At 36.3% G+C, this 72,089-nt stretch overlaps 5 protein-coding genes across 6 annotated transcripts in view; 3 read left to right on the top strand and 2 right to left on the bottom strand.

Annotated features, from left to right (window-relative positions):
* Positions 1–18,580: 18,580 nt before the first annotated feature.
* On the bottom strand, positions 18,581–50,953 carry Tmtc3 (Transmembrane O-mannosyltransferase targeting cadherins 3). 2 transcript variants are annotated; one of them, XM_073957804.1, is made up of 3 exons: positions 50,478–50,953; positions 29,717–32,458; positions 18,581–20,658 (listed from the first exon to the last, which is right to left on the bottom strand). In XM_073957804.1, the coding sequence occupies exons 2-3, from the start codon at positions 31,269–31,271 to the stop codon at positions 18,806–18,808; spliced, it is 3,408 nt and encodes a 1,135-aa protein (XP_073813905.1). In that variant the 5' UTR covers positions 31,272–32,458; positions 50,478–50,953; the 3' UTR covers positions 18,581–18,805. The 2 variants fall into 2 exon arrangements, with proteins under 2 accessions (XP_073813905.1, XP_073813906.1); XM_073957805.1 differs by lacking the exon at positions 50,478–50,953 and adding an exon at positions 39,898–40,059.
* Positions 50,954–59,344: 8,391 nt separating this feature from the next.
* On the top strand, positions 59,345–59,936 carry LOC141406344 (dynein light chain roadblock-type 2-like). Its single transcript, XM_073991671.1, has 2 exons — positions 59,345–59,559; positions 59,622–59,936. Exons 1-2 carry the CDS (start codon positions 59,536–59,538, stop codon positions 59,934–59,936), a joined length of 339 nt encoding a protein of 112 aa, XP_073847772.1. The 5' UTR covers positions 59,345–59,535.
* A 43-nt stretch (positions 59,937–59,979) lies between these two features.
* On the bottom strand, positions 59,980–60,403 carry LOC141406345 (dynein light chain roadblock-type 1-like). Its single transcript, XM_073991672.1, has 2 exons — positions 60,343–60,403; positions 59,980–60,276 (listed from the first exon to the last, which is right to left on the bottom strand). The coding sequence occupies exons 1-2, from the start codon at positions 60,343–60,345 to the stop codon at positions 59,980–59,982; spliced, it is 300 nt and encodes a 99-aa protein (XP_073847773.1). The 5' UTR covers positions 60,346–60,403.
* Positions 60,404–63,846: 3,443 nt separating this feature from the next.
* Positions 63,847–64,779, top strand: mago (mago, exon junction complex subunit). Its single transcript, XM_073957803.1, has 3 exons — positions 63,847–63,943; positions 64,012–64,289; positions 64,364–64,779. Exons 2-3 carry the CDS (start codon positions 64,029–64,031, stop codon positions 64,544–64,546), a joined length of 444 nt encoding a protein of 147 aa, XP_073813904.1. The 5' UTR covers positions 63,847–63,943; positions 64,012–64,028; the 3' UTR covers positions 64,547–64,779.
* Positions 64,780–68,480: 3,701 nt separating this feature from the next.
* Positions 68,481–72,089, top strand: part of LOC141386853 (uncharacterized) — a 12,551-nt gene continuing 8,942 nt past the window's right edge. Inside the window, exon 1 of the mRNA XM_073955758.1 lies at positions 68,481–72,089. This exon is cut by the window's right edge and continues 729 nt beyond it. Within this exon, the coding sequence (XP_073811859.1) occupies positions 68,481–72,089 (3,609 nt within the window).

Here is a 72,089-nt window from a genome sequence, read left to right as displayed (position 1 = left end):
GGATGTGTGCTGTAAAAATGTCTGGAAAAAATGGAATGAAATGGAATCGCAGTGAGATTCTAGATTAGTATCCCATATACAATAAGAAAGTGAGGATCCATGAACGTAAAATCTATGGAATTTCGTCTTGAGAGAAATAGCATCATCATAAGGATCCAAATCCTTATTATAGTTTGCTCTAGAGGAAGATATGTCAAGGAAAATTGATGAATATTACTACATAAAACTTTTACCACTCAATAGTTATTGTAGTGGGAAGAGAGAGAGTGAGAGAAGTATGCGCAGATTAAAAATGTAGTCTCATCACACCGAATGTTGAGAATATCCTTCCGAAATTTGTTTATTATTAATCAATTTAATAAAGCAATCCTAAATTAGGCCATAACAGCTCAACTCGAAAGATAATTAATTCAAAAATACTATATTTATGCTATTATTCCACTCCTGAGATTTCTTTTTTGAGAAAAATTAATACTAAATTATACTGAAATGAACAAATATTTAGTACTTTTTCACAATAATTTTTTTTATGAGAATTGTCAAGAGATATAAACGGAACGGAAAGTTTTTTTCTTAAAATATATTGGCCACAATTTTCCCAATGATTCTTAACATTCTCTAGTTGTAGAACCTGAATTTTTAGCATACTGTTGAACAACGTCGAGAATTTAAAATTTCTACAAGTTTCTATTCAAAACTATGAAACAAACTGACCATTTAATCGAATTCAGAGAATATCCCCTTCATTGCTCTAAAAAATGCTCGAATTTTTGTTGAAAAATTTTCTTCCTTTTACCAATTTACTTGTATTTTTTCCCAACCGAAAAATAACATATAAAATTGTTTTTCACCTCTTAAAATCCTTTTCATCGCACCTGAAGTTTGATGACAGATAAACAAATAAACTAAACCTTAAAACTAAGTATATATGAACTATTAAATTGATTATTCCACTGCCGAGATTTATTTTTAAATTTAATAAATGCCCACAACCTTCGCAAATATTTTCTAAAATATCAACTGACAACCTACAAGAAATTTTAGCAGAAAATTATCATATGTCGAAGGCCACACACGAGTTTGTCGACTTCGACATACATATGTGATGTTCTTGCTGAAATTTCTTGTAGGTGAAGGACATTTCTGGTATGCTGTATTATTTTTTATGTCAATTTCTGACCATTTGTGGGCATTTTTTACTTTATAACCTATATATAACTAAAATAACTAAAAATGTGAACTATTTAATTGATTATTCCACTGCCGAGATTTATTTTTAAATTTAATAAATGCCCACAACCTTCGCAAATATTTTCTTAAATACCAAATGCCGACCTACAAGGAATTTTAGCAGAAAATTATGATATGTCGAAGGCCACACACGAGTAATTTCATGAAATTATAATTTTATATGTTACTTTCCCTCACTTCCTTGGTCTAAAAATGCATAATTTTATGAAATTACTTGTTTGTCGACTTCGACATATGCGATGTTCTTGCTCAAATTTCTTGTAGGTCAAAGGACACTTCTTGTATGCTGTCTTATTTTTTATCTCAATTTCTGACCATTTGTGGGCATTTTTTTAACTTTATAACCTATAACTAAAAATATGAACTATTTAATTGATTATTCCACTGCCGAGATTTATTTTTAAATTATATATAGAAAAATAGTTTACGAATGGAAGTCGATGCTTGTAAAATGTTTTTACTAATATCAGTAAAAAAGCCTTTTTTTCACTCTAAAGTTTGTCCAACTTGAGGTATATATTATCAATTTACGATAATTTTGAAGTAAATTCCTCGAAGACCTAATTTGCTAATTTCAAGGATCTTGCCTTAATTAATAATTCAAAACTGTGAAACAACGTGTCCATGTCAAAGAATTTATAAAATGCTCGAATTTTTGTTGCAACTTTGGACTTCCTTTTTTTACCAATTTACTTGTATTTTTCCCAACCGAATTATTTTAGTAAAATAATCTTATCACAAATAACGTATAAAATTGTTTTTCACCTCTTAAAATCCTTTTCATCACTACTGAAGTTTTATGACAGATAAACAAATAAACTAAACCTTATTATAACTAAATATATATGAACTATTAAATTGATTATTCCACTGCCGAGATTTATTTTTAAATTTAATAAATGCCCACAACCTTCGCAAATATTTTCTAAAATATCAACTGCCGACCTACAAGAAATTTCAGCAGAAAATTATTACATCTAGAAGGTCACACACGAATAATTTCATGAAATTATAATTTTATATGCGAAAGAGATAAGAGGAGAAGTATAATAGTTACTTTCCCTCACTTCCTTGGGCTAAAAATGTTCTTGCTAAAATTTCTTGTAGGTCAAAGGACATTTCTGGTATGCTGTCTTATTTTTTATGTCAATTTCTGACCACTTGTGGGCATTTTTTACTTTATAACCTATAACTAAAAATATGAACTATTTAATTGATTATTCCACTGCCGAGATTTATTTTTAAATTATATATAGAAAAATAGTTTAGGAATGGAAGTCGATGGTTGCCAAATGTTTTTACTAATATCCGTAGAAAAGCCTACTTTCACTCTAAAGTTTATCCAACTTGAGGTATTTATTATCAATTTACGATAATTTTAAAGCAAATTCCTCGAAGACCTAATTTGCTGATTTCAAAGATCTTGCCTTAATTTTTGTGAAAATTGTTGACTACCACTTGTGAGCTACTTAAACTATCTTATCTAATAACCGAAATAAATCTAAACTAAAATATATGAACTATTTAATTGATTATTCCACTGCCGAGATTTATTTTTAAATTATATACAGTACAATTTCTTACAAATGGAAGTCTATGGTTTCCAAATACTTAGGAAATATCAATTAAAATTAATCTCTTTCAATCTGCCATTATGAGGGGAACTGAGGAAATTTTTTGTATAATATCTTCAATACGAAAAAAAATCTTCAGAGTACTGAGGACGTTTTTATACAAAACAGTCTATTCAGGAAGCTGAGGAAACATTTTTTTCTATACGAAAAAAACTCCTCAGAGAAGTGAAGACAATTTTCTGTACGAACAAATCTCAGGGAACTGAAAAAACTGTCTATACAGAAAATCCTCCCCAGGGAAATGAAGAAACTTTTTCTTGACGACCACTTGTAATCTATTCGACTGTATAAGCTAAAATAATCTAAACTGTAACCTAAAATATATGAACTATTAAATCGATTATTCCACTGCTGAGATTTATTATTAAATCGTATACAGATGAGTCTTGACTATCTGATAAGAATTCCTACATGAAGGTGCTGGGAATATTCGTTTTCCTTTCGCATTTTTTTTTCCTGTTTCAAATCACTTAATCATCAATCAAGATTCAACTGGATATTATCATCAGGACTGAAGAGAAATACAACACATATTCGAAAAACTTAATGTATATTTGTAAATTTTGTTGGGTCAAAATTGATTTTTCAGTTAATTTTTCTCTTCAGTATCAAGTTATACATCAAGTTATCCAAATATGTATCATACATTTCACTAAATTCATGATGACATGTTAACTTAAATTAATATGAATTATTTATTCCACTTCTGAGATTTTTTTAAATAAACCCTAACCTAAAATTATTACTTAAATCATTTTATCCACTGCTGAAATTTGATGACAGAATGCTAAACTAATACAAATTCTAAAGTAATTAAAAATATCTAAACAAGTAAGAAAGGCCCATATTAAGACGGGGCCGACCATACACCACTATTATTTTAAAAGTGAGTGCGTTATGTAAGGTCAAGTCGTTGAATTCTGGTACAACCTCAGACAATAACCATAAGTCGGCTTCATTTGTAAAGAAATTTCGTAGGAAAACATAACATTGTTGCATAAATGGCGATGCCAAGGTAGATGAACTCATAAACTACTTCAAAGTTGTAGTTACCAACTTCCACAGTAGGTCCGACTTTAATAGGGACATTCCGCATCAATACCACTTTTATTGTAGATCCACTTTAGCAGATTCTTTTTAGACTTTTCGAAAGGTACCTGTTAACAAGGTTAGGCCTACGATGTCAAAACATCGTCAGCATAACAAGCAAATATGTGGCATTTTGTGTATATTGTGTCATTTCTATTCACCTTAGCTTCTCTACTTAAGCCTCGTTTGGTACTGAACTCCTGGGGGAGATTCTTCTCCTTTTTACTGATTATATCATGTCAGTTAATGACATCATGCAAAGTCATATGAGTTTTATCGGGATACCAAATGCAAATACGGCTCGACATACCTTTGAACGAAGAAGGACTGACGAATTCAGTCATTCAGATCGACAGAAATGTTATCAGTGTCGATCTTTAGTCTTCTCTACAACTTACCGTAATAAGATCTGGTTAATGGTGGATTTTACAGTCACAATGGCATGAGTCAATTATTTTATTGACCATAAGCTTTAGCCGTCCACCCAATAAGCTGGATAAAACCTTGAAAGCGACAGGGGGAGCAGACTTATTCTCTCGTAATTGGAACATAAAAAGGTTAAGTTCCAATCAACAATGCGCAGGTTTCGCATGTAATACTAACATCGTCATCGTATTTGACTTATCTCCCTTTTTGTTTACTGGACATAGGACGCTTAAGTTCCAATCATCAGTATCCCTATCTGCGCGTCGCTTCCATTCATGAAAACTCGTAACTGGTAACCTTTCGGCTCCTGCTGCCTTACTATTATTCAGCTGATTTACTGCATTTGATTTGCATACCTTTAAATTTAGAGGACGCGATAAAATATACAGTCGAAATCGCTTATAACGTCGTCGTTTATAACGTCATATCGGTTATAACGACGATATCTAAAAGTCCCAAATCTGGGGTCCTTTGTAGCCCTATCGCTTATAACGACATATCGGTTATAGCGACAAATTCCGTCGGTCCCTTGACCGACGTTATAAGCGATTTCGACTGTAACAGGTTTCGATCTTTAGTCTTTTCCAGAATTTACCGTAAGGAGAGAGCATCATTTATAGACCTAGGCTTTAGTCGTTCTCACAGTACGCTGGATTATTCTTTTTAAAGCGAGGGGAAGCCCACTTTTGCCCCAGTAATTGTAACAAACATGTGGACTGGACATGAGATGCTTAAGTTGCAATCATTTGGTATGCGTTCCTCTTGCCAAATGCATACGACTTATCAGTGGGTCGAATACAGTCATAAATTGCTCGGCTATAAAACATCATCTTGACTTTGTTTTTGCTGGTCGATATTTAACTCATTTTGTCGCCATTTGTATAAAATTTGCGGAAATGCCAATTGCAGACATGGCTCGACATACTTTTTGAATGCAGTTTTCTGTCGAATCCAGTCCTATAGTCAACAAAACATATGGTAGATGTCGACTTTCGGTCTTCTCTAGAATTTACCGTAAGGAGAAAATGTGGTTAATAGCGAATCCAACAGAACCTAAGCTGAATTTGAATGTGTCAATTATTTTATTGACCTCAAGTTTTCGTCTGGGGAGCAGACTAATGTCAGTATAATTGGACCATGCAGTCTAATCTACTTTTTTGTGGACGGAAGATGGGATGCTTAAGTTGAAATCATCGGATGTGTTCCTCTTGCCAGATGGTGCTTACTAGCCGATGCATTCCAGAAAGTTGTCTCCAGCGAGCCGCTCCTCGTTCAGAAAGCATTATTTGTTCTACAAAAATTTTCATTGGGCAGTTTCATTTGCGAGGATCTGAACGTGTATGCGGGTTATGTCTAAAGGTAAGGTCACATTAGGCAAATATTTGCTCCAGCGACCAGCACTGTGCGCTTACTGAGAACAAATGAGAATAATTTAAATGCATTATTTACGCTCACTTGCTCTCAATAAACGCACACTGCCGGTCGCTGGAGCAAATATTTGCCTAATGTGACCTTAACTTAAATCGATAGGTTTTTTATTATTTCTAAATATTATACCCTTACAAACTACTATTTCAAAAAGAATTATTCCACTGCTGAGATTTGATGATAAAAAATATTTTACTAAAATAATTATTTTATGAAAAACTAGGAGCAAATTGGTAGATAAAGTCGAAAGGTTTACAAGGAAAATTTTAAATGAATTCATGACTGCCTGCTCAAGGAACCGAAAATGTCATTCGAAAAGGTGTGTGGGGCAAAATGAAGTCTACGTAAATTGCATCCTTCTTCAATTCCAAACTCATTCTCACATTATTATTTTTTTCACTTCTGATATTCTAAGCACAAAACTCCCAAAATAACTAAGCTCTATTCAAATTAAATTTTTCCACTACTGAAATTATGGCGACAAAATAAATCTCTTAGGAACTAAGGCCAAAAATGCTGAAATTCTGATGACAAACTAACATAAACATAGATGTTCCACTGTTAATATTCTGAAAACTGAATGAATTTAATTGATAGATAGAAATATATTGACAAATCTAAAAAAAAAAATAAAAAACAAAAAATTTAACACAAAATATACGAAGTTCTAGGGAAAAATTAAAAGTTTTGAAAGAGATATGCTGTTTCTAAATAAGCTTAATGTAAACCGAAACTATGTCTAATTTTGAATATATTCTAATTACACATAAATTCAATTATTCCACTGCCGAAATTTTGATGACAAAATACCTAAACTAATAATCCTACATGCTATACTATTTCAAATTAAATTATTCCACTGCTGAGATTCTGATGACTGAATCTAACCTACTTTTAAATATACATTCAAATAAAATTATTCCACTGCCGAAATTTTGAAGACAAAATACCTAAAAAAACAACAAGCTAAAATACTATTTCAAAATTACATTATTATAATCTATACATATTCAAATTGAATTATTCCACTGCTGAGATTCTGAAAACAGAATTCTCTAAAAAACTAATACATAAACACTATTCAAAATAATAATAGTAAAAATAATAAAAATGGTAATAATAATAATATTTTAATAATAATAATGATAATAATAAAATAATAATTATAATAATAATAATAATAAAATAATAAAAATATAATAATAATAATAAAATAATAATGATAATAATAATAAGAATCATGATAATAATAATAATAATAAAATAATAATAATTATAATAATGCTGTTGTAATTTTTATACCCTACCCCACAGTGCGGAAAGGGTATTATAAGTTTGTTTTGGTAAAAATTCATGTAACACCGCGAAATATTCGTCGGAGACCCCCAATGTGGTATACCAATCTTCATATCTCGACGAGATAAAGCGATTTTGAGATGTGTGTCCGTCCGTCCGTCTGTCCATTATAAATTGTAAACACGCTCTAGGCCGCAATTATGGACCGATCGTCATGAAATTTTGTATGGAGGTCGGGTTCAGGCCAGAATAGATCCCTATTCTTATTAGTGATGATCGAAAAATATTTAGCGGGTGAAATGGACCAAAAACTTAATATTTATTCAATTTTCTAGCGGCTCTGTAGGTTGCAATAATAGTCCGATCAACGCGAAATTTTATATAAGGTAAGAGTATATGACAGAGAAGAAGCTTGCAATTTGAGATGGCGATCAGATAATATTTAGAGGGTTAAATTTAAGCTTGGTGTGATACGGTACCACAAAGTTATTTCTTACAATAAGTTTATTTGCTCCAAAAAGAAATTTTGATTTGTGAAAAGCTAATTCCCAGTGGTAAAGGTGTAGGATATCACATGGTCGGTCCCGTCCGACTATAGCCTTGGCTTAATTGCTTTTTACTAAGAAACTTTGCATTTGAATTTTCCATTTCTAAAACTAATTATGAATATATTATATATACATTCAAATTCAATTATTCCACTGCTGAGATTTGATGTCAAAATGCCTAAAATTATAAACTTAACAGCTATACTATTTGAAATTGACTGCTGAGATTCTGATGATGAAATTTCCTAAAAACTAATATAAATAATGCAACTGTCGAAAATGTTTGGACTGAGATAGTTAGATGCTTGGCATAACGCCGAATCTTTGCATTTCAAAACGTCACAATTACGCATTTTTAACACAGGTAAAAATCAAACATGCATCATATTTATTTCTCAGGCATTTAGTTGCATTTTCGAGGAACAATGCATGAGTGTGAAACTGAAATATTTCGACGAAGCTTAAAACCTAAAAAAATTGAATGGATTTTCCACTGCTAAAACTAATTTTGAATATATTATACATACATTCAAATTCAATTATTCCACTGCTGAGATTTGATAACAAAATAGCTAAAAATAATAATCTTACAAGCTATACAATTACAAATTGAATTATTCCACTGCTGAGATTCTGATGACAGAATTTCCTAAAAACTAATACCTAAAATGAATTACTACGAAACTTAACTGCATAGCATGGTTACTATTTTAGAATGAATTGGGGACTAACTAATATAATATGACCTTAGTATAAGTTAAAGCTAAAGCTAAATTCGAATATTTGCTAACATACATTCAAATTCAGTTATTCCACTGCCGAGATTTGATAACAAAATCCCTAAAAATAATAATCTTACAAGCTATACAATTACAAATTAAATTATTCCACTGCTGAGATTCTGATGACAGAATTTCCTAAAAACTAATACCTAAAATGAATTCAAAAGAAATTATACTACTGGCTATGAAACTAATCTGCTATTTAAGGATGAATTAAAATTTAAACCTAATTTCGAATTCATTCAAATTCAGTTATTCCACTGCTGAGATTTTGATGAGAAAATACCTAAAAATATTACAAGCTATACTATTTCCAATTAAATTATTCCACTGCTGAGATTCTGATGACTGAATTTCTAACAAAAACAAAACTGAATTCGGAATAAGTCGAAATCCACATTGAAACAATGACTACCATATGGTCAGCTGTTTTGTGTTTTTTAAACTTCGCCAAAATATTTCAGTTCCACACTCACGCATTGTAATCGAAAATGCAACTAAATACATCAGAAATAAAAATGATACATGTTTGCTTTTTAGCTGCCTCAAAAACGCCCAAATGTGACGTTTTGAAACACGTAGCTTTGCAGTTGTTAAGTACTACGACGTTAAGAAACATAAAACTTCACACATTTCCAGTCATTTGCCAAGCAACTGACGATGCGGAAGTCTGCCAATGTCATGAAATTATGCGTCCTTTGATCAAATTCAAAATATCATAAAATTACTTTTGTGAAGATATCGATCTAGGAACGCCTAATTTCATGAAATTATTTCAATAAAACCACTCCAGTGTATACATCGACTAAATAAAGCTATCGACGATTGTTTACTAAGAAACTTAACTGAATTATAATTTAAACCTAATGCTACATACATACATTCAAATTCAATTATTCCACTGCTGAGATTTTAATGACAAAATACCTAAAATTATAATCTTACAAGCTATACTATCTCAAATTGAATTATTCCACTGCTGAGATTCTGATGACAGAATTTCCTAAAAAGTAATACCTTAAATGAATTACTAAGAAACTTAACTGCATAGCATGGTTACTATTTTAGAATGAATTGTGGACTAACTAATATAATATGACCTTATTATAAGTTAAAGCTAAACCTAAATTCGAATATTTGCTAACATACATACAAATTCAGTTATTCCACTGCCGAGATTTGATAACAAAATCCCTAAAAATAATAATCTTACAAGCTATACAATTACAAATTAAATTATTCCACTGCTGAGATTCTGATGACAGAATTTCCTAAAAACTAACACCTAATCTGAATTCAAAAGAAATTATACTACTGGCTATGAAACTTATCTGCTATTTAAGGATGAATTAAAATTTAAACCTAATTTCGAATTCATTCAAATTCAGTTATTCCACTGCTGAGATTTTGATGACAAAATACCTAAAATAAAAAATATTACAAGCTATACCATTTCATATTGAATTATTCCACTGCTGAGATTCTGATGACAGAATTTCTAACAAAAACAAAACTGAATTCGGAATAAGTCGAAATCCACATTGAAACAATGACTACCATATGGTCAGCTGTTTTGTGTTTTTTAAACTTCGCCAAAGTATTTCAGTTCCACACTCAAGCATTGTAATCGAAAATGCAACTAAATACATCAGAAATAAAAATGATACATGTTTGCTTTTTACCTGCCTCAAAAACGCCCAAATGTGACGTTTTGAAACACGTAGCTTTGCAGTTGTTAAGTACTACGACGTTAAGAAACATAAAACCACACATTTCCAGTCATTTGCCAAGCAACTGACGATGCGGAAGTCTGCCAATGTCATGAAATTATGCGTCCTTTGATCAAATTCAAAATATCATAAAATTACTTTTGTGAAGATATCGATCTAGGAACGCCTAATTTCATGAAATTATTTCAATAAAACCACTCCAGTGTATACATCGACTAAATAAAGCTATCGACGATTGTTTACTAAGAAACTTAACTGAATTATAATTTAAACCTAATGCTACATACATACATTCAAATTCAATTATTCCACTGCTGAGATTTTGATGACAAAATACCTAAAATTATAATCTTACAAGCTATTTGAACATTTCAACTTGATGGTCAAGTTGGCACTAGACCGCATCTCACTTAGCTTGCGTAGCAGCTCAATGTGGGACTCAAAACGAAGTGAAATTACCATCAAGTCATCGAGTATACGACAATTAAAGTCTGTTCAGGTCCAAGGAGATCACACTGTCCAATAAGCGACTCATCCACTGAGTCGAATTGCAAAAACCAAACGGCATGACTGTAAATTGATAGTGTGGTCTCCCGGAATTGTGAACGCAGTCGTCGGACTGCTCTCAACTGCTAGGGGAACTTGCCCAAAGGCATCTTTTAAATCAACATATGAAATATAGCAAGGGCAGAGAATACGCGTCCTTAACTGCAAAATCATTAAATTCGCGGGAATCTAAACACAGTCTATTCTTTTCTCTACCACGAACGAGACTTACCGTATCTCTCGAATCTTTTACATAAGAAATTAGATCATATGCAGAGTTTAGGTGTCATCGAGCCAAGTACGTCAGTGTGGAATTCGCCGAATCTTTTATCTCTCGAATCTTTTACATAAGATATTAGATCGTATGCAGAGTTTAGGTGTCATCGAGCCAAGTACGTCAGTGTGGAATTCGCCGGTAAGTCTCGTTTGTGGTAGAGAAAAGAATAGTGACGCTGTTTTATCAGGACTGCGTCCCCAGTAATGATGACGAGTTCCGTTAAATATTTTTGGATTTTTAAAGCAATGCTAACTCCTAGTCAGATAAAACGTGCATGCCGGAGCCTTCAACTTTGAAACTGATCTCAAGACTGTTTATGAGTTTGGGTGCAATATTTAATTCATTCCAAAAAGGAATGCGGCAATACATATCGAGTAATCGTCCATGGTCTTCGCCTGATTATCGAAGACAAGGTCAACTTTGACTTTTCCTGCACAAGAAATTCGCTGCCCACTGGGCGTAACTACACTACACTTGAAAACAGGAGTAGCCTTTAAACTCAATTGATCAATCAGTGATAAACAATTTTTGCCAAGACAAATAACAGTTATTAAAAGACAATTTGTTGCCAGTTTCAAAAATATTTTTTACAATATAAAATAATTTTAATTTATTTAATTTGTTTTATATTAAAATTATTATTTTATATTGTACAAAAAGAAGGCATTCCATTTGTCCGTTAATAACATGCATATCGGGAGTCAGGACCACGGAAATTTATGAATAGACTATATCGGAGATATATGATAAAAACAATTCCAACACAAATCTCAATTCTTTCTCTTATAAAAAAATGTCTTAATTCCGAAATATATCTCAACTTCTGATTTTCCTTAAAACTAATAGATTTTTTATATAAATCACAAAATATTATTACGCTTCTGAATTATTGATGACTTCTACGATGTAATGGCAATACAATGGAATTATCAGTGGAATAATGTAGGAAATAAAGTAATGGTAAGTAAAAAAATAGAGCTTAATTAAATTTTAATTCCATCATATTGCCACCTAGCTTAAACCTAAGATTTATAACTAAGTCCACAAGTTGTTCTATTGCAAATTCAACGGCACTATTTTCCTTACCAGGGAGCCATCAAGTTTTAGAAATCTAATTGCTGTCATTATCCAAATTTCTGCAGAAATCTTCTCCAAAAAAATTCAAAATTCTGTTCAGAATTTTCATTTCGAAAGCAGTACGATTTACCAAAGACGCGAGAATTTTTTTTGGTAGAAAAATTCCAGCAATTTTGCTTCACTTTTTGGCCAAATTGCAATACAACAACTTGTGTATATCCCAACTTCTGATTTTCCTATACCTAATGGATTTTTGTTCATAAATCACAAAATATTATTACACTTCTGAATTATTGATGACTTCTTTCTAATAACTAATTTAGCAGTGGAATGAAACAGATTTTGAAATTATAATCAATATGGGTGTGAAGATAAATTGGAAAATTTAATTTAGCGAAGACGCGCAACCTTAACAGAGTTCTGTTAAGGAATTAACAAAGCTCTCTTAAGGAGTATCCGAGTCACCCTGATTCTCGAGCCGAAGCAGGTCAATTAAGAAATTCAGACAGAATTTTGTGACGTACTAAACCCGTAATCCGATCGCAGCAATCGGATTAAAACTTGTCGTTACAATACGCAATTATTTGAATAAATTATGCAAATTTCAGTTTGTTTTTGGTTCACTATCCTCCAACACGTTTCGGTTGCGCCGATACGCATTTTTGGAAAGGCCACCAAAAATACATCTTAACCAAACATTCCGAAAAATTCGAGATAGATTCATGATGTGCCTTATTACTGCGTTTAAATATAACCATTGTAAAATTGGCTTACGCGCATTTGATTTTCGGTTGGTAGTGTTCTACCTTCGACATTTATATAAAGTACCTCACATTTATATAATGTAACTCACGGCCCTGGTTTTCTAAAAGCCTATCAGAGTTTCTTTAGCTTTTCTCCAAAACGTTACATTCTTTACTTTTTCTCCGATGAAAGCGGTGTACATAGCAATGTTAGGAAAAAATTGTCGAACCCATCTAGAAAAAACTCAACACCAGGATATGAGACAAACCTCCTCCTGTATTTAACTTGAGACATTTCGATTTACGACCTCTGAGAAGCAGTGTAAATATGGTTCGCATTGGAGTTTAGTGTTGAATAAGAACTTGCCAAAATGGAATGGAATTTCTGGAGAGAATGTATCTGACTTTCTCTAAATGTCTATACTCGTCTACGCAAAGGGTGAAAAGCGACTAGTTTAGGGAGACGGATGCCTAGTTGGTGAACCGATAACCGAGTCTGAAGACTAACTGGATGCCAATGTTAGGCTAGCGGAACAAAGTAGACTATTGTTAACCTACATTAAGCAGCACAGCACGACAACAGCGCTGCACGCCATCTCCACACATATTTGTCGAGGACTCAACCAGGAACGGCCGTGTGATAGAACAGTGATGGTGGTGCTTGACTTATCAAAAGCCTTTGATACTGTCAAGCACTGCACGCTGTTCGAGGACATCGAGCAGACAACCCTCCGGCCAAGTCTGAAATGTTGGATAATCAACTATATGTGTGGTCGCCAGTCGTATGTGGAATTCAGGAACAAGAAATCCAAGCCCCGTAGAGTGAAACAGGGAGTTCCCCAAGGAGAGGTGATATCTCCGGAACTGTTTAACCTCTACCTTTCCTGTATTCCGCCCCCTCCAGACGGCACTGAGATCGTAACGTATGCGGATGATTGTACGATCCTGGCGTCAGGTACCTACCCTGATGACATCTGTGAGAGACTGAACTCCTATTTAACCGATCTTACCACCTTTTTCCACGCGAGGAATATGCAGATATCCGCCACTAAATCGACGGCCACTCTGTTCACCACATGGACGGCGCAGTATAGAAGAGAGTTGAATATCAGGGTCGATGGTAACAGAATTCCGACCACAAACTGCCCCAAAATTCTAGGAGTCACATTTGACACAACTTTCACGTCGTCCGCGCATGCCACAGCTATCTGCGATAAACTGAAATGTAGGAACAAGGTCCTCAAGTCCCTAGCCAGCAGCACTTGGGGTGCAGATAAAGAAACCTTGTTGACCACGTATAAAGCGATAGGTCGGTCTGTGGTAAGCTATGCGGCGCCAGTTTGGTCCACGAATTTATGTGACACGCAGTGGGATAACATTCAAATTTGTCAGAACGCCGCCCTGAGAACAGCAACAGGGTGCCTCCTCAAATCTACAGTGGACCATCTACATGAGGAGGCAAAGATTCTTCCAGTACGACAACATAATGAGATGCTATCGTTGCAGTACTTGCTCGGGTGTTACCGTGAGAGCCATCCCAATCACCATCTGCTGGCCACCGATACACCCAGGCATATCAAGAAGGACATTCATGCTCTAGAGACGACGGTCCAACAATATAGGAGAGAACCTCTAGATCAACAGGCATATCAGGCAGGTTTGAACAGCATTCACACGGACACAGTTGCTAAGACCATAAGCAATTATTGTGTGAATGCAGTCATCGGAGCACATCCCCCATCTATCGCAGCTGACGAGCGTCAGCTGCCACGACAAACCAGAGTAGTTTTGGCTCAATTACGCTCAGGATATTGCAGTCGCCTAAATTCCTATTGGGCGGGAATCGATCGCACCGTGCAAGACATCTGCCCAGTATGCGGCACGATATTAAGCACCTATTCAACTGCCCCGCCAAGCCTACTCATCTGACTCCAGTGGATCTGTGGTTACATCACATCGAAGTAGCCAATTTCCTGGAACTGGAGATAGACCCAGAGCCAGATTGAACAGGAGAACGAACATACAAACATAATAATAAACACTGTTACAACAACAACAACAACATTAAGAAAACGTTGAACCTATCTCTAAGTCAGGGTAGTGGTTCTGTTGACGTCGAGGACAGCTTATCTGATGACTAACTGGATACAGCAATCATTCCAGCATTGAAAGGGTACCCAACTTCGAAATAGTCAATCGATACACATACTCAGGGATTCTGTCCACATCGACTAAAGCCAATAGAAATAATCTTTCAAGATGGCATGAAGTTGAGGTAGAAACACCGGAACCTAAATCAGCCAAAAGGCCTGCGGCCATGTTAAAATAAAATGGCTATTCTCCATCCTACCTTGCCCCTTGATTCTGCTCTATCCATTTTCCTATTCCTCTTCTTACTCTAGATCTCAATGAACTTCCTCTCAACAACCGGAGCACCCGCATCAGTCAATCCTTTTAAACCCACGGCTACGGGTTCTGTCGTATCGGATTGACCCGAAACCATAGTGTTTCGTCCAGCGTCAAGCAAACCAGCATCAAACCTATGCTTCTACGCAGTCTTCTATGCTGCTACAACAACAACAACAATCCGTTCAGATGTTCAAATGATTTCCAGAGACATGACAATAACAATGTAGAATTTACCTTTATTCTGCTCTATCCATTTTCCTATTCCTCCTCTGCCTACAACAAAGGGATCTGCGCAACCTTCAACATAACCTAACCTAAACTACCGTCACATAGCCAAGAGAAATCTGGAACTCAATAAATTTCCTCTAACGGAGGAGAAGTTGAGTCTGGATGCACATCATCCTCTGGAAAACTCATCTTGGTCAGCTTCTGACATTAGTTTCAAGGTAGTACGCAAATTCAAAAGGAGATTTCAACCTCAAAAAGAAATTCGTATAAATTTATTCTCACTCTGATATCCACCGAAAATAAGTTGAGTGGGATGGAACATCAAATTTGGATCTCAATAACCTCACTCTGATGCCTAGTCTGTCGAGAAAAACTTCGGATGCAATATCAACTCAAACAGTCCCTTAAACGCCGCACTAACTCATCTCAACCTTTTCTCTTTGATGACAACTTCGAGATCTACAGGGTGGCCCAAAAAAGACTGAAGGATTAAAAATGGTTATATCTTTTTTGTTTTTAATATTTTTTTGTCTTTTGCAGGTTATTTACTGGTTTTTGGAGATAAATCATGGCTACATATGATGTGCAGAAACGCGTCAAAATCATTGAATTTTTTTATTCTTCTGTAAGGTCAATTATTACAACTCAACGAAATTATCGTCGTCATTTTAATGTCCGAACAGCACCCAGTCACAACATGATTAGGAACTTAGTCTCCCGTTTTGAGGAACATGGAAGAGTGTCAGATCTTCCAGGAAGAGGAAGAAGTCGATCTGTGCGCAATGAAGCAGTTGTGGAGGCTGTACGGCAGAGTGTAAACGAAGATCCATCTGTCTCTACTCGTCGTCGTTGTACTCAATTGGGAATCTCCAGAACATCCCTGCAAAGAATTTTGAAGCGGTATCTTAAAATGTTTCCGTATAAAATTCAAATGGCACAGCAACTGCTCCCCTAAGACCATCAGGCACGCCTGCAATATGCTATTCGTTTTAGTCAAATAGCCAGAGAAAATGATAACTTTTTAAACAATCTTATAATGAGCGATGAAGCTCATTTCCACTTAAATGGCTATGTAAACAAACAAAATTGTAGATTTTGGGGCACTCACAATCCTAGGGCATTACATCAGCGTGAATTACACCCCGCCAGATGTACTGTTTGGTGCGGTGTTATGGCTGATAAAATTATCGGTCCATATTTTTTCGAAGATGTGGAGGGTGCCCAGAAACGGTTAACGGGTGCTCTGTATAGGACTATGTAGACAATTTTTTGCGTCCACATGTTGAGAATAATCAAAACATATGGTTCCAGCAAGATGGAGCAACTGCGCATATAGCAAGAGCGACAATGGAACTTCTTCATAACATTTTTGGTGAACGAATAATTTCCAGAAATTGTGATTTTGCGTGGCCTCCACGTTCACCAGATTTGACCGCACCAGACTTTTTTTGTGGGGCTATTTGAAAGGAGTTGTGTATATCAATAAACCCCAAACAATTCAAGAGCTTAAGCACAACATTCAAGCAGAAATAAGCAACTTGGAACCAGAAACTCTACGGGCAGTAATGGAAAATGCGGTTAAAAGAGCCAATTTTTGTTTGCAAGAAAATGGACACCATTTGAGAGATGTTATATTTCACACTTAAATGTAAAAAATTTCCATGAATTAAATATTTAAAAACATAAAAAAAATCAATAAAAAATAAAACAAAAAAAAAATACAGTTATTTTTAATCCTTCAGTCCTTTTTGGGCCACCCTGTACTTCAGCGGAAGGATTTGCAGCATTAGTATCAATGTAGTTGGGAAATTCTAGAGGCGATTTCCTCACACATCTAAGAGAAATCCGTATATCAATAAATTTGTTCTCACTCTAATGTCAACCGTGAAGAAGTGGAGTGCGGATGGAACATCAACTTCAATAGCGTTCAGATCCATTGTCCCATTCGACGAGTCTAAGTGTCAAGTATCAAAACTAATTTGGCCTGCTATCTCTGAGTTCGATTCCAAAATCAACATCCAAGGTCACACTGCAACTCAGCCACCTTTGGGTTGTTCATCTTTGACAACTTCTAGTCTTACTTTAGTGGGAGGATTTGTCGCATTAGTTTCAAGGTAGAACGCGAATTCGAGAAAAAATTTCCTCACACATCTAAAAGAAATTCGTATATCAATAAATGTATTCTCATTACACTGATGTCCACCGAGAAGAAGTTGAGTTCGGATTGAACATCCGCTTCAATAGCCGCTAAAGCCGTCCAGACCAATTATACCACTCGACGAATCCTAAGTGTCAAGTTGCAAAACTGATCTGTTCTGCTATTATAGAAATTTAACCGTACTCTCCCTCTCTCTCATTTAAAAATAGGATCGACGGCACTAGGCAGATATTAAGAATTGACTATGATATTTCTACCCTGTCTAATATTTTCTCACTACATCCTGTGGTCGCTTTTCTTGTTCGCATAACTGACTCTGAAGAAACATTCAAGCGTGAGCGCAGGTATCCAAAAATTACCCATAACTAACTTTCATTCTTCAATCCATGTAAACTTATTGGATAAGTGTGTAGATTGTATAACATACAATCCAAACATTCATCCACTATCCAACTATGAAAGAACACAATGGATATAAGATCTCCGCAGCCGTGATAAATAATGGCTGTGCACCATTAAACCTAACCTTAAAAGCCACATTGAGAGTGATATGCATACGACAAACATCCTCTGAGTGGCTGCTCAGGGTCTCAACACACCTACTTCGGTGGGAGGATCTGTCACAACATCGACTGATCCCTCCTCTGAGTCACAGGTTGATGGGTTGTTTTACTGGTTCTTAAGATAATATAGAGTATAAACAAATTGATGACAATGGAAAAATAGTTTCCAAATTTGTTTGTCCCTTATTTTCTACTTAAAATTATCACATCTCACAATCGTGTATTGCGGGTCTAAGTGGGTGAGAAATGTTAGATGTAAGACGAATACCAAAGTGTCCTACTTTTTCTAGAATCTCGTTTCACTTATTGTACATTTTTTCCAAAAGCCTCCAGTGGCACACAACTTTACAGCACAATTTCCTCTTTTTTGTTTTGTATAACAATTCTTCTTCTTCTCATTCATTCGGAAACTTAACCAATAAAACTGAAAATTAGTTTCTAATTCGAAAAAAACACTTACCCACAGCCTTTTTACAAAATGGTTATCTTATGTTATATTACAATAATCTTAGGGTTCTTGAGATGAGAGAGAAATGCAGTGCTGCTCCAGCTTCCACATACAAATTTTGAAGAAGAGAGTGCAGCTTCATTTAATCCTTAATCTAATATGACCGGTTGCGCTATGTATGATGTACCGAAGCTTGTGTTGGTGTAGTCTTTGATGATGAGGTTTTTGTTGTTGATTTACTGGTTGTTCTACGTTGCTGTTGTTGTTGTGAAGGTTGTTTGTTGTTGTTATTATTCTTGCCTAAATTAGTTTCTGGAGTTTGACTCGATGCATTTGGTGTTTTTGTTGTTGTCGTTGATGATGATGTGGTTGATGAGGGAAATTCTTTTGGATTGAAATCAGCCAAGGCAAGTTGTTTCTCAGGTGATTGATCAGGTAACTTGTTGATTTTCTGCAAACGTTGTTCAACAATTTGCAAATGTCTCAGTATATATTCTTCGCCCGGTGCCAATTGATGGGCATAACGTAAACACTGTTGAGCCTTTAGCATATGTTTACGTTCCACAAAGACCACACACAGATTGTGTAGTCCCTGGATATTGTGCGGATCCAATTTGAGTATGGAACGATAACACGTTTCTGCAGCATCTAAATCTTTCATGTGATTAATGTATATATCTCCGAGGAGGATAAGACCCTTAATGTGATCCGGATGATGACGTATTAATTGATTAAGAAATGGTACAGCATCCAGGGGGCGATTGGCATCGGCCAACAGCAGGGCCAAATTAAAGAGGGCACTACGAAAATCAGCTTTCAGGTGGATGGCTCGCTTGAAATATTGTTCAGCTGCCTCGAAATCCGACTCATCCATGGCCAGCATACCCAGGTTGAAATAGACCTTTTCATTGTCGCCATTCTTTTGTAGGATTTTGTGTAGGCGTTCTCGTGACAGTTGTCTTGCCTCGGGGCCACCCATTTCTTGTAACAAAATTGCAGAGTTAAGCAAGGCCTGATCATGCTCAGGATACAGTTCCAGGGCTTTGTTGAAATACACATTGGCTTGGGCACTTTTACCTTGCTCCAGGAACACCACACCCAAATTATAGTAAATATCGGCATTTTCACTGTCATACAACAGGGCTTTCTCGTAGACTTCCTGGGCCTGTATTGTGCGGTTGAGTTTCATTAAGATGTCCCCACGATTTATGTAGGCTTGGACATAATCTGCCCGCATGCTAATCGCCTGGCGATACAAAAAGTCAGCCTCTTCCAAGCGGGTCTGATTGCGAGCAATCAAATTGGCCAAATTAATGAAAACATTTAAATGATTCGGGGCTATGCGTGCCTGATAACTTTCTCCCGGTTTAATGCGTGGAAACAGTGACTTGGCCTTCAAATATGCCTTCTCTGCCTCATCGTACATTTTCAAATTGTTATAGGTACGACCAACATTGATGTGGGCCCCAATATCATCGGGTTGTATATGTACCGCCTGCTGAAAGTACAACAAAGCCTCCTGGAAGCGGCCCTCATTTTCCAAAGCATGGCCAACGTTGTTAAAAAGTTTGGCATTGCGATCATTAACATGCACTCCACTCATAAACAAGGTGTACTCATTTATCCAATCTTTGTTGCGTTGATAGGTTTTGGCGGTATGGGTTGCAAGGAGCACCAACAAGGCCAACTTCCACACAAATTGCCAAGGAGAATTTTGAGACGATGATTTCTGACTTTCTGCCATTGCCTCCTTAATCTTTTCATAACCATAGGCAATAAGCAAACAAAATCCCATTGAAGGCATATACAAAATACGTTCGGCCACAACAAAGCCAACCGGGAAAAAGAGATTGGAAGCCGGTAAAAATGGTAAAATAATCCATGCCAAGCACATTATCAGCATACGTGAATGTTGTAAACTTTGGCTGCGACATGCTGTGAATATTAGGGCTGCCAAGGAGCCAAATGTGAGCAGGGTGGCAACATTACGCAAATCACCAAAGCCCTCTATTAGCGGTACAGTTCCTGTAAACAAAGAAGAAAGAGAATTTATGAGAAAAATTGTTCAATTTTTGTATCAAATGAAAAAAATAAATAGAAAAAATAAAATAACAATAACCTTGAAACAAAATTGTATATCCTAACTCCACGACTTCTGAATATCAACTGAAAACAAAAACGATCTCAATTCGTTTACTCTCCACTACCACTCTCTACCTCCTCTAATTCAGGTAAATTCCAAATATTATTGCATTTCACCCTTTGGGAATGAACACAGTCAGGTAAACAGAATCAGCAAAAAAAGCAATGTGTGTATAATTGTATAACTAATTAGGGAAAGAGAGAGAGAGAGTGACGAAAGGTACGTTGTTCTGGTCTATCCCAAATTGAGGTAAGTAAAGACAACCATAAAAGACTTAATGTAAGCAAGATAGCAGATGTACATGAAGGATTCAGATGGAGATTTTTCTTTAGATTTCTTTCTTAATCTTTTTGAGCAGCTGGCCATTTTTGAATTCAAGGAAATGTAAACAAACACATAAAAGACAGTAAAGAGATTAAAGAAAGAAGATCCGAGGTTATTAAAATAATTTAATTCTTGGAATATTCGTGAACTGAACTGAACTTTTCGACAATGGATAGACTCCTACTGCCTCCTACTATTGCTTAAATTACACTGTGAACACAAATGTTGGGGCAGAGATAATTCCTTTTGGAGATGAAAGCCCTTGGTGTGTGTATAATGAAAACCCCGAAGGACAGATGTGCCGTGAGTCGAACTTCCGCGTTATGGTGTGATGAAGTTTTTGCAAGAGACCCTGTAAGCCATCATGAATTAGCATTATATCTTTGTTTGTTGTTTTTGTAGAGCACTTAAGCAACAGTGAACAAAGATATAACGCTAATTCATGATGGTCCACAGGGTCTCTAACAAAAATTTCATCACGCCATAACGCGGAAGTTCGACTCACGGCGGATCTGTCCTTCGGGGTTCATAATATACTCACCAAGGCCTTTCTTCCCCAAGAGGAATTTTCCGTGCCCCAGACTTTCACCTCCATTTTGATGCACAGTGTTATCTAATCTAATCTAAAAAATGTGTTCAGCTAAAATTCTCAAAATACCGAAAATCGGGAGATACCGTTATATGGGGGCTATGTCAAAACATGGACCTATGTTGACGATGTTTCGTTGGAGATGTTTTATGACCACTGAGAACTTCAAATGTCAAATTACAGCTATTTCGTTTAAAAACTGTAGCTAAAATTCTCAAAATACCGAAAATCGGGAGGTAGCGTTATATGGGGGCTATACCAAAACATGGACCTATGTTGACGATGCTTGGTGGAGATGTTTCATGACCACTCAGAACCTCAAATAGCAAATTACAGCTAGTTCGGTTACAAATTGTAGATAAAATTCTCAAAATACCGAAAATCGGGAGGTACCGATATATGGGGGCTATACCAAAACATGGACCTATGTTGACGATGTTTCTTGGAGATGTTTCATGACCACTCAGAACCTCTAATAGCAAATTACAGCTAGTTCGGTTAAAAATTGTAACTAAAATGCTCAAAATACCGAAAATCGGGAGGTACGGTTATAAGGGGGCCATACCAAAACATGGACCTATGTTGACGATGTTTGGTGGAGATGTTTCATGACCACTGAGAACCTCAAATGTCAAATTGCAGATAGTTCGGTTACAAATTGTGGCTAAAATTCTCAAAATACCGAAAATTGGGAGGTACCGTTATATGGGGGCTATACCAGAACATGGACCTATGTTGACGATGTTTCTTGGAGATGTTTCATGACCACTGAGCACCTAAAATGTCAAATTACAGCTATTTCGGTTAAAAACTGTAGCTAAAATTCTCAAAATACCGAAAATCGGGAGGTACCGTTATATGGGGACTATACCAAAACATGGACCTATGACCATATCCTTTGGGATATAAGTTTGTTGATCACTAGGAACCCTAAGTGACAAATTATAGCTAATTCGGTCTGCAAATATGGCGAAGAACGTCAAAATACCTCAAATCCAGAGGTACCGTTATATGGGGTCTATACCAAATAGTGGACCGATATAGCCCATCTTCGAACTTGACCTGCCTATGGCAAAAAGACCTTAGGGTGCAAAATTTCAGCACTCTATCTCAATTATTGCGGACGCTAGAGTGATTACAACAGACGGACAGACGGACAGGCGGACATGGCTAGATCGTCTTAGAATTTTATCCTGATCAAGAATATATATACTTTATAGGGTCGCAAATGATTAGTTCGATGTGTTACAAACGGAATGACAAACTTAATATACCCTCCATACTATGGTGGAGGGTATAAAAAACGAAGCCTATCTTAGGTAATGAGAAGCAGCATCATTACCTCGAGTTTAGGAGAGGTTCATTACGAACACAATAGCAGGACTTCGTTATCGCTACAAGAAAACAAATTAAACGTCTAATACCCTCCACCATGAAATACTTCGAACCAATGTCCACAAATTGTGGTGTTCACTGACCACTGGGAATCCTAAATACATACCAATTATGTACATTAAATTCGGCCCGAAAGTGTAGATAAAAACTTCAAAATACCTGAAGTCGGTTGGTCAAGTCATATGGGCCCATATTGGCCATACTAAATGTGTACCGCAATTTTTAATTTTTGGTGCAGATGTTTCTTGCCCACTTCGAAACCTAAATTCCAAATTACATCCTATTTGGATCGAAAGCGTATATAAAAACTTCAAAATATCTGAAATGGGAACTATTCCAATGTCCATAATTTTCGGTGAATAACTTCTGACACTTAAAACCCTAAATCCCATATTACATTTTAATCGAGCTGTACCGTTATATGGCGGCTATTCCAATACGTGAACCAATGTCCATAATTTTTGGTGGATAATTTTTCTGTCCACTTTTAATTCCAAAATACATCCACTTTGGACCGAAAACGTCGAAAAAATCTTCAAAATACCTGAAATCTGCTGGTACCGTTTAGGGGAGATATTCCAAGACTTGATCCAATGCCCATAATTTTTAGTGGATAATTTTTCTGACAACTTAAAAACCCTAAACTCCAAATTACATCCAATTTGTGTCGAAAACGGCCATAAAACTTAAAAATACCTCAAATAGAACGGTACCGTAATTTGGGAGGATGTTCCAAAACGTACACCCCTATGTCCATATTTTTCGATAGATAACATTTCTGACCACTTAAAAACCTAAATTCCAAATTACATCCAATTTGGTCCTAGAATGAAACCGGGCGGTACCCAAAACGCGTTTTGGGGCTATTCCAAAAGGCGCACCAATATCCACAATTTTTGGTGCGATATTTCTTAACCACTGGGAACCCCAAATACTAAACAAGCATCCAAATTGAGCCGAAAACATCGAAACTTAAAGATACTAGAAATCGGGCGGTACGTTATATAGGGGGGCTAACCCAAACTATTGAGCACCTTTGTAGGTGCTCTCTTCTTCGAACATGATTAAGTTTGATAAAAAATATCACGAAGTGCAAAGGTTAGACCAAAGCCAGTCACTCCTTTCGTTAGTTATCGTGCCAACCAACCATTTTATTTTTGTCACCGTTGAAATTTTTAGAGTTTTTGGGTCATGGTGTCAGGAAGCATGAACTTGTCAAAGTAGCTTTTGTGACCTTTGTAATCAGGACCAAGTGGGGTAAAATTTTCAAAGATTCTCGATCAGTCTTTAACTGAACACAAGCGAACATTTGTGAACATTTATGAGGGAGGTAAGAGACGAACATAAACGATATAGTCCATAAACGAACTTAAATAAGATTCAGAGAAATATTACAATGCTAAAGTTTGGACCTAATGGGGATTTCAATACAAGTCATCGTGTTTAGCTGTCATTTTAGTTAGAGCTGTTGGACCACTATTTTAGGAAGTATAGACGTAAACTCCGCCGAAGCCGGTCCCACGTCCGGTTGATAAAGGAGGAGAGGGAATACAAGATGATACAAGGAGGTAAATTGACTATTCCCTGGAACAACGTGCGGACGAGCAACATATATATCTACATTAAAGAAGATCCACTAACACAAAGGTACCTCTCTTCTCTCTCCTCTTTCTGAAAGAAAGGGTGCCTCTATAGGCCACTTTCTGAAATAAAGGGTGCTCCTATATACCCCTTCTTAAAGAAAGGGTGCTTCTATATACCCTTCTTAATGAAATGGTGCTTCCATATATCCTTCTGAATGAAAGAGTGCTTCAGTAGACCATTTCTGAAAGAAAGAGTACTTCTATAGACCCTTTCTGAAAAAGGGTGCTTCTATCGACCTTTTCTAAAAAACAGTGCTTCTATCGACCCTTTTTGAAAAAGCCTGCTTCTATCGACCTCTTCTGAAAAAGGGTGCTTCTATCGACCCTTTCTGCAGGAAAAGGTACCTCTATAGACCGTTTCTGAAAGAAAGGTGCTTATGTCGACCATTTCTGAAATAAAGGGTGCTTTTGTAGACCGTTTGTGAAAGGAAGGGTGCTTCTATAGACCCTTTCTGAAAGAAAGAGTGCATCTATTGACCCTTTCTGAAAGAAAGATTGCATATATTGAACCTTTCTGAAAGAAAGGGCAACTCTATAGACCCTTTCTAAAAGAAACGGTGCCTTTATAGACCCTTTCCGAAAGAAGGGGTGCTTCGATTAACCCTTTCTGAAAAAAATGTTGCTTCTATTGACCATTTCTTAAAGAAAGGTTACCTCTATAGACCCTTTCCGAAAGAAATTGTACTTCTATTTAATCTTTCTGAAAGAAAGGTTACCTCTATAGACCCTTTCCGAAAGAAAGGGTGCTTCTATTTACACTTTCTGAAAGAAAGGGTAACTCTATACACCATTTCTGAAAGAAAGGGTAACTCTATACACCATTTCTGAAAGAAAGGGTAACTCTATACACCATTTCTGAAAGAAATGGTAACTCTATACACCATTTCTGAAAGAAAGGGTAACTCTATACACCATTTCTGAAAGAAAGGGTAACTCTATACACCATTTCTGAAAGAAAGGGTAACTCTATACACCATTTCTGAAAGAAAGGGTAACTCTATACACCATTTCTGAAAGAAAGGGTAACTCTATACACCATTTCTGAAAGAAAGGGTAACTCTATACACCATTTCTGAAAGAAAGGGTGCTTCCATTGACCCTTTCTGTAATAAAGGGCGCTTCTTTGACCCTTTCTGTGATAAAGGTTGCTTCTTTTGACGCTTTCTGAAAGAAGTGGTGCCTTTATAGACCCTTTCTGAAAGAAACGATGCCTCTATAGACCCTTTCTGAAAGTAACGGTGCCTTTATAGACCCTTTTTGAAAGAAACGATGCCTCTATAGACCCTTTCTGAAAGAAAACGGTTCTCTAATAAGCTCTTTCTGAATGAAATGTATGTATCCGATTCGCAGAATCCGCCGCGTGGGATTGAAGTTGCTGTTGGAAAGGTTGCTGAATCGACCAGACCCCCGAGGCCGGACATGTTAGCGTTGGACACATTCGAAAAACCAATACTTTTCAAAAAAAAAAAAGTATGGGAGAAGAAAATGGCAAGAAAGAAACACTCATTGATAAGACGGATGATTAACTGATACCGCAGACCTCCAAAAATGTCAAAGAACAGTTATACACTGCAATAGGTACACAATAAAAAATCCAAACTCTTATCAGCGTAAGGCATTTCAGCTGATAAGATCGAACCTCAAGTTTGTGAGGAAGTTCGAGAGGAACTATCCCAAAACAACTAAGAAATTTCCACTTCGAGAACAGAATAAACCCCTATCTAGGCCTCTATGGAGATGAAGACAGAGAGAATCTCTTGGTCGAATAAGGGTATATATTCGACCAAGGCGGCTAAGTCACTGCCTTCCAAAAAGAAAAAGCCAAAAATGGGGAAGAAGGTGCACAAATCCTCCTCATCATCTGCCTCAACTCAAAAATTCCCCAAAAGGTGATGTTGTTGTTGTTGTAGCAGCATATAATGCTGGGTTGGCAGCCGCTGGCCGAAACACTTTTGGTTTCGGGTCAATCCGGTACGTAAGAACCCGCTGCCGTGGGATTGCCAAAAGGTAATGTAGTCGAGTCTGTTGATGAACAAAGGGAAACCATCCGACTTAGGTACAAACTCTACACCTTTTTCAGATGTAATTCGAAACATTTTAGTTGTAATTCGTAACATTTCATTTGTAATTCGAGAATTCTTTTTGTAATTCGTAGCATTCCATTTGTAATTCGAATTATTCCATTTGTAATTCGAATTATTCTATTTGTAATTCCAATTATTCTATTTGTAATTCTAATTATTCCATTTGAAATTCGAATCATTCCACTTGTAATTCGAATTATTCCATTTGAAATTCGAATTATTCCATTTGTAATTCGAATTATTCCATTTGTAATTCGAATTATTTCATTTGTAATTCGAATTATTCCATTTGTAATTCGAATTATTTTATTTGAAATTACAAAGGAAATCATTCGAATTACAAATGGAATAATTCGAATTACAAATGGAATAATTCGAATTTCAAATGGAATAATTCGAATTACAAATGGAATAATTCGAATTACAAATGAAATTATTCGAATTACATATGGAATAATTCAAATTTCGAATGGAATAATTCGAATTACAAGTGGAATATTTCGAATTACAAATGGAATAATTCGAATTACAAATGGAATTCTCGAATTACAAATGAAATGTTACGAATTACAAATATAATTTTCGAATTACAATTAAAATAATTCGAATTACATCTGAAAAAGGTGTAGTAGACGGAGCAATGATGGGTCTGTGACAGCGTAAACTACTTCAAAGGTTGCTGATCCTCAGTCGACCAACCCAAAAGCACAAGCGGTGGTTGTGAAGAGGTAAAAGTCATCCGAGCAACAGCCCCCAGACACGAAAAAGCTGACAATGTCGCATGCCTGCGTCGTATGCCTCGGAGACGAAGAAGGTTATTTAGAAGATCTCAAATGGAAAGACCAGAATCTCTTTAGTTAGTGCATCTTCATCGTCGTTCATGTTTGCGGATAAGTCGAAGCTCAGCTCTGGGCAGAAACTATGCTCGTCTAACCCAAAGCATGTTGATAGTTCTGCGCTACTAATTGTCCCAAATAATATCCGGCTAACAAACATCGACAAGACTGACCCCAATGGGTGCTTCAGCGATTGTCATTGCTTGCTAGTTGAAGGTTATTTTAGGGATATTCTCATCTTGGACGTTGTGCACCACAGCAACGTACGGATTGGATGGGCAGCATTTAAAGGGACCAGGAATCGTTAGATTTTCTTATTTAGACAGTAAGTTGCATTGCCTATCTTTGGGAAGCCAGTATCCTGGCGGCTGTACCTGTTGCTGATCCCATGTGGGATGAAAATGTCAGCATGGATTCCTCCTCATTCAATGGAGCTGAACAAAATACTAAGGTTAGATGAAAAGCAGAACGTCGAACTTCTAAGAGCTGTAGTGGTCACAGGAAGTATGGATTTGCCCTTTTAAATACCGGGACACTGTGACATTGTAGGAACAACATTGTCAATAAGCTAACATGTACGAAATCACAGTTCCTTCTATGTTTCCATGCCTTTAACAAGCCACTTTGTGCGGTCACGCATTAAAACAACAACGACATGATGTTTCCAAAAGAAATCTTGGCAAATTGCTCATGTTGTTATTATTGTATGAACGCTTGACGCGGTACATAACGGGCCGATTCTACTTGGCCCATTAGAACAATGATATCGGGATAAGTCCACATATGGCACAACCAACCCAACTGCCAGGTATCCAAGGCAATCTGGCTTAATCCTCTTCAGGCGAAGAATCACAACTCTTCTTTCGCTGAAGAAGTCCGACCTGAAACTAACGGTAGAAATAATTGCATGTCACTACAGAATAAGATCAACGCCTTGCAAATAGAAAAGAGTCGAACTTGCCGACTACAGCAGGTTATGCGAAAATGAAGAAGAAACAGAGACAATCGAGCACCTATGATGTCGGTGTCCAGTGCTCGGTAGACTGTGAATCATGGGTGAACACACGACACAATGGCTGATAGCCTTCTGTTTCTCCTTGCCAAGGGTCTGAGATGGCTGCAACAAAAACTGACTACCGCACCATGAAACATGACAAAAGCTTCCTCATTAGGCCGGGGTGATTTGTATGGGAGGAAAAAGTGATAGTGGGCGCCTGGAGTTTCTGATTCTTGGGATTGTACTGAGCAAAAAAGTCCATTAGACCATAGGTCTACGGTGAAAATCTAGCCGCCGGATTTTGACTTGAAAAATTAGCACAGTGTAATTTATCGATATTTTCCGAAAAATGTGCACTCTCGGGACCATAACTGCCTCAAGGAGCGTTCCAATGCTTTTGCTTTGTACTAGAGAGTACTTAATTATTGTCTTGGCAACATTTTTTGTCTTTGTGTTGGATCGAAAATCTCAGTAGTTTGGCTGTTACATATATGCCAAAATATCCAAAAAAACTCATCTTAATACCTACATATCTATATCTTCCTTAAAATTACATCTTCTCTCTGTCCACAATGTCTATTTTATATAACTTCTTCTATAGGATGAAGATAGTTCACCTTAAGGTATCCAAGAGAATAGCTGTCAATTAACACAATAAACATATCTATTGATTTGAAGAATTTTGATGGCATTACTCAAATTTTTGCTTAAAATTTATAGAAAATCTCTTTGCAGAAAATTTGTCTTTAGAAGTCCGGCGTAGCACCCATACAATAGGACCGCTCATCCTGTAATATTTTAATGTATATTTGGTTTTTCGTTGAAAAATACAAACAAATTCTCTCCTTTTAAATAATTCCCCATTTCACTTAAAAGCGCCTAAAAGTATGCTACAAAAACTAACACACATTGCCTTTGCCATTGAAAAAAGGCATTACTTTTTTCTGCATTCCTGTTTATCATTTACTTTACAAAATAAAGAAAACAAAAACAATAGGCAAATTATGAGATGTGACACCTTTGACACACAAAAAAAGAAGTAGTAACAACCCGCCCCCGCAACCACACTTACCCATAGTCCAATCACAGCATAAATCACATGGGAATAACAGGAGCCAAGAATTCAAATAAATCAAATAGCTATAGGTGAGTTGACGCACGGGAGCATCTGCAGAAGAGGCTGGATTATCGAAACGTGTAAAGACAGGTAGTTGAGAGCCCATAACGTAGACACGACCGACTAACAGGCAAATGGTAATCGAAACAAGAAATGTTAAACGTTTCACCAAGGTGCCAGACCATGTTATGGGTGATGAAGTAAAAAGGGTTGATGGTGGTGGTGCTGCGGTTGCTCCAGCTGCAGTTGATGAAGAAGAGCTTGGGTTATCCGCCACATTTGCCGTATGTACCGTGGAAGACGGTGTTGAAATGTTGCCGTTCGAATTGGAACTAACTGCTGATGCATTTTTACCAGCCTTATTTGTAGGCGATGCAGATGATTTTGAAGACAATGATGATCTCTCTTCGAATAAATTCAGCAATGTTGACCATAACTGCAGTGGATGTATGCGTTGTACCACAAAGAGTTCATATGTTAGACAAATACCTGCAATGGTAATGCCTTGTTCCTTGCACAGCATTGAGGCCAGCAGGCATAGACTAAAATTGAGAAATAACATTGGCCACCATTGGGTCGTCCTGGCTGCAATGCATTTTGCAGATTTCAGTTTCGAAGTTGCAGCAGTGTTTTGTGGGAGATTAACTGCCTTGGCATAACAGAGAAATGCCAAAAGGAAAAATACGGATGATAGCAATTCAGCACGACCTACCACCCCGGTAACAGCTTCACTGTGTATGGGATGTACGGCAAATAGCAGAGAACTTATAAATGAACATTTGTGGGCAAATGTTGGCCTCTGAGTACACTGCATTACCAGGAGACGACTTGCACGCCGCCACAGTAAGCAGACTGCAATATGCAGCAGCACATTAACAACATGATAACCATATGGCTGCAACTCATGCAGCCAGTAATTGAGACGAAATGTTAGCACGGTCAGTGGACGATAAGATTTGTGAGAGTGTTCCTTGCGCATTGGTGTGCCCCAGAAATCATTGAGAAATATTTGCCGCCAAGGGGTGGTGGGCCTTAAATCCTTGTTGTCTCGTATGGCACTGATATCATCGAATACCAGACCGCATTGTGTTGAATTGTAATAGCCGAGCAGACACAGACAGACTATGGAAAGTAATTGAAAGAGATTTGTAGAAGTGAAAGGGGTCGTTGTCGTTGTTGCAGCAGTAGACAATAACAAACGTTGTTGTTGTTGTTGTCTGTGTTGACTACTGCCTGAGCAGGAGATAGATGAGCTTGATAACGATGTAGAGGTGGCGGTGGTGGCGTGGCTGTTGTTATTTGCAATTCCTGCAACTTTGTTGGTGTCACGAAATCCTGCTGCAGACCCGCCATTTGTTGTTATTGCTGTTGCTGGTGTAGTAAAGGACGTTGCATTACTGGCATTGTTGTTGTTGTTGTTGCTACTGATAACATGGCTGTTGGTGGTGCTGCCATTGCTGGCGTTCTTGGTTTTATTGACACCATTTGTGTGTATAACTAAAACCGTCATATTGCTGTTACTCTGCTGTTGCTGCTGCTTGTGTTGTTGTCGTTGTTGTTTTTTTGTATATATCCTGATATTGTTATTGCAAGTTCTTGTGATGGCTGGCTGACCTGGCTGTTTGTTTGTTTGTTTGTATGGATGTTGTTGCTGCTGTAATATTTTCGGTGTGTATACAATGACTTTTTATGGTTTCTAGTTGCAACTCCCTGGAGTATGCCAGCCAGCAGCAAACGTGTAAGTATTTTGTTGTTACTTTCCTTGTATATGTGTGTGTTTGTGTTTATGAAGGTGGCTGGTTGATGTGGTTTGTCTTAAATATTGAACTTTTGACACGATTTTCACCTCCGCTCCAATTTTGACTCCCAGCCAGTGAATTTATGTGGCATGAAAATATTCTTAAGAGATTTTCCAGGGGCAATAAGGCGGTGCCGCCAACAAAGTAAGTTGTTGTTTGTCAAAACAAAAAGCCAACAAGACCATTAAAATTTTACTAAAAAATTTTTGTAATTGTTTTCTCACATTGACCTTCAAAAATACTGGCAGTGCAAAGTAATAAACTGTATGTCTTTCAGGAGGAGCTTCAGTTGGCTGGTTGAATGGCTGGCTGGTATGATTTTTTTTGCTGGTTGTTCTTGTTGTTATAAGGGGATTTTTTGCTGTTATTCTTCTTGTTACAAGGAGTGTCAAAAGGCAAAGGCAATGAAACCTTTGGCTGTTGTATATAACAATGTTTGTTTGATCGTTTCGTTCGCCCAAGTTTTAAAAACTCTGCGTGTGTGTATTTTTCTGCTTACTTAGAGTATTGAGTTATTTCAGTTTACTAAATTTTCTTCAGGTAGTTGTTTTTTCTTTTTAATTATTGTTTGTCCTGAGCTTTTTCAAAACAATTTTTTACAAAATTCCGTTCTTTTGGTGAGGAGGACTGGGAAGAGCTGTACTCAATTTCAGGTTAACTATTGTTTAAAACCCTGGAATGTTGTTGTTATTGTTTTTTACGCTTTAGGTGGATTTTCTTCTCTTATGGCTGTTGTTGTTGCTGTTGTTTTAAAGCACTTCCTTTCAATATTAATTCAGTTGTTAATACCCAGATTTATGTATATCTACATGTCGAATCGTGGCATACACGACTATCATATGCGGCAGTAATATTGACCATCATCATCACGATTGTGTATTCCATTGGTTGTTGGTATCTGTAAATGAAATGAAATGTAAAAAAAGGATTAAAATATTTTTTCATAATACCCCCCAACAACACCACGAAGCGAAACACATGTTAAATCTCTCTTTCAAATAAAGATCGTTTTACAAAAAGAGGATTAATTGTAGAGCTTGTGGAGTTAAATTTATTAATTACACTGAGCTACAATGTTAGCAAATTAATATAATAAATATTACTGACAATAGAAGAATATCCTTAATATCAAAATTATTTACAAGAGACACATGGATCCTATTTGTACAAAGGCTTCCTCTAAGAAGACCTATTGGTGTTTTATTCAAAGCCATATTAGTATTAATTTAGGTTTTCTATATGAAGGGGATAACCAATGAATCGATGGTCTCAGGGGGTGAAGTGGCTGTCTGCAATCAAAGGCAGCTGAGGGTCCTATAACTTAACCTAAGAAGTACCACTGGTCTTCTATAAAAATACCTTCTTGTCTTAATAACCTCTTTATAGGTGTCCACTTAACTTTCCATAAGAAGATCGCAAAGTGTTTAATTGGATATATTGGATTGGAATACCCCATGATCTTCAATAAAAAGTTATCCTGAGCTTATACCCAAACATTTCTATATTCATCTATAAAAAGACCAAAATTATAAAGGATCCGGAAAGGAGGTTAGGCGACTACGTCGCGCATTCCATCTGTGTTTTAGGTTTGCATTAGCTAACCAACTTATTTAGAACGGAGCCTCCTTGATTACTTGAACCCATCAATGTAGTAAAGACTTAGTTGTCGGGTTTAAGGTGGACCTTAACACACATAACCCACGACGACTTGTGGATTCGGACGATATAAAAATTAAAAATAATTTTAAAAAAAAATTGTTTTTCAAAAATATTACCAAAATGCATTGACGACCGCTGACCATAAATTATAGAAAAGCTCTTTAAAGACATTTTCCTTTAAAAGTCCACACCTATGTGTAGCTCCCACAAAACAGTACGACATATTCTGAAATATTTTAATTACATCTATTTATTTTTTTGATGGCGAATATAATTCAACTCTCTTCTTTTATATAATTCCCCATTTCATCTTAAAAGCGCCTAAAAGTATGCTACAAAAATAACACAAATTATATTTGCCATTAAAAATCATTACTTTTTGCATTCATGTTTTCCATTTACTTAACAACATGTCCGTGGGTTCGATTTCCAGGCCAGACAACATCACATTTTTAACGGTGGCAAAAATACTTCTCAGCGTAATGTTGGCCACATTTCCTGAGTAATTCAGCCACGTAAAACTTCTATACAAGTGGTGTTGTAAGTCGCGCTGCTCGAATTCGTCTATAAAAAGTAAGTCCAATATCTTTGAAAGGTAATACGAATCGGGGAGCACTCATTGATATGCGAGAAATCTCCCTCGTCCCGAAGGGAACATTTGTGGGAATATATAGGTTCCAATGATAACAATATATCAAAGTCCCCAAAAAAACTATTTTCCCATGACTTGAGAGATCCACCCTATGTTCGCCAAGACCATAGTTCAGCGAGGGGACTGAGCCTGGGCGTACCAAAAAGGCGGGGACTCCCTACTAGAAGACGAATTTATACCACTGTCGTTCCTGCGCCTGCTGACCCAGGCCTGAAAGCAAAGCAGTAACCTTACCAAACCAGAGTGGCGGTTCTGCTGAAGACGGGGACTGCTGGGGACAACCTAGGTATACCAAATGTAAAAGTAGTCAATGATAATATAGCGGAACAACGTAGACCATAGATAGACCAACATGAGAAAACGCTGAACCTAAGCCTCAAACTGGGTGGTGGTTCTGCGTAAGGTGGGGACTCCTTACTTGAGGACGAATTTGATACCACAGTCGTTCCTGCTACTGCTGACACAGACATGAAGGCAAAACAGTAACCCTACGAAACTAGAGCTATCATGAACATGATGAAGTTGAGAAGAGAACAGTTGTACTATGCTGACCCTGAGTCTCAATTAGGATGATTGTTTAGCTGAGACCGATGACAGCTTTTCTGAGTACGAAACGTATTTCACACTCGTCACTGCTAATGTTCTCGTTGATAAACTGCTGAAGCCGGCAGAAAACACTAACCTTACAAAGCAAGGGCCATTGAGGATCCAGGAGGACTGTCCAGCGACCGATGCAGGTGGACAAAGTAACTATTTCTCGTGCCTTCATTAAAAAAATAGTGACCCTGAGTCTCAATAAGTGTGGGTGATCGTTCCGTTAACGTCGACGAGAGGACAGTCGAAAGTTGTCGAGAGGGCTTACCGCAGATCTAAGGGCTTCTGAAGGAATTTCGACGGAAGAGAACCCTCCCTCACCCATTACGGTATGAGAAAGCAAATTGCTACGGATTTATCACAGGGAGGTTAGCAACTTACACTCACTTTTATGATGTCCACCGAATGGGAAGTTGAGTTAGGATGCAACATCAACTCCAATAGCCTTCAATGTGTCGAATGGCAAAACTGATCTGAAGAATGGCGGATGGAATAATAACTGGCCATTGTCGTATTAGGTACGGAACATGCAAGTGTGACGGAACCGATATTGATTTTTGAAGGATCTGTGAGGATGAGGATAGAAGACCTCTTTAAGTTTTAAATATAATAAAAGATCTCTGGAAGAATCTTCTATATAAAAAAAGACCTCAGGAAGGGTCTTCAATATAATAAAAGATTTCTAGAAGAATATTCTATATAATAGGAGACCTCTGGATGGGTATTCTATAGAATAGAAGTTTGGAAGGGTCTTCTACAGAATGGAAGAGCTTTGTAAGTGTTTTATATAGAATATTTGACTCAAAAACGGGATATATAATAGAAATCCATTGGAAGTGAATTCAATAGAAGAGAAGACATCTGGATGTGTCTTCATCGATGACTTTTCTTTAGGAAAAGCTATCATCGATGACCTTTTTCATAGGAAAAGTCATCAGCGATGACCTTTTCTATAGGAAAAGTCATCATCGATGACCTTTTGTATAGGAAAACTCATCATCGATGACCTTTTCTATAGGAAAAGTCATCATCGATGACCTTTTCTATAGGAAAAGTCATCATCGACGACCTTTTCTATAGGAAAAGTCATCATCGATGACCTTTTCTATAGGAAAAGTCATCATCGATGACCTTTTCTATAGGAAAAGTCATCATCGATGACCTTTTCTATAGGAAAAGTCATCATCGATGACCTTTTCTATAGGAAAAGTCATCATCGATGACGTTTTCTATAGGAGAAGTCTTCATCGATGACCTTTTCTATAGGAAACTTCATCATCGATGACCTTTTCTATAGGAAACTTCATCATCGATATCCTTTTCTATGGGAAAAATCATCATCGATGACCTTTTCTATGGGAAAAGTCATCATCGATATCCTTTTCTATGGGAAAAGTCATCATCGATTACCATTTCTATGGAAAAGTCATCATCGATGACCTTTTTTATAGGAAAAGTCATCACCGATAACCTTCTCTATAGGAAAAGCTATCCTCGATGACCTTTTCTAAAGGAAACTTCATCATCGATGACTTTTTCTATAGGAAAAGTCATTCATAGCGATCATGAATACTCACGTAGGGAGCTTCTCACGAGTGAGTTGCAGCTCACTTCTCACGTCTCGACCTATCACAAATGACAAGGGAGGAGCGAAAAAAGTGAAGAGGGTTTCAAAAGTTTGAAAATTGAAAATAGTGCCGCATTTTGTGAACCCTTGAAAATATAATTTGCGTTGCCATATCGTTATTTTATTTACAAATAATTTTGCAATAACTAATTTCGTATTTTTTTTATAAAACATTAATTTATTTTAAATTAAATTAATATTTCTAAAACGAAAAATAATTTTTATCAACAATCCACTTTAGACCAAAACTTAAAACTCGACGCCTGACGTGTGCGTACAAAAATACAAAAACAAAATACATGTATTTGTTTTTGTTTTCAATTTGAAATACATGTATTTTGTTTTTGTATTTTTGTACGCACACGTCAGGCGTCGAGTTTTAAGTTTTGGTCTTAAAAATACTTGGTAATTGATAAAAATATTAAATGTTTGATATGTGGCAACATCTGTAACAGCTGTTTTTGTTTTGTTTTGACAGATACATACATATGTACCATGGCACAATTAGGAAGGTAGATGCATCAGCCCAGCTGATCGAATCTAAAACGTCAAAAAACTAGGAATTCGCCATGAAAAATCAAAACAAATAACCATATGATTGGGTAAGTAAGAGATAGCATGTCATCACTTTAAAGACAAACACAAGCGATAAAAAGAGACAACAAGAGACCATTCGGCGAAAATTTTGACAGTTTACATTACAAAAAAAGTTGCTTTGTTGTAGCAATTCGCCGATGCATCTACCTTCCTAATTGTATCATGATATGTACGTAAAAATTGTTTATTTACGCCCGAAGAATTTCCGCAATTTGCAAAAAAGTGAACAAAAACCGTTTAAAGGTCATTAAATGGCAAAAAGAAATGAAAATGTTTAATATTGCATTTTGAATGATGTGCGAAACGACAAACGCTGAGGAATACAAAGAAAACCAAGCAAAATTTTGTGGAAGTCGTTCCATGCGATGCCAATATCTCACTGGATCTTTTGTATTAGTTCAAATGAAGTTGTGAAGGTCCCATCTTCAGCATTTGAAGGAATTTCAAGAATTGTAAATAAATACAATACCTGAAACATCCGATCTCTTCTCCAGCAATAGGACCAATCATATGAATGCTAAGTACAATTCGTGAAATTCGGATCCTATTCAACATTTGAACCAATTTCATGGATTTTAAATACAATTTCTCAATTTTCAAGAAGGTTAACCCTGCAAAAGGCTATATAATATAAACATGCTCTTTTCTATAAATTTAATCCTTCCTATTGTGGCTTGTTCGTGGAATATGCCATGCCAAGGTGGTTGTTAAGATACCATTCCACTGGGTTATTGAAGATGCCATCCAAAATGATTTGGATCTTTTAGGGGTCACAGTCTTGTAAAAAGAATGGGCGAAGGTGGTAAAAAGGTGACATATAACTTGCACTCATGCTTGAATAGAATCTTTGGCATCGAATATTTTGCTGGGAACCTTAGCGAAGTACCTACAAAAAAATTTTTAGAAAGGTGTTGCTCCTGATAGGATCCTCTTCCATTCCTGTTTTCATCATATGATTCTGAACCGCTTCCCATATCTGAAAAATTTTGGCCAACTTCAACTTCACCTCCAAATTACGCCAAACTCGATTGAGGTCTTCCTTGCTTCATTGATACACGGATAAACATGTATAGTTGCCAAAAGAATTTCTAATTGTTTTTTATTTGTTACCTTTAACGTAAAACACAAATAAATACAATTGATAATCATTGCAAAAGATTCGTTTCTTGTCGATTTTTTCTATAAAAAATTTCCATAGTTACATTTTTTTGTTCAACTCACCTTGATTTCTGTGGTGAGAGAAAATTGCCTCACATTCTCACTTTTTTGACATTTATGATAGCTACTTTTCTCACGAACGTGAGTTTTGTTCTCCCTTATGCTGTTTATAATAAGGGAGGAGGCGAGAGTGAGAAAACTCACGGTGAGATGACGTTCATGATTGGGCTGATTATCGATTACCTTTTCTATAGGAAAAGACATCATTGATGAACTTTTCTATAGGAAAAGTCATCATCGATGACCTTTTCTATAGGAAAAGTCATCATCGATGACCTTTTCTATAGGAAAAGTCATCATCGATGACCTTTTCTATAGGAAAAGTCATCATCGATGACCTTTTCTATAGGAAAAGTCATCATCGATGACCTTTTCTATAGGAAAAGTCATCATCGATGACCTTTTGTATAGGAAAAGTCATCAGCGATTACCTTTTCTATAGGAAAAGTCATCAGCGATGACCTTTTCTGTAGGAAAAGTCATCACCGATGACCTTTTCTGTAGGAAAAGTCATCACCGATGACCTTTTCTATAGGAAACTTCATCATCGATGACCTTTTCTATTGGAAAAGTCATGATCGATGACCTTTAGGAAAGGTCATCAATGATGACTTTGGAAAAGTCATCATCGATGACCTTTTCTATAGGAAAAGTCATCATCGATGACCTTTTCTATAAGAAAAGTCATCATCGATGACCTTTTCTATAGGAAAAGTCATCAGCGATTACCTTTTCTATAGGAAAAGTAAGTCATCATCGATGACCTTTTCTATTGGAAAATTCATGATCGATGACCTTTTCTTTAGGAAAAGTCATCATTGATGACCTTTCCTATTGGAAAAGTCATCATCGATGACCTTTTCCATAGGAAAAGTCATTATCGATGACCTTTTCCATAGGAAAAGTCATCATCGATGACCTTTTCCATAGGAAAAGTCATAATCGATGACTTTTCTATACGAAAAGACGTCATCTATTACCTTTTCTATAGGAAAAGTCATTATCGATGACGTTTTCTATAGAAAACTTCATCAATGATGACCTTTTCTATATCATAGGTCATCATATATGAACTTTTCAAAAGTAAAAGTCAATAAACCCCTCCCTTTGATACTCTTTATTGATTTACAGTTATTTCTAACATGTCACCTAAAAATTCGTATGTACGATGTGTTTGTTTGCAAGGGCAGTAAACTTTCAATTGTCCCTTGGGGCAAATAAGAATAGAGAAAAAACTAACCAATGAATGACCACAAAGCCAACAAATTCCTTTTCTTTTGAAATGAAATTCAAATTATGCGACATTTAGTAGAATCGAAAGTAAAACTTAAGTCATAACTCAGTGAAGCAAAAGGAAAACAAATAATTTTTGGAAAGATTCCAAAAATTGTTAGAGTGGCCTTGAATGAGCATGTAAGACAAGCAGACACAAACATAGTGCAATTTTATTTATTTGCCTTCCAATACTTATAATAACAGTTATTCTAATATTTAAATTAAATTTGCAAAATTTTAGGTTAAATATTAAATTTCGAAGAGCAACAAAATGTGTATGCCGGGGCAGACAGGCGACGACACCTCCTAGCCGGTTAGTTAGTAGGTGGTGCACATCTATAGTTTGTCTATACGTAAAGAATGCAATTCTATGGAATACCACACATTTTCATAATATGCTATGCAGCTGCCGGAAGAGCAACAGCAATAGAAAAGTAATGACTGCAGTAAAGACACAGAAAAATCAATACATAACCTCATTTCAAAGCAAATGGAATTCAGAGCACCAATATTAAAAAACCCCAAACATAAAAACGAATAATAAAATAATTATTTAAATAGAGAAATTTCCATAAAGGGGTCAGTAAGCACAAAGTAATCACCAAAGTGTAACTGCAATAACCACTCCCTACTCCTTTTTGCAAGTGGAACTTTAAACACTTTTCAAATAATTCTGGGAAATTCCATTACAATGAAATAAATTATTTAAACTTACCGAAACTGGGAAATCTATATGTATTTCTTTTTGTTGAGACTCCTAATCAGTCAGTCAATTCCTCTAATTCCTATTGAGGAGGAGCACAGTACCACTTTTTACTACAACACACTTTTGCAATATGCAACAAAGTAAATAGGGAAACAAACTACAACTGAATACTGCTGTATTTTAAACTGAGAACTTACTGGTTGTTTGGCATGATGGTAGACGACAACGACGCCAGCGACGACGACGACAACATAGACGACGATTGCGATAGCAATGACTACAACAACGCCGACCGTCAGATTGCAGCAGTAAATGTAAGTTGGCTGGCTAGCTGGGTGGATGGATGGATGCATGGCTGTTTGGATGTCTACCGGGCTGGCTGACTGGCAATAGTATGTAAGGCATGTACATTGCTTTGTGTGGGAAAACATACAGGGAGCATGAGAAGGAATGTATGTAATGCACATACTGTTGTTGTTGCTGCTGGTGCCCAAAACGACAAGAAAAGGGCATAATGAAATTGCAAAAAAAAAAAAAAACAGAAAGATAAAGAACACATGAAAAAAAAAAAACGCATGCACCAGCCAACCATCCTACCAAACGGACCGACAAACGTACAAACCAACGGAAAACCAAACTCAACCAGAGCATGAATGAAGGCACGCACAGTGGTTTTAATGAAAATGTCCTAAAGATATAGGATGTTTGAAAAAAATCGGTTTAAAAATATTTTTAGAGCCTTAACAAGCGCTCGTGATTTTTAAAGATATTTTTAGAGCCCTTTCAAAGACCCGAGGATTTTTAAAAATATTTTTAGAGCCCTTACAAAGGCCCGTAGATTTTTAAAAATATTTTTAGAGCATTTACAAAGGCCCGTGGATTTTTAAAAATATTTTTAGAGCCCTTACAAAGGCCCGTGGATTTTTAAAAATATCTTCAGAGCGCTTACAAAGGCTCGTGGATTTTTAAAAATATTTTTATAGCACTTACGAAGGCCCGTGGATTTTTAAAAATATCTTTAGAGCGCTTACAAAGGCTCGTGGATTTTTAAAAATATTTTTAGAGACCTTACGAAGGCCCGTGGATTTTTAAAAATATTTTTAGAGACCTTACAAAGGCCGTGCAAAGAAAGGCCCATGGATTGTTTTAAAAATATTTTTTAGAGCACTTACAAAGAAAGGCCCAAGGATTCTTTTAAAAATATTTTTAAAGCCCCTACAAACCCGTGGATTTTTAAAAATAATTTTAGAGTCCTTACGAAGGCCGTGCATTTTAAAAAATATTTTTAGAACCCTTACAAAGGCTCGTGGATTTTTGAAAATATTTTTAGAGTCCTTACAAAGGCCCGTGGATTTTTGGAGAACTTACAAAGGCCCATGGATTTTTAAAAATATATTTAGAGCGCTTACAAAAGGCCCGTGGATATTTAAAAATATTTTTAGAGCCATTAAGAAGGCTCGTAGATTTTTGAAAATATTTTTAGAGGCCTTAAAAAGGCCCGTGGATTCTTAAAAATATTTTTAGAGCCCTTACAAAGGCCCGTGGACTCTTAAAAATATTTTTAGAGTCCTTACATGGCCCCGCATTTTTTAAATATGGATTCTTAAAAATATTTTTAGAGACTACAAACACCCTTGGATTTTTAAAAATATTTTTAGAGCCTTCATATAGACCCGTGGATTTTTAAAAATAATTTTAGAGCCCTTACAAAGGCCCGTAGATTTTAAAAAATATTTTTAGAGCCCCTACAAAGGCTCGTGGATTTTTAAAAATATTTTTAGGGCCCTTACAAAGGATCGTGGATTTTTAAAAATATTTTTAGAGTCTTTAAAAAGGCTCGTGGATTTTTAAAAATATTTTTAGAGCCTTCAAAAAGGCTCGTGGATTTTTAAAAATATTTTTAGAGCCTTCAAAAAGGCTCGTGGATTTTTAAAAATATTTTTAGAGTCTTTAAAAAGGCTCGTGGATTTTTAAAAACATTTTTAGAGCCTTCAAAAATGCTCGTGGATTTTTAAAAATATTTTTAGAGTCTTTAAAAAGGCTCGTGGATTTTTAAAAATATTTTTAGAGCCTTCAAAAAGGCTCGTGGATTTTTAAAAATATTTTTAGAGTCTTTAAAAAGGCTCGTGGATTTTTAAAAATATTTTTAGAGCCTTCAAAAAGGCTCGTGGATTTTTAAAAATATTTTTAGAGTCTTTAAAAAGGCTCGTGGATTTTTAAAAATATTTTTAGAGCCTTCAAAAAGGCTCGTGGATTTTTAAAAATATTTTTAGAGTCTTTAAAAAGGCTCGTGGATTTTTAAAAATATTTTTAGAGCCTTCAAAAAGGCTCGTGGATTTTTAGAAATATTTTTAGATCCCTTATAAAGGCTCGTGGATTTTTAGAAATATTTTTAGATCCCTTATAAAGGCTCGTGGATTTTTAGAAATATTTTTAGGGCCCTTACAAAGGATCGTGGATTTTTAAAAATATTTTTAGAGTCTTAAAAAAGGCTCGTGGATTTTTAAAAATATTTTTTGAGCCCCGTGAAATTTTAAAAATATTTTTAGAGCCCTTAAAAAGGCCCGTGGATACTTAAAAATATTTTTAGAGCCTTCAAAAAGGCTCGTGGATTTTTAAAAATATTTTTAGAGCCTTCAAAAAGGCTCGTGGATTTTTAAAAATATTTTTAGAGCCTTCAAAAAGGCTCGTGGATTTTTAAAAATATTTTTAGAGCCTTCAAAAAGGCTCGTGGATTTTTAAAAATATTTTAGAGCCTTCAAAAAGGCTCGTGGATTTTTAAAAATATTTTTAGAGCCTTCAAAAAGGCTCATGGATTTTTAAATATATTTTTAGAGCCTTCAAAAAGGCTCGTGGATTTTTAAAAATATTTTTAGAGTCTTTAAAAAGGCTCGTGGATTTTTAAAAATATTTTTAGAGCCTTCAAAAAGGCTCGTGGATTTTTAAAAATATTTTTAGAGCCTTCAAAAAGGCTCGTGGATTTTTAAAAATATTTTTAGAGTCTTTAAAAAGGCTCGTGGATTTCTAAAAATATTTTTAACTCCTTTATTTGAATTTATGATGAAATCTTTTTTGGGATTTTCTTGAACCACTTTAAACGTTCGTTTTGATGGTTATGTGAAAGCTTGCATAAATTTGCAAGGCATTTCATTTCGTGACGAAATATGCAAAGTTTTTTGGTGGGCAAAGAAGAGGTGGGACTGCGAACGTGAAAGGATATGACTGTGACAGCAAACAAAGTTGATTTGCCAAGAGTTTTACTGTACATGCAACACAGGTTTAAGGTGGTGAAGGAGGAAGGAAAGGAAAACCACTCAACGAAGTCAACGAAAATTTAAGGACCTGTCATCGTCGCCATAACAAAAAACCATGTCTACTACACCCCAATACCAATAAAAATCCCTTTTAAAACTTGGCAAAAAACCAAGTGCAAACAGAGCATTACGCTCAAGATCTCTTCAAACTGCAGTTTAGAAATTTCAACTTCGCAGGATTTGTTGATGATGACATTTCCATGGAAAAGTTCTAAGGTTACAGGATAAACAAACGAAGAAGTAGAAAAAAACAATGAAAACAAAACTTGCTGTTGCTCTTGTTGCCTCTAAAAAAACAACAGCACAGAAAGTTCCCAACCTATTGTGTGAAACATAAGCAAGAAATGCAATCATCCAGGATAATAATAAGACGAAAAGCGAACAAAAAACAATCATCAACAACAAGAAAAAGAACAAGATGTTGTGGTCGTTAACCTCGACATTTACAGGCAACAGAAGATGAAGAGTTGTAACAAAACAATAACTACAAAAAACAACAACAACAATGAGTACAATTTACAAAACAATAACAAAGACCAGAAGTAAAACGAGCAAAAAATTTAAAGAGTACAAACCATATCGCATCTATACAAATCATCAGCCAACCAGCCAGCCATGTTATTGAAGTGTGATGCAGCAGCTTCTGCTGCTGCCACTGCTGTTGCTGCACCAGCACCATTAAAATAGGAGCAACAGCAGGCAGCAAGCAATACATTGCAACATTGTTGCTCTCAATGTCATCGATTTTTTCCAGTTTTCTTAGTTACACCAACCACATGTTAGAATCTGCACCACTATGCCGAGGAAGGGTGTTTGTTATCATTCGTCCTGTTTTTGTTTTGTTAGGTTGTGTTGTGGGGAGAAAGTATAGAGACTTTGGATGGCATCAAACCTAACGAACACAGCCGGTACCTGGTCGTCGTCGTTCGTTTGGGGTCGTAAAATAAGAGTGAAATCAAAACATTGGAGCACAACATTGTTGCAATCTCTGGATTTGCTTTGCTTTAGTGCTCTGCAATTGTATCAGACAGTCATGGAAGGGAAAATTTCTCTTTTTTATCACTGTGGTGATAGGTATATGTGGAAACGAAGGGTTACCAATTTGTGATGCATAGTGATTCTTAAATACAGAAAAGTTCACCGATGAGCTCATCGATAACGACTTTTCCTATAGAAAATAATCGGTGATGACTTTTCCTATGGAAAAGATCTTCGATGATGACTTTTCCTATGGAAAAGAACATCGATGATGACTTTTCCTATGGAAAAGCTTATCGATAATGACTTTCCCTATAGAAAAGGTCATCGATGATGACTTTTCCCTATAGAAAAGGTCATCGATGATAACTTTTCCTATGGAAAAGAACATCGATGATGACTTTTCCTATAAAAAGGTAACCGATGATGACTTTTCCTATGGAAAAGATCTTCGATGATGACTTTCCCTATAGAAAAGGTCATCGATGATGACTTTTCCTATGGAAAAGATCATCGATATGGAAAAGATCATCGATGATGACTTTTCCTATGGAAAAAATAATCGGTGATGACTTTTCCTATGGAAAAGATTAGCTTTTCATCGATGATGACTTTTCCTATGGAAAATATTAGCTTTTCATCGATGATGACTTTTCCTATGGAAAAGATGATGACTTCCCATGGAAAAAATTATCTTTTCCTACAGAAAAGGTCATCGATGATGACTTTTCCTATAGAAAGTCATCGAAGATGACTTTTCCTATGGAAAAGGCTCTTCCTATAATGACTCTTCCTATAAAAATGTGATCGATGATGACTTTTCCTATAGAAAAGGTCATCGATGATGACTTTTCCATCGACGAAGACTTTTCCTATAGAAAAGGTGATCGATGATGACTTTTCCTATAGAAAAGGTCATCGATGATGACTTTTCCTATAAAAAAGTTCATCGACGATGACTTTTCCTATAAAAAAGTTCATCGACAATGACTTTTCCTATAAAAAAGTTCATCGACGATGACTTTCCTATAAAAAAGTTCATCTACGATGACATTTCCTATAGAAAAGTTCATCGACGATGACTTTTCCTATAGAAAAGTTCATCGACGATGACTTTTCCTATAGAAAAGTTCATCGACGATGACTTTTCCTATAGAAAAGTTCATCGACGATGACTTTTCCTATAGAAAAGTTCATCGACGATGACTTTTCCTATAGAAAAGTTCATCGACGATGACTTTTCCTATAGAAAAGTTCATCGACGATGACTTTTCCTATAGAAAAGTTCATCGACGATGACTTTTCCTATAGAAAAGTTCATCGACGATGACTTTTCCTATAGAAAAGTTCATCGACGATGACTTTTCCTATAGAAAAGTTCATCGACGATGACTTTTCCTATAGAAAAGTTCATCGACGATGACTTTTCCTATAGAAAAGTTCATCGACGATGACTTTTCCTATAGAAAAGTTCATCGACGATGACTTTTCCTATAGAAAAGTTCATCGACGATGACTTTTCCTATAGAAAAGTTCATCGACGATGACTTTTCCTATAGAAAAGTTCATCGACGATGACTTTTCCTATAGAAAAGTTCATCGACGATGACTTTTCCTATAGAAAAGTTCATCGACGATGACTTTTCCTATAGAAAAGTTCATCGACGATGACTTTTCCTATAGAAAAGTTCATCGACGATGACTTTTCCTATAGAAAAGTTCATCGACGATGACTTTTCCTATAGAAAAGGTCATCGACGATGACTTTTCCTATAGAAAAGGTCATCGACGATGACATTTCCTATAGAAAAGATCATCGACGATGACTTTCCTATAGAAAATGTCACTGATGATGACTTTTCCTATGGAAAATCTCATCGATAATGACTTTTCCTATGGAAAAGCTCATCGATAATGACTTTTCCTATGGAAAAGCTCATCGATAATGACTTTTCCTATGGAAAAGCTCATCGATAATGACTTTTCCTATGGAAAATCTCATCGATAATGACTTTTCCTATGGAAAAGCTCATCGATAATGACTTTTCCTATAGAAAATCTCATCGATAATGACTTTTCCTATAAAAAGGTGATCGATGATGACTTTTCCTATAAAAAGGTGATCGATTATGACTTCTATGGAAAAGAACATCGATGATGACTTTTCCTATAGAAAAGTTCATCGACGATGACTTTTCCTATAAAAAAGTTCATCGACGATGACTTTTGCTATAAAAAAGTTCATCGACGATGACTTTTGCTATAAAAAAGTTCATCGACGATGACTTTTCCTATAAAAAAGTTCATCGACGATGACTTTTGCTATAAAAAAGTTCATCGACGATGACTTTTCCTATAAAAAAGTTCATCGACGATGACTTTTGCTATAAAAAAGTTCATCGACGATGACTTTTCCTATAAAAAAGTTCATCGACGATGACTTTTCCTATAAAAAAGTTCATCGACGATGACTTTTCCTATAAAAAAGTTCATCGACGATGACTTTTCCTATAAAAAAGTTCATCGACGATGACTTTTCCTATAGAAAAGTTCATCGACGATGACTTTTCCTATAGAAAAGTTCACCGACGATGACTTTTCCTATAGAAAAGTTCATCGACGATGACTTTTCCTATAGAAAAGTTCATCGACGATGACTTTTCCTATAGAAAAGTTCATCGACGATGACTTTTCCTATAGAAAAGTTCATCGACGATGACTTTTCCTATAGAAAAGTTCATCGACGATGACTTTTCCTATAGAAAAGTTCATCGACGATGACTTTTCCTATAGAAAAGTTCATCGACGATGACTTTTCCTATAGAAAAGTTCATCGACGATGACTTTTCCTATAGAAAAGTTCATCGACGATGACTTTTCCTATAGAAAAGTTCATCGACGAAAAAAAGTTCATCGACGATGACTTTTCCTATAAAAAAGTTCATCGACGATGACTTTTCCTATAAAAAAGTTCATCGACGATGACTTTTCCTATAAAAAAGTTCATCGACGATGACTTTTCCTATAAAAAAGTTCATCGACGATGACTTTTCCTATAAAAAAGTTCATCGACGATGACTTTTCCTATAAAAAAGTTCATCGACGATGACTTTTCCTATAAAAAAGTTCATCGACGATGACTTTTCCTATAAAAAAGTTCATCGACGATGACTTTTCCTATAAAAAAGTTCATCGACGATGACTTTTCCTATAAAAAAGTTCATCGACGATGACTTTTCCTATAAAAAAGTTCATCGACGATGACTTTTCCTATAAAAAAGTTCATCGACGATGACTTTTCCTATAGAAAAGTTCATCGACGATGACTTTTCCTATAGAAAAGTTCATCGACGATGACTTTTCCTATAGAAAAGTTCATCGACGATGACTTTTCCTATAGAAAAGTTCATCGACGATGACTTTTCCTATAGAAAAGTTCATCGACGATGACTTTTCCTATAGAAAAGTTCATCGACGATGACTTTTCCTATAGAAAAGCTCATCGATAATGAGGTGATCGATTATGACTTCTACTATGGAAAAGAACATCGATGATGACTTTTCCTATAGAAAAGTTCATCGACGATGACTTTTCCTATAGAAAAGTTCATCGACGATGACTTTTCCTATAGAAAAGTTCATCGACGATGACTTTTCCTATAGAAAAGTTCATCGACGATGACTTTTCCTATAGAAAAGTTCATCGACGATGACTTTTCCTATAAAAAAGTTCATCGACGATGACTTTTCCTAAAGCTAAAATCCACGAGCCTTTGTACGGATTCTAAAAATATTTTTAAAACCCACGAGCCTTTGTACGGATTCTAAAAACATTTTTAAAATCCACGAGCCTTTGTACGGATTCTAAAAATATTTTAAAACCCACGAGCCTTTGTAAGTACTCTAAAAATATTTTCAAAAATCCACGAGCCTTTGTAAGGGCTCTAAAAATATTTTTAAAAATCCACGAGCCTTTGTAAAGGCTCTTAAAATATTTTTAAAAATCCACGAGCCTTTCTAAGGGCTCTAAAAATATTTTCAAAAATCCACAAGCCTTTGTAAGAGCTCTAAATCAGACGTGACCAAAAAGAGAACAGTCCAAAATGTGAATGTATTCAAACTATTGGCAACTTATGACTGTGTGTTAGTGTATTTTTATGCACGCACGCTACCAAAAAAAAAAAAAACAAATCAAAACATTATCTCTTTTTGGTACGCTCTTTCTATGCATTCGGGTCGTATGTGTGTAAATTGCCGAAAAACTTCGGCACCACTGTGCCAAAGAAGAACACATTTGCTCTAAATATATTTTTAAAAATCCACGAGCCTTTTGTAAACGCTCTAAAAATATTTTCAAAAATACACGAGGCTTTGTAAGGGCTCTAAAAATATTTTCAAAAATACACGAGCCTTTGTAAGGGTTCTAAAAATATTTTTAAAAATTCACGAGCCTTTGTAAAGGCTCTAAAAATATTTTTAAAAATCCACGAGCCTTTGTAAAAGCTCTAAAAATATTTTTTAAAATCCACGAGCCTTTGTAAGGGATCTAAAAATATATTTAAAAATCTACGAGCCTTTGTAAGTGTTCTAAAAATACTTTTAAAAATCCACGATCCTTCGTAAAGGCTCTAAAATTATTTTTATAAATCCACGAAAGTTTGTAAGGGCTCTACAATTTTTTTTTAAATCCAAAAGCTGTCACAATTGTACGTTCGGTTAGTCGTCGCTGATTCTGGATATTCGCAATCTTTGTGGTTATCTCTTGCAATGCCGTGGTTTTGCTATAGACTTCTCTGACACTATGCTGATGTTAAACAAGGTGGAAATGCTATTTTATAAACGACACTTCTTGCAGTAGCGAAAATTCATGATTCATATTGTTGTGATTTTTTAGCATGGGCTACCTAAGACAAAAATTTGAAACCGAACCGAAGGGTGCCCTTTATTGTCATAAAAGTAATATATTTCCGAAAAAGTTAGGAGCCATATCTGCGGAGGTTTGATTGACCTTCACACCGGAAAACTGTATATCGTTGTGATCAGCTCAGCATAACCAGGACTATCTATGGTAAAAAATTTAATACTATCCGAGAGGTGCACCTAAACCACACTTGATTACCATTCATTGGACCCTCAAAAAGTCACTTGCAACGGCAACCCTGCACAGATTTGTTTTGGCTTTTTACTCCTTTCTACTCTTTTGCATTTTTACATCAACTTTCACTTGTTATTTTCTGCAGATAGCTATCATCAGTCGGTCTGTAAACATGTCAAATTAACATTGTTGCTAAAGGGTAACAGGCATTACAACAAAGTATGCTCTGTTCAAGGACCTTTCTCTTGTACCAGACGCACATTCTCATTGCTGTCATGCGCAGGTCATCATTACAACCAACAACAATTGATTTTACAAACTGTTTGAGGTTATGTTGCATGCCACACACATCATGTGAGCAAGGAAGGACAATTACAACAGTTGTGCGCATGTGCCGGAACCCAAAAAGGATATGACGTATAACATAGTTATGTGTTGCTGGCGAAAACTTACCGGTACGATGAGTATAATTGGCAACTACTGCACAAGGATGTTATTGTTGTTGCTATTATTGGTTCTCACTTCCGACTGCACAATAATAGTTTTAATGTGTGGTGTCGTCTGTGTCCTGTGAGCCGTCAACATTGTTGTGTTGCATGACAATAATAAAACAGAAGCAGCACAGCTTGCAACAACAATGTATAGTAAGTAGCAGAGTTGGATTTGTAAAATTACTTTGACCGAGATTTTACGCTCTTAGGGGCTGGCAAATGACGATGTTGGGAAAAACGTTTACAAACTACAACACTTTGGAACACCTCTCTTCAATTTTTTGTAAATTTACTCTTATTTGGCAGGGAAAAAGTACTATATCCGAAGAAGACTAGGAAGGATGGTGGGGATGATGGAGGGGGAGGGGGTTGTGTATGTGACCCCAACAAAGGGAATTGCAAAGGACATTTGGAAAAGAGTGTAACCACACTTAACGCAATGGGGGAATTATGACACTGTAGCAAATCTTTTAAAATCAATTCCACAAATTAATTAATTCGCTTATTTTATTTATAAATTCTTGAACAGTCCTTAAATTTCTATGGGCACACACACACTCTCTGATACACACACAACATTCTTTTACATTAACTTTGTTTGCAAAAAGGACGAAGGATAGATGAAAATTTACAAAGTTGCAAGTTCCACTTTTCTCCTTTTTTGCAACATTGTATTACTTTGTATTGTAGAACATTTTTGCATTTACTTACATTTTCCAATTGCACTTTTCACACAAATGTCAAACGTATGTTAATTCTATTATTCATTTATTGAAAATTTTCACACTTTAACAATTCTTTTTTAGGAGAAAAATTTATTTCACGGATATTTGGCCTGACTTGCTTTGTGTTCTCGTTCTCGTCGTTGTTTTTTGCCTGCCTGTTTTACTTCTTACTTTTACTTTACTTTGTTAGCTTGCTACTGGTTTGTTGTTGTAACGCGCGTGTTTTTTCCCAAATCCCACTGAGTTACGTCGTTTTAATTCTGGTAGCAAGAGAGAATGTGTTGGAGAGCGAAACAAATTGACAGATGTATAGAATGTTGGAAATGAAGGAAACGGGTTATGAGGGGAATTCACATTGAACTGATGACATGATAAATAAATGGATTCTAGTTGGATATGGGGGGTCAGGGCATTGCCAGATGGAAACGTTTCGTCACCTTTTTCAAATATGTGGCTGTTGCAAAGGAAGAATAAACAGATGGATTATTGGTGAAGAGTTTAAATGAAATCGTGTAAATAAAGGGATTTCATATCAATATTTTTAATAAATAACCAGTTATAAAGCAAATTCACATTGAAGTGATAACATAACAAAGTCTAATTGGATTTTGAGGATAACGGCATTGCCAGATAGAAAGGGTTTGTTGTTTTTTCAAATCAGGGGCAGTTGCAAAGCTATAATAACTCTTGTGCCAGACACTGAAAATAACAACAAAAACATTGTTCCACAACATCCCATACGGGACAAGGGAGACTTCTCTCATATCAATGAGTGCACCCCGATTCATAATTAGCTCAATGATATGGGACTTACTGTTTATCGCCAAGTCCGAATGGCGTGTCTTAAGACACCACTTACGGAGAAGTTTTTCAAGGCTGAAATACTCAGGAAATGTCGCCAACATTACTGAGGGGTATTTTGCCACCGTTGAGAAATGTTTGATGTTGCCTAGCCGAGGAATCGAACCCACGTCCTTCTGCGTGCAAGGCGGGTGTGCATACCATTGCACCACGGTGGCACCCACATGAAAATAGTTTAGCTTTTAGGAGAGAGCGGAGGTGAAGGAGCTCCCTTTCTCCCTTCTTACCCATAAGCTCAAAACATTTTCATAGTCAGGCCCAAGACTAAATAAAGTAAAGTGGGAAACAAATTGACGAATCTTCTATGGACGAAAGGTGTATTCTTTTTCCTACAAAAAGGATGTATTATAAACAGCAGACATCCTATAGCGTATTTTATAAAAAGAAGACCTGCTACGTTGATCTTCTATAGAAGATCCTCCTAAACTGATCATTTGTAGATGCAAGACCTGCGAATAGAGTCTTAATATATAGAGAAACTTCTAAGGTGGTCTTCTATAAATATAAGATCTCCTAAAGGGTATTTTAAAAACAAAAAAAAAAAACCTCCTAAAGATGTCTTTTATAAACGCAATAACCCTTCAGAGGTCTTAAATATATAGTGGAACGTCTAAAAAGATAGATATAAGATATCCTAATGCGGCCCATACGTTTACTACCAAACTGCTGCTGCCGATGAACCCCTTGTGTGATTGAATAATGTGTGGCATTCCTTCAATCCACATTCCAAATATGATAAATTTTCCTCCAAAACGCGACTTTTAGTAAAAGTGCGTTTTGTAAACATTACTCTCTGCAAAGAGAGTAGTGATGAAGTTAAACCAATGGAGGAATACTCCAGACTTAAGCAATCATATGATTGAATCTTCAACTAAAACAGAACAAACAGTTTTCAAAACATTTTAATTTAAACAATATTTGTCATTTTCAAAAACAGTTTTTTGACTTCTTGGAAAATAAACAAAATCAAAACTTTTTTGATTTCAATCCTGCTAAAAATACTCCCACATACATACGTTGACAAAAACTTCAAAATGTACTAATACTATTATAAATGCTGTCCTGCATGCCCACAGTGTTTTTTATAAGGGGTAGGGTTTTTATATAAGGGGTAGTTTACACTATATGTAAATGTCATATGTAGCATATAACCAATAAAGGGAGTTCGAGGATTTATAAGAAGCTAGCGCACGTACGATAGACCGGCCTACTAGCTCGTCGGGGGGTAGGTTCAGGGCTTCACCAGCTTTATCAATGCCACTATAAATTATTTTATACGTGCTGAGAGTTAAATAGTCTTAGGAATAAATGAGTGATTTGATTCATTGGTGCACTATCTCATGGTAGACGCTTTGGTGTTGACACGCCTCTATTGCCCTCCCAACCTAGTCGTAGGAGATTTGTCCAATAAAAAAGAAATTCATCCTATGACCCATACGCAACAGAAAAGTGGCTTACCTACCTACGACATCCAGAGATCAAACAGGGTATTTCAAAACTCTAAGCCATATCCATAATAGGTTTATTAGTTAAATAATGAAAATTCATACTTCCTTAATAGTAACCGTAGGACTAATCTTAAAAACTAACCTTAATATAAACTTCCATTTTAACATCTGACTTAAAGGTAAGGCAACCCTTAAAAACAATATTAAACAAATATAAATAATATCAGATGGTATCGGTATCTCTGCATACAATAGATTCAATATCTTTACCCACTCTATTGTATCAACACGCTTAGTAAAGCCCTCGGCGCATACGATCCGTTGTGCGACGCGTTGCGCGTTGAAAACAACAACCACATGAAAAATGTGTAAGTGATGCCAAGTTTGGTTATGCATTTTTCATGTGGTTGTTGTAACGCGACGCTCCACGCGCCGTATGTGCTGCGGCCATAAGAATTACTGTTATCACTGAAGTGAAATACCAAAATAAAAGATACAAAGAGAAGCAAACAGTACTTACGATTTACATACCAACTGTAATAGTGCTCCAGCGTCGAAAGGCCTTTCGAAGAGTGCTTGTTGTTATGTTTGTGTTTGCTGTTATGATAATAAATTCCGATGTTAACAGGGTAATGAAGTTCTCTTCAGTTTTGTTACAGTAAGTGGTGATAATAAATTGACACTTTTGTCTGTAAAGCAACATATATTATTGACAGCAGAGAAATCGATGTTATTAAGTTACAAGCAAAACGGTTAGATCACACCTCTCTGTTACTATAGTGGGTAGCCCGAATGCTGAGCAACAGAATGTATGTTTGTCACAAGAATCAATGTTGGTTTGTGTGTTGACCTTGTCTTGCTTGAAACCAGATGGCTAAGCCAACATGAGAAATAATGTTTCAATCACTATTAATATTACACTACAGATTATAAGCAATTTCTAAGAATCAAATTAAAGGTTTGGATTGATTGCGTTAAAAAATACTGCAATTGCTGCACAATTACTCCAGTTAGGAAGAAAAGGACACATTCACTTAATGGCAATGCACTTTGGTTCTTTGTTTTTACTATGTTTGCGATAAAATTTGGTAAAATCGGCAATAGCAATTGGCATGATTTTTCCTAAACACGACCAGTCCAGACAGTTATTATAATAAAATCTAATTTTAACACGGAATCTGCAATAATGATCTTACGTAGACACCTTATAGTACTTTTATCCCAAAATGGCGCGATTCTCCTCGTTGTAGTCATGAACAAACGAAACATATCGATTCACACAATTTTTAAATGTTTTTTTTTTTCAAACGACCAGGCATTCGGGAATCTTCGAGAAGTTTCGTCACGATAATTAAAATGGAGCAAGGTGATGTTTTCCACAGTTTAAGACAATTTTATCGACAATTGGGGTCGTAAGAATTCATATTCAAGTGATTTTGCGGTTTGAGGGTATGTGCACGTTTTGGTTGCTAGGTCTTGTTTTATGATCTTTTCTTTCCACTATGTAGTTGCAAACTAATGTGACGGACAAGATCAGTGCGTTCACTGATGGGTTTTTTTATCTCTGCTTTGTGCACAGACTAGGCAGGGGCAGAGGGAAGAAAACCTGTACTCGATGACTGTCCGCACAAGATGACAAATATGATCAGGTACTTGGTGCCAATCCTAATTGAAACAGAGAGAAAATAGAAAAAAAAAAACAGGGCAATTTTTAATTCTCCCTCCTTACATTTCGTTTTGAAACTATTCAACTCACCGCATACGCGCGAGATGGCACAATCATTGATGGGTAATTATAATTAACCAATGTTCGAGATAATGACCGTCCAGATCATTCGAGGAATGCGGGTTTAAACCATATAACAATGGTATCAATGTTCAGCAAAGCCCAACCAGTTAAAAACTATAAAACATTTTCCATCACAATTTTAAACTTTGAAACTCAGTGACAAAATCACTTACCAAAAGAAAAGTTAACATGGAAAACTTACGAAAAGATTGGTTATGAAAAACCTTCGAATTGAAGAAAAAAACCGATATGATCTGCACAAATCTTAACCATGCAAATTTCACTGAGACCAAACTTTTCATTCGTAAGTAGAACGGCCAAATAACCGAGAAAAGCAGGTCATTAGACAAGGAAACCTATGAAATGCCTAGATCTGTCAGCGAATTTCCAGGCTATTAGCAATAAACGAAAAATTAGAGGTATTAAACCATCACTAGCCCCATTCGCTAATCGATTGCTTTCAGAAACAACTGAGGTATAGATGGCGCTGTCAATATTTAACCAGTATATTACCATAAACAAGTTTCCGGAATAAAAAAAATCGGGATAAGGAAATCATGGCAAGTGTAACCCTTACACATATGACATGAAATTTTCCATCGTTAAATATTCACTAATATGTGGAATATTGGAGATTTTCCTTACGCCATTTATTCTGTGCGTCCACCCCAACAAAAATATTATAAAATTACGTCTCCACATTGCCTCCGTGGGTAGATATGGAATGTTTTTATTTCGTGTCATATGACATTGATAGATAGTGTAAACTACCTCTAAGCAAGAGGTTTACATATCGAAGAATTTTGTACATTGAAACCCTCCAAAGGATGGAAAACTCCTGAAAAGGCCGTCTATGGATAGAAGACGTAGAGGGTCTATAGAAGCAACCTTCCTTTCAAAAAGGATCGATAGAAGCAACCTTTCTTTCAGAAGGGGTCTATAGAAGAATGTGCGCAGATGTATAGAATGTTGGAAATGAAGAAAACCGATCAGTTATTGGGGGAAATTCACTTTGAAGTGATAACATGGATAAATAACTGAATTTAAATTGGATATTAGTGGTAAAGGCATTACCACATAGAAATGGTTTATTTTTTTTGCAAAAAAAAATAGTAGTTGCAATACAAGAATGGGTAAAGAGGTAAAGAGGTAAAGAGATCATGCAAATTAAGAAAGTCTTATGCCAGACTATGAAAATTTTCATGTACGTGAAAATGAGTTTATAGGCAAGAGGTGTGAAGGGGGCGAAACTCTGTACACAAGGTTATGTAATCTGAAAGTATTCTTTGTGTTAAAATTCGTAACTCTCAAACCAATGCAAAGCAATGCAAATATCAAAATTTTCATATGATTTCATACATATACAGTGACACAGAAAAGTATACATACACCCTACAAAAATGAAGTTTAGGCTAAATCGTTGGGTTTTTTTACAGCAACAACTGCACTGTGTGGCTCCTTGGTAACAAAATAACCATAATTACACAAATTTATTTTAATCTAATACGTATATATAATACAATTAAAGAAATTGAATTTTCACAACACAGAAAAGTATACATACACCCCAAGGAAATACGAGTATTATCGTAAAATTTATGGAATTAGTAGCAAAATTTGTACATTTTTTTAGTTTTGGCGTATGTCTCTGGGTGTCTGAGATATATTTTAGAGAAAACAAATAATTTTTGGGGGTTTAATGCCGTTATTTAAGGTCGGACTTCTTGTATAGCTCATTAAACCTGACCCTTGCCTAATTCTCTGCCTTTTTAGGTATTGTACTTTATAAAAAGCACAAAATTAGTTTCAGATTGCAAATCTTGAGACCCTAAAAAGGTTTTGAGTTGTTATTGAGCAAAATATTTTTTCCTGGACGTCGATTAATACACGTTTTCCTTAAAATTTCTCAGGAAGTTAATATATTCCGTGAAATTCCTGGCGCAAATTACATACAAAAGGCATTGAATTGCCTTGTAATATGGTCCGATACAATCCTTGGGCAACAATTGACTCAGAAATGTACAATTATACGAAATGTTTCGCCCCTATAATGACGGTAATGATCATAATACGAAAACGACGTTGTTCACAGTACAAATTTCATGCTTTTTTAGTACTGCTTATATTTTGTTGCTTTGGAAGCTTTGGGAACAGGTTTGTAACAAAATATTTCACATTTCTAATTCAATTAATGCCCAAGGATTGTATCGGACCTTATTACAAGGGAATTCAATGCCTTTTGTATGTAATTTGCGCCAGGATCTTCACGGAATATATTAACTTCCTGAGAAATTTGAGGAAAAACGTGTATTAATCGACGTCCAGGAAGGAATATTTTGCTCTATAACAACTCCAAAGCTTTCTAGGGTCTCAAGATTTGCAATCTGCAACTAGTTGTGTGCTTTTTATAAAGTACATTACCTAAAACGCAACAAATTAAGCAAAGGTCAGGTTTAATGGGCTATACATGAAATCAGACTTTAAATAACGGCATTAAACCCCCAAAAATGATTTGTTTTCTCTAAAATATATCTCACTTTGACGTAATAACACAACAAATGAAGCCAGTCTAAATGGATTTTGGGGCTAAAGGATTTGCCACATACAAATGTTTTTTCTATAAATAGGAAACCTATTAACTTGATCTTCTATAGAGGAAGACCTCCTAAATTGGTCTTCTAGAGATGTAAGACATCATGACCTATTTTTTTTTTTTTGTAGATGGAAGGGTCTTCTATAGATATAAAAACTCCTAAAGAGATATTGGAACAAGTTGATTGACGCACTATGCTCAAAAAAATTTTTTTAAACTTGTACTTTTTTTAAGTAGCCGGCCTTCGGCCGGGGATTTAAGACTTTCTCCTATGGGCAGGTGCAAATCTGGGGCACGGGAACATCTTTTTTTTGTAATTTAAAATTTTTCTCTTATCAGCTGGCCTTTAACAAAGAATTTTTGGAACTTCAAAGGCCCATATCTCGGGAAGTATGGACTTCCGCAACAAATGTTATATATATATTTGTGATCAGGGTGACGAGATCTACCTGTGATAAAAATTTCATTTCGATCCGAGCATAGTTGGCCAGCTCGTCTTATGCCGAGATATTATATGTATGGAATACCCCCTAAAGAAATTTCTATTTTGTGGTATTTTGTAGATGGAAGCCATCCAAAATGGTTCTTCTCAAACACATGCCCTTCTAAAGTGGTCTTCTAAAGATAGAAGTCCTCTTAAACGGGTACATTAAAGCCCGCCTCAAAAAGCCTTCCTTTTATGGATAGAAGACCTCCTAACGATGCCTTCTGTAGGTGGACGATTTTTTAAAGACTTCTTAAAATGGGTCTTATATAAATAAAGACCCCCTAAAGAATTTTCTATAGACGGAAGACCTCCCAATGGGGTATTTTGTAAATGAAAGCCATCAAAAAGGGATCTTCTGAAACACATGTCGTTCTAAAGGGGTCTTCTAAAGATAGAAGTCCTCTTAAACGGATACATTGAAGCCCGCCTAAAAACCTTCCTTATACAAATAGAAGACCTCCTAAAGATGCCTTCTATAGATGGAAGACCTTTTGAAGACTTGCTAAAGGGGTCTTCTCTAAATAAACGGCCTCTTAAGGAAATTTTTTTTAGATGAAGGGTCTTTTGAAGGTGTATTTTGTACATTGAAGCCCTCCAAAAGATGAAAAACTTCTAAAGTTTTAACTTATAAATAGAATGCATCTTAAGGGGGCCTTTTATAGTTAAAAGATCTTCCAAAGGGGTATTCTATAAATAATAGGACTCCTATAGATATCTTCTATATATGTACTGTAGAAAAATACCTTTAAAATTCGTCTTTTATATACAAAAGACCCAAAAAAAAGGTCCCCTATGGATGAAAGGCATCATAAAAAGGTGCTGTATAGACGCACGCTTTCTTCTATAAAAGCACCTTTTCTATCAGAAAGGGTCTAAAAGCACCCTTCCTTTCACGAAGGGTCTCTACAAGCATCCTTTCTTTCAGAAAGGGTCTCTAGAAACTCCCTTTCTTTCAGAATGGGTCTATAGAAGCACTATTCCTTTCAGGAAGGGTCTCTAGAAGCATACTTTCTATGAGAAAAGGTCTCTAGAAGCACCCTTTCTTTCAGAAAGAGTCTATAGAAGCACCCTTTCTTTCAGAAAGAGTCTCTAGAAGCACCCTTTCTTTCAGAAAGAGTCTCTAGAAGCACCCTTTCTTTCAGAGTCTCTAGAAGCACCCTTTCTTTCAGAAAGAATCTATAGAGCACCCATTTCTTCAGAAAGGGTCTATAGAAGCACATTTTCTTTCAAAAAGGGTTTATAGGAGCACCCTGTCTTTCAGACACATCTATTTTCGTTGATGACAGCCTTATTCTACTTAGGCCATGTTCATATTATAGCCTTTTGCAGGGTTAACCTTCTTTATGAGGATTTATTTGAAATATGAGCAATGGAACTGACATTTGAAACCCAGTGGGTTTGTTAAATCAGGTTATATATAAACGTACGATTAGTCCATATTTAAATTAGGCAATTTTCCTTGAGGCAATTGTCAGTTTGATGGAGAGAGAGGTGAGGCATATGGTAAACCCATGGCACAATTACCCAGGTAGTATTATCACACCAGCTGATCGAATATGAAAAGTCAAATCAAATTGTTGTTGTTGTAATTTCCCCAACAACAACAACATAAAGAAAGTTGTGACATAACATATTCAAAATTTTACGATGCCACTACCTGGGTAATTGTGCCATGGTGCACACTTAGATCTCAGTTGCCACCTGTTGGTTAAGGTTGCTATGGCTTCTAACTTTGTGTTTAATGCATGTTCCAGTGACCCATAAATTCCTACAAAGTTGTTGTTTATCTATTGTTGTCATAATAACATAAACAACAACAATATTCCAAAAAATAAATTTTTCGATTTGGAGCAACTTCAAAGAAAAATGGAAGCTAATAAGAGGGATCCTGTAAGTAATAAATAAGGTTCCAAAAGTTCCAATAGCGTTAATCAAACGTTCTTCCCTTACAGAATAAACGCACCATTGCCTATGTCGACGAAGTCTACAGGCTAATCGAGGAAAAACCCGATGTTACTGACATCATGATCCTAAACAACAAAGGTAATCCCATTAAGACAACCATGGAACGAGCGGAGGCAATACAATTTGCTGGCCTCTATGAAAGTCTAAGGGATAAAGCAACAATGGGTTTACAAAAAATTGATCCTGATGATGAAATAACAATGCTAAGGATACGTACGACGAATAATGAAACGTTGATTGTGCCAGATGGAAAAATCACCGTGGTTGTTATACAAAAGGCCCGGGATCTTTATTATAAATGAATGCACAAATTTGTTATTATAAAATATAATTGGAATTAAATTGTTATTGCACCACAACAATAGTAAACTCTTCTTCTGGGGCAATTAAATATTCACATTTCTTTGTGGCTACTCTTAGAAATGTTAAATCATTGGTACAATCTAAATCTCGAACAGCACTACGTGCCGTACCCACCAGCGTGCCGCATAATAGCTTTATAATACCCATAGATATGGTATTATCATAAGTTGAAATGCCAATGGTACCGTGCGTGTTATTTGAGACCACATAACCTTGGGTATTACGTGTAATACGCTCCGTATTTTCAGCGTTTTCTTTTATAATGGCATCTAAGCGAGGCTGTTGAGGGAAGGGAGGATCATTAGGTATATAATCAAAGAATCGCAATGTGAACGGACAACTTACCATTTTTTATTAGAGAAGAATTCAGAATTTAATAATTTTTCGACAGAAATTTCAAGGTTATGTATGTCAAAAAAAAGTAAACATAGACCCTTTCTGAAAGAAAGGGGGCTCCTATAGACCCTTTTCTGCAAGAAAGTGTGCTTCTATAGACCCTTTTCTGAAAAATGGGGTGCCTCTATAGATCCTTTTCTGGCAGAAAGGTTGCTTCTACAGACCGTTTCTGAAAGAAAGGTTGCTGCTATAGACCCTTTCTAAAAGAAAGGTTGCTTCTATAGATCCTTTTCTGAAAGAAAGGGTGCTCCTATAGACCCTTTCCTGAAAGAAAGTGTGCTTCTACAGACCATTTTCTGAAAGAAAGGGTGCTCCTATAGACACTTTTCTGAAAGAAAGGGTGTTGCTATAGACCTTTTCTGAAAGCAAGTGTGCTTCTATAGACCATTTTCTGATAGAAAGTCTGCTGCCATTGACCCTTTCTGAAATAAAGGGTGCTGCTTTAGAAACTTTCTGAAAGAAAGGGTGCTGCTATCGACCCTCTTTTAAAGAAAGGGTGCTTCTATAGACTATTTTCTGAAAGAAAGGGTGCTTCTATAGACATTCTTGAATGAAAGGGTGCTTCTATAGACCTTCTTGAATGAAAGGGTGCTTCTATAGACCTTCTTGAATGAAAGGGTGCTTCTATAGACCTTCTTGAATGAAAGGGTGCTTCTATAGTCCCTTTTCTGAAAGAAAGAGAGCTTCTATAGACCATTTTCTGAAAGAAAGATGCTTCTATAGACCGCTTTCTGAAAGAAAGGGAGCTTCTATAGACCCTTTCTGAAAAAGGGGTGTTCTATAGGCCCTTTCTAAAAGAAAGGGAGCTTCTATAGGCCCTTTCTGAAAAAGGGGTGTTTCTATAGGCCCTTTCTGAAAAAGGGGTGTTTCTATAGGCCCTTTCTAAAAGAAAGGGAGCTTCTATAGGCCCTTTCTAAAAGAAAGGGTGCTTCTATATACCCTTTCTAAAATAAAGGGTGCTTCTATAGACCCCTTCCGAGAGTAAGGGTGCTTCTATAGACACTTTGGGTGCTTCTATAGGCCCTTTCTAAAAGAAAAGGTGCTGCTATAGAAACTTTCTGAAAGAAAGGGTGCTGCTATAGAAACATTCTGAAAGTAAGGGTGGTGCTATAGAAACATTCTGAAAGAAAGGGTGCTGCTATAGAAACTTTCTGAAAGAAAGGATGCTGCTATAGAAACTTTCTGAAAGAAAGGGTGCTGCTATAGAAACTTTCTGAAAGAAAGGGTGCTGCTATAGAAACTTTCTGAAAGAAAGGGTGCTGCTATAGAAACATTCTGAAAGAAAGGGTGCTGCTATAGAAACTTTCTGAAAGAAAGGGTGCTGCTATAGAAACATTCTGAAAGAAAGGGTGCTGCTATAGAAACTATCTGAAAGAAATGGTGCTGCTATTGACGCTCTTTGAAAGAAAGGGTGCTTCTATAGATCATTTTCTGAAAGAAAGGGAGCTTCTATAGGCCCTTTCTAAAAGAAAGGGTGCTTCTATATATCATTTTCTGAAAGAAAGGGTGCTTCTATAGACCATTTTCTGAATGAAAGGGTGCTTCTATAGACCATTTTCTGAAAGAAAGGGTGCTTCTATAGACCATTTTCTGAAAGAAAGGGTGCTTCTATAGACTATTTTCTGAAAGAAAGGGTGCTTCTATAGACTATCTTCTGAAAGTAAGGGTGCTTCTATAGACTATTTTCTGAAAGAAAGGGTGTTTCTATAGACTATTTTCTGAAAGAAAGGGTGCTTCTATAGACTATTTTCTGAAAGAAAGGGTGCTTCTATAGACTATTTTCTGAAAGAAAGGGTGCTTCTATAGACTATTTTCTGAAAGAAAGGGTGCTTCTATAGACTATTTTCTGAAAGAAAGGGTGCTTCTATAGACTATTTTCTGAAAGAAAGGGTGCTTCTATAGACTATTTTCTGAAAGAAAGGGTGCTTCTATAGACTATTTTCTGAAAGAAAGGGTGCTTCTATAGACTATTTTCTGAAAGAAAGGGTGCTTCTATAGACTATTTTCTTAAAGAAAGGGTGCTTCTATAGACTATTTTCTTAAAGAAAAGGTGCTTCTATAGACTATTTTCTTAAAGAAAGGGTGCTTCTATAGACTATTTTCTTAAAGAAAGGGTGCTTCCATAGTCCTTCTTGAATGAAAGGGTGTTTCTACAGACCATTTTCTGAAAGAAAGGGTGCTTCTATAGACCATTTTCTGAAAGAAAGGGTGCTTCTATAGACCATTTTCTGAAAGAAAGGGTGCTTCTATAGACCGCTTTCTGAAAGAAAGGGAGTTTCTATAGACAATTTTCTGAAAGAAAGGGTGCTTCTATAGACCGCTTTCTGAAAGAAAGGGAGCTTCTATAGACCCTTTCTGAAAGAAGGAGTGCTTCTATAGGCCCTTTCTAAAAGAAAGGGAGCTTCTGTAGGCCCTTTCTAAAAGAAAGGGTGCTTCCATACACCATTTTCTGAAACAAAGGGTGCTTCCATACACCATTTTCTGAAACAAAGGGTGCTTCCATACACCATTTTCTGAAACAAAGGGTGCTTCCATACACCATTTTCTGAAACAAAGGGTGCTGCTATAGACCCTTTCTGAAAGAAAGGGTGCTTCTATAGACCCCTTCTGAGAGTAAGGGTGCTTCTATAGACACTTTGGGTGCTTCTATAGACACTTTCTAAAAGAAAGGGTGCTGCTATAGAAACTTTCTGAAAGAAAGGGTGCTGCTATTGACCCCCTTTGAAAGAAAGGGTGCTTCTATAGACCATTTTCTGAAAGAAAGGGAGCTTCTATAGACCCTTTCTGAAAGAAGGGGTGCTTCTATAGGCCCTTTTCTGAAAGGGAGCTTCTTTCTATAGACCATTTTCTGAAAGAAAGGGTGCTTCTATAGACCGCTTTCTGAAAGAAAGGGAGCTTCTATAGACCCTTTCTGAAAGAAGGGGTGCTTCTATAGGCCCTTTCTAAAAGAAAGGGAGCTTCTATAGGCCCTTTCTAAAAGAAAGGGTGCATCTATATACCATTTTCTGAAAGAAAGGGTGCTTCTATAGACCATTTTCTGAAAGAAAGGGTGCTTCTATAGACCATTTTCTGAAAGAAACGGTGCTTCCAAAGACCTTTTCGGAAAGAAACGGTGCTTCCAAAGACCTTTTCGGAAAGAAACGGTGCTTCCAAAGACCTTTTCGGAAAGAAACGGTGCTTCTATAGACCCTTCATGTAAGTAATCTACTAATCGAAGTTATGAAGAGATACCCTGTGACAGTTCTCAGGACTGCATTCTGGTATGTTTGTAACTTTTTCCACAATGGAAACGCATAGTTTACTACAGTCTGATTTATATTGTATCGTAAAATTTTCAAATCAATACGAAAAGTGCCCTTAAAAACGATTCACACACTTTGTTTGTTTACAACTTGGCAGCACTTTTCCACATACTACGATCGCAATGCAACTCTGGCATCTATACAAAACACACACCTACTCACTCACACACACAGCACGGCACAACTGTATTTTGACATTTCTTTCTGTGAAAGTGCTGTTTTTGCCGACCACGAACTAATAGCACAGAGTAAAGAAAGAAATAAAAGAATTAACAAAAAATCACACAAATTAAACCAAACTCCACTATTTTTATAGAACACCATTAAACCGAAATGTCTACAGAGGATTTCTACTTACGTTACTATGTGGGGCACAAAGGAAAATTTGGCCACGAGTTTTTGGAATTTGAGTTTCGTCCTGATGGCAAATTACGCTATGCCAACAATTCCAACTACAAAAACGATACCATGATCCGCAAGGAGGCTTTTGTACACCAGGCAGTTATGGAGGAGCTGAAACGTATTATTTTAGATTCCGAGATTATGGCTGAAGATGATTCACCTTGGCCACCACCAGATCGTGTGGGTCGTCAGGTATGTTACATACACAAAACACTTTGTTAAAAAGACACTTTATTGTTCTTTCTTGTTTCGATTATCTTTTTCAGGAATTGGAAATTGTCATTGGTGATGAGCACATTTCATTCACTACCTCAAAAACCGGCTCTCTAGTCGATGTCAATCGTTCCAAAGATCCCGAAGGTTTAAGATGTTTCTACTATTTGGTACAGGATCTTAAGTGTTTAGTTTTTTCACTCATTGGTTTGCACTTTAAGATTAAGCCTATATAATTGACAACATCATTCTTCTTGTTCGAGTTCAAGATGCACGAGGAAGTAGCAACAGTAATTGACGGTGGTGATGATGGTCTTTGGCTGATGTTACTCTTCATTTTATCATTTAGTTTAATACATTTAACTTCTTTTTCTAGCAGTTTATTTACATTGACATTTCATGGTATTCGTTTTTCAATACAAAGGATTTTTTCTATGTCGATTTAAATAAAAAAATTCTCAAAACTATAGTCGGAATATTGTTTGTAATTTCTTGTGGTTTTGTTGGATGGTTGGTTTTATATGGGCCATAAATAAACTTCAATGAGTTTGTTGTTGTTTTTTTGCTGTTGTTGTAAAGGATAAAATTTGCGCATAGTTGTATATGAAAGGAGTAAAGTTTGGTGATGCCAAATTTAATTTAATGTTAATTTTAAACAAAAAATAATAGGTGTGTTCGTATACTCTTTAATTTGCCCAAATTTGTAGAGTAAGCGAATAGCATCCAGTAACAATTTGAATAAATTATTGAGTAAACGAACACACATATTGACGATGGAAAGATTCCACTGTAGTGTCTCCGTATGGAACATGGTCTTGGTAAAAACAACCGGAGATTACGCTCCCGTAAGAAATGAATGTGGCGCCTAAATAATAGGATATTTTATCTTATACGACGTAAATACGTCTGGTGACTCCGATGCTATTTTTTTTAAAAACTAAATTTTTTAAGTCTACTTGCTCCAAAAAATTCTTTGAAAAATCTACGAGCTCAAAAAAAAATATTTAAAAAATCCACAAGTTCCAGAACATCTTTAAAAAATGCACGAGTTACAAAAAAATATTTAAAAAATCCACGAGCTCCAAAAAATTCCTTTAACAATTCATTAGCTCCAAAAAAAATATGTAAAAAATCCAAAATTTTGCAAAAAATTATTTAAAAATTGCACGAGCTCCGAAAAAATCAGCGTGCTTCAATAACTTCTTAAAAAAAATTCTTTAATAAATCCGCAAGCTCCAACAAATTCTTTAAAAATCTTCTTCAATCAAATAAAATCTTTAAAAATCAAAGAACTCCATAACAAATCTTTAAAAAATCCACGAGCTCCAAACATTTTTTCTAAATCCATGAATTCCAAAAAAAAAATCTTTAAAAAAACCATGAGCTTCATTTTTTTTTAAATCGACGAGCTCCTGAAAAATCCACGAAATCCTAAAAATTCTTTAAAAAATCCACGAACTCCTAAAAATGCTATAAAAAATCCACGAACTCCATGAAAAAATCTTTAAAAAATCCACGAGCTCCAAAAAATTTCTTAAAAAATACACGAACTTAAAAATAATTCTTTAAAAAAAATTCACGAACTCCAAAAAATTCTTAAAAAATCCACGAGCTCCAAAATTCTTTAAAAATCCACGAGCATCAAAAAACTTCTTTAAAAATCCACGAGTTCCCAATAATAAAAGAAATCTTTAAAAAATTCACGAGCTTCAACAAATTCTTTAAAAAATGCACGAGTTTAGAAAATTTCTTTAAAAAATCCACGAGCTATAAAAAACTTCTTTAAAAAATCCACGAGCCCAAAAAAATTCTTTAAAAAATCCACGAGCTCCAAGAAATTCTTTAAAAAATCTCTTTAAAAATCCACGTGTACCAAAAAATGTCACGAACTCCAAAAAAATCTTTATCTCTCCAAAAAAATTGTTCAAAAAATCCACGAGCTATAAAAAAATTCTTTAAAAAATCCATGAGCCCAAAAAATTCTTTAAAAAATCCACGAGCTCCAAGAAATTCTTTAAAAAATCTCTTTAAAAATCCTCGTGTACCAAAAAATGTCACGAACTCCAAAAAAAACTTTAAAAATACAGGAGCTCCAAAAAATTCTTTAAAAAATCCACGAGCTCCAAAAAATTCTTTAAAAAAAAATGACGAGCTCAAAAAAAATTCTTTAAAAAAATGACAAGCTCCAAAAAAATTCTTTAAAAAAAATGACGAGCTCCAAAAAAATTCTTTAAAAAATCCACGAGCTCCAAATAATTCTTTAAAAATACAGGAGCTCCAAATAATTCTTTAAAAATCCACGAGCAAATAATTCTTTAAAAATACAGGAGCTCCAAAAAATTGTTTAAAAAATCCACGAACTCCAAAAAATTCTTTAATAAAAATGACGAGCTCCAAAAAAATTCTTTAAAAAATCCACGAGCTCCAAATTATTCTTTAAAAAATCCACGAGCTCCAAATAATTCTTTAAAAATCCACGAGCAAATAATTCTTTAAAAAATCTACGAGCCAAAAAAAAATTCTTTAAAAAATCCACGAGCTCCAAAAAAAATTCTAAAAAACGCACGAGTTCCAAAAAATTTCTTTAAAAATCCACGTGCTCCAAAAAAATTATTTAAAAAATCCACGAGCTCCAAAAAAAATCCTTTAAAAAATCCACGAGTTCAAAAAAAAAATAAAAAATCCAGGAGCACCAAATAATTCTTTAAAAAATCTACGAGCACAAAATTTTTTTTTAAAACACGAGCTCTTTCTTAATAATTCTTTAAAAGTCCACGAGATCGAAATAATTTTTTTACGAGCTCCGAAAAAGTTCTAAAACCCAGGAGCTCCAAAAAGATGTTTAAAAAATCTGTTCAGACATTCACATCATCGAAAATATATTTATGCTTAAAAACAAACGTTGGTCTTAAAGACTTTTTGCATTGCTATGTCTAAATAATAAATAAACAAAATAATAAATGTATGCGTTCATGCTTTTGTTCATATCGTCATAACTCATTCATTATGTCATTGCGATAAACGAAACGTTCTAGTTAAAAACTGCAAACGCAGATTTATTGTTATTAACTAAAAAGTCAACAACAATGTCGTAGAATGGTTGTAGGCTAATGAACCACAATAGTTATTTTTGTAATAATTATTAAACCATTTTACTAGGTCAAGATATTCAATGTAAATGTGCAAGTTAGCAATAATTTAGTATTTAAGAACAAACTTTTCAATAAAGAAATGAGAAAGTGAAAACTACTTATTGTGTTACAATCATTTCCTCTCCGTCTTAACCAAGTTTATGTGCTTGCGTTAAACCTATAATTTTATCTTGGTGACACTGCCTTGATAAAAGACATCTAAAACCTCATTGAAGGACAAAATAGTCCCTTCAAAATACATGGTGACCCCGACGTGATCGTACCGGTTTAAGTGTAACGTGTCGCGTTTATTTAATTCGAGTTCCCGGATACAGCGCGTTTTCTGATTCGCCATACGATCCCGCATATCCTGATTCTACATACGATCAGCGCATATCCTGATTCTACATACGGTCAGCGCATATCCTGATTCTACAATCGCTCCCGCATATCCTGATTCTACATACGATCAGCGCATATCCTGATTCTACATACGATCCCACATATCCTGATTCTAAATACGATCCCGCATACAACGCATATCCTTTCTGAGTATACACAGAACCTCAGATACGAACCAGATCCTTGCTGATTCAACTTCGGTTACAACGTTCGCGTTTATTTAATTCGAGTTCCCGGATACAGCGCGTTTTCTGATTCTACAATCGATCCCGCATATCCTGATTCTACATACGATCAGCGCATATCCTGATTCTACATACGATCAGCGCATATCCTGATTCTGCATACGGTCAGCGCATATCCTGATTCTACAATCGATCCCGCATATCCTGATTCTACATACGATCAGCGCATATCCTGATTCTACATACGGTCAGCGCATATCCTGATTCTACATACGATCCCACATATCCTGATTCTAAATACGATCCCGCATACAACGCATATCCTTTCTGAGTATACACAGAACCTCAGATACGAACCAGATCCTTGCTGATTCAACTTCGGTTACAACGTTCGAAAACTCATAAAGCTACATATCTAGCAACAACCTCACAAGTGGTTTGGAGATATAGCAATGACAACGGTACAAGACCTTATAGCTCTGCAGGGAGTAAGGGCCAGCAATTTCGACAAATTCGTGTCGACAATTAAGAAGGCGCCGCACGACAGAAGGACGGAGGAGTTCTATTTAAGCAAGCGTAACGAGCTAACGGCGCTCTGGCAGACGTTTGAGAAGGCGGAGAACCAGATCCGCAATGATCCGTCTTTGCCAGAGGATGACCCATATATAGCGGAGAATTTACATAAGAACATTGGAGAAAAATTCAATTCAACAATGGACTACATCGCGGCGGAATTAGACAAAGTGAAGAGCAAGCCAGGTCCATCGAAAGAAGCCCAAGAAATTAGTTCAGAAGGCCAAACTTCGGGCCAGATAGAGGTATATGCATCAACCCAAGTTGAGGGGCTGGCCCGAAGGATAAAAGCCAGAATGGCTGCTCTTAAGCGCCATTTGCAGAGCTTGGACAGTATCGAAGCCGGACAATCAATTCCATTTTATACAATCAAAGAAGATACGATAAAAAAGCTGTGGGGCCAAATCACAGATTTATTCGACGAAATTTGGCAGCAGATCAAGGACCCTTCCAAAATCGGGCTAGATCAAGATAGTTACGATAGCCTAGAAGATTCGGTGCAGCATAACCTAATGCGGCTGGCGGTCCTGAAGGACAAATGCTCTGATAATGTAAGAAACGCACCTCAACTGGGGAGTAACTTGTCAACACACAGTGTAATTCCGCTACCGAAGGTAACAATCCCAAAGTTTAATGGGGATTATTTAAAATGGCCGGCATTCAGTGATCTTTTTACACAGTTGGTAAACAACCAACGCATACCCACAGTACAAAAGATGTGGTATCTGAAGGCAAATCTGACGGGTGAAGCAGAAAATCTGATTAGTCATATATCAGCTACTGCCGAAAATTATGACGCGGCATGGAAAATGCTGCAAGATCGATACAACAATAAGCGAGTGCTAGTAGCATCGCTTATACATCAACTGGTTGATCAACCATCGACCGGGTCATCTGCCGCGTCCATTAAGCAGCTACATGACGTCACTCAAGAGTGCTTACATGCGCTTAAGAACGTTGGAGTCGACACGTCCTCTTGGAGTCCAATGTTACTTCATCTACTGTCGAGGAAACTAGACCGAAGTACTTACAGCCAGTATGAAAGGTCTATTGTCAACCCAAGGGAGTTGCAGCAAGTTAGCCAATTCCTAGAATTTCTGGAGACTCGATTCCAGTCAATGGAGGCGATGGGTCAAAAGGAAAAAACGTCACCTAAATCGTGTGCTACAGTGGCATCGGCAAACCAAGGAGACAACATGTGTACTCTGTGTAAAAATGGCACCCATAAGCTATATCACTGCCAGAGCTTTCTCAAAATGACACCGCCAGAACGACTAAACTTCACTCAAAAGCAAAAACGATGTGTGAACTGTTTAAAGGCGGGCCATTCATCGAAGCAATGTACAACACGATGTTGCACGAAATGCAACAAGAAACACAACACATTGTTGCATCTAGAACGCAAGCAAGGGTCTACGAACAAACAAGATAGTCGTACGACTTTATCAGCTGGAACTGGTACAAAGCCTGCCGGTGGAGTAGCCTCCGTAAATACTGAGTCGTGCAATAATCAGGAAGCCACGGCGCTAGCTGCTGCTAATAAAGAACAAATCAGCTCGTACGTGGTACTCAGCACTGCTGTAGTAAAAATAAAGGTGGAGGAAGCAGAAGTGGAGTGTCGCGCTTTGCTCGATTCGGGTTCCCAAGTCAATTTCATCACAGAACGTTTAGTAAAGCGACTTGGCATTTCAATGCAAAAATCAACAATCAATATCAACGGGATCGGTGCAACCAACACTAGAACAAACCATCGAGTAAATGTAGCTCTAAAGTCTCGAATCAACAATTATTCGACTCGACTTGAAGCGTTTGTTTTGCCTCGTATCCTATCACCACAGCCATCACAATTCATTAACATTGAAGATTGGTCGATTCCAAAGAATCTGACGCTAGCTGATCCAGCCTTCAACCGTCCTGATAAAATTGATATATTGCTAGGTGCAGAACATTATCACGAACTATTGTCGATTGGACAAATAAAATTAGCCAAGAATCTCCCTACAATGCAAAACACTGTGTTTGGATGGGTAATCTCAGGAAAAATTCAAGAGGAACAGCCCAGGAACCTTACATGCGGAATATGTACGACGGATGAATCGCTTGACGCCTCTATCGCCCGACTATGGGAATTGGAAGAAATCAAGACAACCAGCAAACCAATGTCCCTCGAAGAAAGACAATGCGAACATCACTTTGAGCAGCACACCACCAAGGACAACAAAAATCGATTCGTAGTTCGAATACCATTTCATCAAAACCCCGACGCCTTAGGAGATTCTCATGGGATCGCAATCAATCGATTCTTTTCCCTCGAACGCCGGTTGCAGAAGGATCCTGAGTTGAAACAACAATATGTCAAATTCATGGAAGAATATGAAAACCTAGGACACATGACAAAAATATCGACAGATGCTATTCGCTCCCCACACTACTTTATCCCACATCATTGCGTACAACGACCTGAAAGCACAACAACAAAGCTCCGTGTAGTATTCGACGCTTCGGCCAAAACTTCGTCAATGCATTCGCTAAATGATCTTATGTACGCAGGACCTACGGTTCAGAGCGATCTGTTCTCTATACTACTGAGATTTAGGCTACCCAAGTACGTTTTTACAACTGATGTCGAGAAAATGTACAGGCAGGTCTTAATCTCTCCTGAGGACCGCCAGTTTCAACTAATAATTTGGAGAAAGGATGTCACTCAGCCTATAACCTACTACCAACTCAACACAGTCACATATGGCACAAGAGCCGCCCCATATCTGGCAACAAAATGCCTGCAACGAATGGCCAAGGAGAACGCAATCCGCTACCCACTCGCCTCGCAATTTCTGCAAGAGAACTTTTACGTCGACGATGGCCTGGGCGGAGCCGACAGTTTAATAACCGCAGTAAATTTGCAGCAGCAACTCATTCAAGTTATGAAAGACAGCGGGTTCAACTTACGCAAGTGGTGTGCTAATAACCCTCAATTGCTTAAAGACATTTCAGAAGGAGATCAAGAAGTAAATTTAGATTTCGAGAGCTCAAAGGCTGACACCGTTAAAACATTAGGGTTAACATGGCTTCCAAAAGATGACACCTTCTGTGTAAAAGTCAATATTGATCCCGTCAGGAGAGTCACTAAACGTACAGTGACTTCAGATCTTGCCAGACTTTTTGATCCATTAGGGGTACTGTCTCCAGTCACAGTTACGGCCAAAATATTCATACAAGAATTGTGGGAGTTAAAATTAGACTGGGACCAATCGTTACCAGAATCCTTACACTCTAAATGGACCACGTTTCGATCGGACTTAAACGCTCTAAAAAATCTTCAGATATATAGACACATCTTTAAAGGGAGAGTGCCAGAATCAAGGCAACTACACATCTTCACAGACGCGTCAGAAAAGGCGTACGGCGCAGCGGCTTATATGCGATCAACCTTTAAAGATGGAACAATCATGACACGTCTCCTATGTTCGAAGTCTCGCGTTGCCCCA

This window comes from Musca autumnalis, unplaced genomic scaffold, assembly GCF_047663935.1.
Source record: "Musca autumnalis isolate F117 unplaced genomic scaffold, ASM4766393v1 scaffold_5, whole genome shotgun sequence".
Taxonomy (NCBI): Eukaryota; Metazoa; Arthropoda; class Insecta; order Diptera; family Muscidae; genus Musca; species Musca autumnalis.
This window is presented reverse-complemented; position numbering and strand designations above follow the sequence as displayed.

Excerpts from the sequence above, each read along its gene's own strand:
- Tmtc3 (XM_073957804.1), bottom strand. The coding sequence starts at position 31,271 with ATGACGGTTTTAGTTATACACACAAATGGTGTCAATAAAACCAAGAAC. Across the intron at positions 20,659-29,716 it reads ATGCTGTGATTGGACTATGG|GAACTGTACCGCTAATAGAG; the intron begins GTAAGTGTGGTT and ends CTTTGTTTACAG.
- LOC141406344 (XM_073991671.1), top strand. The coding sequence starts at position 59,536 with ATGGAAGCTAATAAGAGGGATCCT. Across the intron at positions 59,560-59,621 it reads AAGCTAATAAGAGGGATCCT|AATAAACGCACCATTGCCTA; the intron begins GTAAGTAATAAA and ends CTTCCCTTACAG.
- mago (XM_073957803.1), top strand. The coding sequence starts at position 64,029 with ATGTCTACAGAGGATTTCTACTTACGTTACTATGTGGGGCACAAAGGA. Across the intron at positions 64,290-64,363 it reads CAGATCGTGTGGGTCGTCAG|GAATTGGAAATTGTCATTGG; the intron begins GTATGTTACATA and ends TATCTTTTTCAG.